The 69,033-nt window shown below is 43.3% G+C and overlaps 1 protein-coding gene and 1 long non-coding RNA gene across 2 annotated transcripts; both read left to right on the top strand.

Moving 5' to 3' along the window:
* Positions 1-23,246: 23,246 nt before the first annotated feature.
* LOC311237560 (acyl-coenzyme A thioesterase 1-like) lies at positions 23,247-54,689 on the top strand. Its single transcript, XM_084325510.1, has 3 exons — positions 23,247-23,799; positions 49,603-49,808; positions 53,112-54,689. Exons 1-3 carry the CDS (start codon positions 23,268-23,270, stop codon positions 53,688-53,690), a joined length of 1,317 nt encoding a protein of 438 aa, XP_084181636.1. The 5' UTR covers positions 23,247-23,267; the 3' UTR covers positions 53,691-54,689.
* Positions 30,527-41,076, top strand: LOC311237561. The gene is made up of 5 exons (XR_014620290.1): positions 30,527-30,623; positions 30,972-31,098; positions 31,484-31,601; positions 39,362-39,438; positions 41,024-41,076. It is a non-coding gene; the product is annotated as an uncharacterized lncRNA (long non-coding RNA).
* Positions 54,690-69,033: the final 14,344 nt, after the last annotated feature.

The raw sequence follows: 69,033 nt of genomic DNA, 5'->3' as shown, positions 1-69,033 counted from the left end.
TTAATTTTTTTTTTTTTTTTTGACTTTTTTCTTTTCATGTCAACGTTCACACGCACAATATATGCTTACCTAGGATTTGACTTGATTCAACAACAAAGCAGTCGGAGCAATGACAAGCCGAAAACTGTCGAAATTGTAGTTAGGATTCGCCTGTTCGAGTCCAGCTCACAGCTCCGGGGGGTTGTCACCAGCTTGGCTGGCCGTTCACACTAATACAATTGGCTGTGTAAACAGCGACTCCTACAGTTCGGTCGGGGCGCCTGCTAAGCGCGGATAGGACCTGAGTGGGATAGTGTGATCCTTCCACACGCTACGCCCTCTCAGGGAGGATCCGCGCTGCCAGGTGAAAAGAAGCGGTTGATTGGCTGGACGTGTGTCGGAGGAAGCACGTGATAGCCTCCACTCTCCCAGATGATCTGACTGTGGGGGGTAAGTGCGCAGCGACCAGGAAGGGGATTGGGAATTGGCATACGACTAACATTGGGATGGGAGAAAATCGGAGGAAAATGGAGGGGGAAAAAGATAAAAAAAAAAAAAAAAGGGATACATTTTGTGGTGAATTAAGCAATATATAACATATCGTACTATTTTTTAAGTCGATAGGTCTACATCAGAATCTTTTGTACATCAGAGCTGTTATTGTGAAAATTATGATTAAAGCCCTTTGATGTGTTTTGCAAAATCAAGCAATTTCAGATATCCAATCTGCTTCCTCTGAAATACTACTTAATATACACAGGTTACTCTGAGCGAGGCTAGACTTATACGCCTTTGATTTTAGAGCAGAGTAAATGATTTCCGGCGTCTTTTGCTACACTGGGCAAGCACGTGTCTCAGTGTAGTACTTGTTGAGTTATAACAGTGCATGCCTGGTGTGCACGTGTCTCAGTGTAGTACTTGTTGAGTTATAACAGTGCATGCCTGGTGTGCACGTGTCTCAGTGTGTAGTACTTGTTGAGTTATAACAGTGCATGCCTGGTGTGCACGTGTCTCAGTGTGTAGTACTTGTTGAGTTATAACAGTGCATGCCTGGTGTGCACGTGTCTCAGTGTAGTACTTGTTGAGTTATAACAGTGCATGCCTGGTGTGCACGTGTCTCAGTGTGTAGTACTTGTTGAGTGCATGCCTGGTGTGCACGTGTCTCAGTGTGTAGTACTTGTTGAGTTATAACAGTGCATGCCTGGTGTGCACGTGTCTCAGTGTGTAGTACTTGTAGAGTGCATGCCTGGTGTGCACGTGTCTCAGTGTAGTACTTGTTGAGTGCATGCCTGGTGTGCACGTGTCTCAGTGTGTAGTACTTGTTGAGTGCATGCCTGGTGTGCACGTGTCTCAGTGTGTAGTACTTGTTGAGTGCATGCCTGGTGTGCACGTGTCTCAGTGTGTAGTACTTGTTGAGTTATAACAGTGCATGCCTGGTGTGCACGTGTCTCAGTGTGTAGTACTTGTTGAGTGCATGCCTGGTGTGCACGTGTCTCAGTGTGTAGTACTTGTTGAGTGCATGCCTGGTGTGCACGTGTCTCAGTGTGTAGTACTTGTTGAGTGCATGCCTGGTGTGCACGTGTCTCAGTGTGTAGTACTTGTTGAGTTATAACAGAACAGTGCATGCCTGGTGTGCACGTGTCTCAGTGTGTAGTACTTGTAGAGTGCATGCCTGGTGTGCACGTGTCTCAGTGTGTAGTACTTGTTGAGTGCATGCCTGGTGTGCACGTGTCTCAGTGTGTAGTACTTGTTGAGTGCATGCCTGGTGTGCACGTGTCTCAGTGTGTAGTACTTGTTGAGTGCATGCCTGGTGTGCACGTGTCTCAGTGTGTAGTACTTGTTGAGTGCATGCCTGGTGTGCACGTGTCTCAGTGTGTAGTACTTGTTGAGTTATAACAGTGCATGCCTGGTGTGCACGTGTCTGTGTGTAGTACTTGTTGAGTTATAACAGTGCATGCCTGGTGTGCACGTGTCTCAGTGTGTAGTACTTGTTGAGTGCATGCCTGGTGTGCACGTGTCTCAGTGTGTAGTACTTGTTGAGTTATAACAGTGCATGCCTGGTGGCACTCGCCACGAAATGCTGGAGACGCTGGGCTCGCCTGTTCGAGCCCAGCGCTCCACATTTGCTTTCAGTTTAGCTGGTCGTCCGTACTAATACACATTGGCCGTATTAGGGGGTGGGAAACTGATGGGTGGGGATCGGGCGTTGTGGACAGCGACTCCTACAGGTCGGTTGGTGCGCCTGCGCAGTAGAATCAGGAAGTGTCGGGGGCAGCGTGAGCCTCCCACGCGTTACTCCTCGCCACTGAGAGATCGAGCTGCGCAGGTGAAAAGATGCGACTGCTGTTACCTCAAGTACCGGAGGAGACTTGTGCTATGCATGACTTAAGTCCACATTGCAGCCGGCTTGTGGGAGGCAAGAAACAGCGTCCGTGACAGGGGAGGGTTGAATTGGATGATACGAAATTGGGATGGGAGAAAATATAGAAAAAATGGGAGAAAAAGTGGATAAAAAAAAAAACAGTGCATGCCTGGTGTGCCTGTGTAAACTGTCAATGGGGAAGATTCATTGAGTACTGTCTTCGGAGTGTTGATGATCGATAAGAAAATAATGAGTTTGGTCAATTATAAGTCCCAACGTTGAGGGCATATAGTGTTTACTTGCATCCATTGTCATGTCAGAAGATGCAACAATATCTATCAGTGCACATGTTGTTTGTTTTGGAAGCGAGAGTGTGCGTCTGTGTCATTGTTTTCACAATCTCCGTCTCCACCTGTCCACACTACTTTGCAAAGTCTCCGTCTTTGGAGCTCAAAGACGCCGGAGCAGTGTGGACGCTAGGTGCAAATGTAGCCCGAATTCTGCGGTTTCTAATGAAAAGGTATTAGTGTAAACAGGTTCTGAGTGGTGCACTGCTCACTGCTCCAGTCCTGGTCCCATCAAGCATCTATAGTGTCTAGTGAACAGAAGGCCACGCCCCCTCAGTCTGGCTCTTGGCTGTGACCCAAAACACTTAACAAATCAATAAATAATACATCTGAAGCTGAGAACATGACACTCCTGACATTAACAGTTTATAACAATAACAGTAAACTGTTTAAGCAATTATCCGATTGGTTTCAAACTAATGCGGTATAAAATACAAGTGTGAACGTTTGAATGCAAAGATGATCATCAGACAACAGCGATAACAGTTGTGAAAAGCCATTGAGCAAGCACCGAGCAGTCATAATGGATCCATCTCAAACCCTGCCCGCTTTTCTTGATCCTCCAATCATATCTGTTGCTTTACGAAGCAACAGTTGTGATTGGAGGATGATGTCCATTACACATGACCAAGAGCTAGATGGATGTTGCGCAACACTCTCTATTAAGTATAAAGTTAATTTAATTAGGTCATTTCAACCAAAGGGGGTCTTCGTCAAACAATTCATCACAAACAGGCAGCCCTTATTTCATTGCCCTGCCAAACAGACACCCTTGCTGAGAGAGGTTTTTACAGAGGACATAATGTACCTTTTGAGGTATGTACAACACCAGCGCGTTTGCAATTATGAAAGGCGACTGCTCTAAGATGTAAACGAATTTCTAAATAGAATTCTATGGGGACCTTTGATAAAACTCACAACAACAAGCGTTAAACCAATGCGTTCCAGCTCCAGCAGCATTATGTCATCTGGACTAGAGAGACAAAACACAGCGGAGTAGAGTGAGGCTATATCCACCTCTTTCTCTGGGTATTTAACATTCAGGGCCAACCACGAGTAGTCGGGTTAACTCGCCATCGCTTCCGTGCCAATCACGAGTATAGTCGGGTTTTAATCGTTATTTCTTTTATTAGCGATATCCATTCATTTTCATCCATCCAACCTGATGTTATCGTTGGGAATGGGTCTGAGCTTGCAAAAGGGCAAATACAGCCGCCTATCGTCTCCCGGATGGTATTGCACATCATTGGATTGGATTGGCTGGGACTGTGCATCAAAAAAATAAGTCCGGTCCAGGTTTTACTTCTCGGGCATGCAGCTGGATACTATTGCATTGAGTTCCCCCACTGGGAGCATCGTGGATCATTGTGTTTTGGACTATAATGTTGGATCAATGGACGCGATCGATATTTGGAATGGCGATCAGGAATTGGATTAATCTTTTTGCATGACATCAGATGTAAGGTAAGGCCTTTATGTTACGAATCTTGGGGTAATCAGATGTTCCTATTACCCCCATCAGAGCGTGTGTGTGTGTGAGGTTCGTGCCGACCAAAGTACGGAGAAGCAATTTTTCAGACCCCGGTTCTCTTCGTACATGAGGACACATACTATCGATAATCTAGCGTTTATTTGAAAACTATTCATAATTCAGCTGAAAAATTACAACGTGTTTTTGTGTATTCCACTAAAGGGCTATTATCGTGTCTTTCTCTGGAATTACTAGAAATCTCCAAAACTATACTCGTATTCAAAGCGGTATAAAACGGAAATGTACCGATGAAAAAACAATCCGTTTCGTACATGTTGACTGGAAGCAACTCATTGACGATCACTGTGTTATTTAGATCTATTGCTATTATATTTGATATGTTTTATGCACTCGCAAATAAGTCCTATTCTCCATTGGATATAGCGTTGGTACGGAAGGGCCATCAGCAGAGGGCACTGTTGGCCCGGAATGAGTTAAAGGGGAACTATCTTACTATTTCTTTCACTATTTGGTAGGGATGTCCGATATTATCGGCCGATATTGGCATTAAAATGTGATATCGGAAAATATCGGTATATATATATATTATTATTATAATTTAAAAAAAAATTACATTTATTTAACCTTTATTTACCCAGGCAAGCAAGTAAGAACAGATTCTGATTTTATTTATTGTCAAAAGTATGCATAATGTTGTGTTAATTCCACAACAAGATATATGTAATGTTAATTACCTGAAATTATTCATTTTTGGGGGGGGACCTTGCATATATCGGTATCGGAAATTAAGAGTTGGACAATATGGGTATATCGGTATCGGTAAAAAAGCCAATATCGAGCATCCCTACTATTTGGGCAATTTTACACAATTCCTGTGAGTTTTGAGTTTTTTTAATGTATTGTTTTGTATTTCTAATCAAGTACTGTAGAGCAGCATTTTCTGCCCTTCAAGATTCCAAGCTGTTTTTGGCTGGGCTCTGCCCATACTCGCAATGCGCTTTGAGTGACAGTCACCCACAGTCTGCACTGCAATGCACTGGCAGATACCTTTTGGGGGAGAGAGAGATAGAGAGGGACTAATTAATTTAGCTGCAGGGGGCATAACCCACGGGACAATGCATTGGTAACTTGTTTCAAATGACAATATATACCCCCGTGAATATTATTGCACGGATCGGAATACGCGTGGGAGCGTGCGCTATGATATTTTGCAACAGGTTGACGATGATACAAGCGAGTGCTGCGATACGAGAGAGAACGAGCGAGCGAGAGAGAGAGCCTCCTCCCAGTCCCATTACCTTCCCACCCGTTTTATATAGTTCTCTGGTTGATTCATGATGTGTGTGTGCGTGTGCGTGAACAGCTGAAGGTCTCTGCTAAATAACCGCTTCCGCATTATTTCCACTATTAGCTTGCGGTCTGCACTAAATAATGGTTGAGCGTGAGTGGTGGAACTAAACCACAGAAGGGGTGGAGGTACGCATATCATTATGCAAATATTTTGCTTCCGTCACAGGGGACCAACATTCAGAATGGCTTGGTTCAGTGGGGTAGGATCTTCTCTCCTCTGCACTGGAGGACTGCGCCAAAATGAGAATTTGAGACATAGACAGTGTTGGTCAGGGTTAGAAATTAACATTTTTTTTCAAGGGCTTTTTTTGCCCCCCTTAATTGATTTTCGGGGGCTTTTTTTTGTATTTCGGGGGCACTGAATTTTTATGATAAACGGTAGGGGTGGGACGGTTCACAAAATGGACGGTTTGGTTCGTATCACGATTTTGGGGTCACGGTTTTCAGTTCGATATACGTTAATCTTTATTAAAAAAAAATTAACACTCAAATCTAAACATGCTTCTCATTTATTAAAAATAAAAGGTTTACAGTGTTTACAGCCTTAAATAATGTTTGGCACACAAAGACCGAACCGACTGAAAAATATAGGCTACATTTGTCAAAGTATTAACTTAGTGCAAACAAACAATATGCTCAGCCAGCACTAGACTTTCCTTTCTTTAATTAATATAAACACACAAAAACAATGTCAACCATGTTTAAATTCCCTGATTGTCAGTTCTTAATGGAAAGATTCGTTTTCTGCTTGAAATTATTATGTTTCTGTCTACATTTATTTAGACTAACATTATTTAAATATTGAGTGCATCTGTGGTGGATTACGCAATTCGGTGAGTTGGAACTATCTATGGGTTGGCGCCGGGTCCCCACGGACATTTTAGTGTCACGCACCTTCAGCAATGTTATTATCAGCTCCGGTAACGTTAGGAGGTGATGGCATGCAGTGGGAAAGCGGCAATAGTCCCGGTTGGAGTTAATAAAACACAGTTGTATGTTAGCCTTCTTGGATGTTGAATAAACGCCTATCATTGTCTTTAAACACCCCGCCTCTCAGACTCCCATTTCCTCCTCTGCTACAGTAGCTACGGTGACATTTCATTGACTGTACAGTATTAGCTTGCGGGCTGCGTCGGGCTACCATAGTTAAAACGTGCGTTGTGTTTACGAACTGCTATGGCAAGATGTGTGTAGGCCTATGTAATGTTAATGGCTATGTTTTTAAAGTCGTAATGAAGATTGATTTATATTGTGCGTGCCATTTTTACACAAACTGACTAGCACCTGGCTGGCTACAGTGCTGCTGCTGCTGCCTGCAGCCAGTGCAGAACACCGGCTCCGCCAAATGATTTTTTTTATTTGCGCGTCATCTGAACCGTACGATACAGACGCTCCATTACCGGATAAATATATATATATAATTAGTAAACTGTCGGGGGCATTAAGTGCCCCCTTTAACTGATTTTCGAGGGCATTTTGTCCATTTTCAAGGGCATTATGCCCCAAGCCCCCGTTAATTTCGAACCCTGGTGTTGGTACAACCCCACATTGCTAGAAAACAATGCAAAACACTGGAAAGGCTATTTATAAGATAGTTCCCCTTTAAGACTAAACTGTAAGCCTATATTAGCATAGTATAAGGTTAAGTAAAGTGGTCCTTTATTAATCCCCTTGGGGAAATGTGGGTGCCACCGCTCCCGCCTACCTCCGGTCAATGGTCTCTAACTAGTACACACCCTCAAGACCCCTACGCTCTGCATCTTCTGGCCGCCTCAGACCTACTCCTATCCAAGCTCCGGGAGGGTCATCAAAGAGAAGTCGCCTATTCTCAGTCCTTGCCCCACAATGGTGGAATGAACTACCCACCCCAGTTAGGACAGCCGAAACCCGTCCAATCTTTTGCCGTTGACTAAAGACGCACTTCTTGAACCATTTTCTGAATTAAAAAGAAAAAAAATATCTAACCCTAACTAACCTTACTGTCATGCACTTGTCCTAATAAACTAACCTACACTGTAGCACTCAACACTTTGATGAACATTGTTACTCAGCTGATAGAGTTGTGCCCTTCCTGATGACTTGTCGTACAGAACTTGTAAGTCGCTTGACTCGCTTTGGATAAAAGCGTCAGCTAAATGACTAAATGTAAATGTAAATGGGGGAGGTACAGGCAGAAAATATAATAGAAAATAATGATAATAGAAGCAATAGTACTATAATAATTAGGTACATATAATTAGGTATGCCTATTACCATTTGTATTGTGATGGGGAAATTGTAACAGTGGGGTCACAGTTTGAATGTCAACTACCTCTCTGCTTAAAAATAAATGGTGAATGATGGTGATAATTATTATTTTTAGCATTATTTATAAATTAATGAATAGACTAACTAATAATTGTTTTGCCTGTTGCAGTTTATCACATGGCTTGGGGGGGGGGGACAAAACAGAATAGGACAGAACGCAGATAAAGAGGCTTTGTCACACTTGGTCCATTCAGATGTGTCATACGCGACTCATTGGTAAAAACAAACCTGGCAGTACAATAGCTGACAAACAATAAGTAGGGAACCAAAACTGAGTACATGTAGTATTACAGTGGGGTTCTTGTAATCTGGGGACCAAACATTAAAAGTGACATTTTGCAAAGAAGAAACTAGTCTAAATCTACTAAATTTGTAATTATAATTTCCTTCCCTGTCCTTTTACACTGGATATATACTGTATATTACACGACAACTATCCTGTATATTGTTATGCACTTTACTGTTACGTTGCACTCTGGTTAAATGCCAACTTATTTTTGTTGTACTGTACCTGTGCTGTATAATGACAATACATGTTTAATCTAAATATAAGTGATTGTTTGTGTCCCCCGAGACATCACAAAGGACAATAACTGAACAGTTTGTTTAGGCTTGGCCCCTACAAATGTCCTAACCCAGTTGTACAATAAATGACCAAGTATGGCTTTGTCAGTATTCCAAAGTACAGTGTACAGTGCCCCCCCCCCCCTACCCCCAATGTACAGCCCCCCACCCACCCACCCAAACCCCTCCAATGTACAGTTTCTACGTCAAATGTATATACACTCTTTTTCTGGACACTTTTTGTATCACAAACAGTACTGTATTTGCAAATCTGGTATGTCATAAATGTATAGATGTAGCAGTACTGTCTATCTGTATGTTGTGTATGTCATGTTATGATGAATTGAAAATGGGGGACCCTGATGTAAACAAGACGAAAGTCTTTCTCTGGTCTGCATCCCCTTAACAATTGTATGTATATTGAGCTGTACTGTACTGTACCCATTCTGCAATCTGTTAATAAACGTTTAAATCAATTCAATCAATCAATCGTTTATCTTGAGACTTTGAAACATTATAGCGTCATATTTTTTTATATTATTTTACCTAGCGAGTGACCACCATCAGCTGCAACACACATTTGTAATAATTCAGGGGAAATATTACCCTGGGACAAAATCTAAGTGCATAATAATAGAACTAAAGTGTAAAGATGTTGTTGATCCTAACTGCTGGTAACTATAAGATGTATTCTTCTTCCTGCTCCTTTTGTCCATGGTATGATATTTATGAGTGTGTATGAAGAAACTCTGATTGTATTGATTCCATGTGGCAAATAAAACTCTGAATCTGGTCAAATCTCCCATCTATACTGCATCAATTAAGTTGTCTGCGCATCGTGGCCTTTTGTTGCCCCCTCCTGTAATAGTATTGTTTATAATCAAATCAGATTGTTTTGCTGGAATATCACTGGCCTGGCCTGTGTCCAACACGAGGGTCATGCAACAATAAAGCCATGTAAACTAGCTTTGATTCCATAATACTAATACTGCCATCTGCTATGCGAGTGTAGCGTTGATATGTCTGATGACTCTGATCCTAAATGACACATCGCGACGACAACACATTAAAGGAACATGTCAACATTATGAGAAATGTGCTGATCGTCTTCTCCAGAGTCAGACAAGAAGATAGATGCCCATTTCTCTGTGAGTTCAGCAGAAACACATCCGACTGCAAGCTAGCATAGCGTAGCACAAATCGATGGTAGCAGGTACGGTCCAGCTAGCCTAGCTGTTGGCCAAAAACACATTATCCTGGAGTTTTAAACTAGGCTAGTGGTCCTTATCCGCTTCCATTCATTTGTGCTAAGCTAGGCTAGCTTGCAGCCGGATAGCTTTCTACTGAACACACGGAGAGGAAAGTGGTATCGATCTTCTTGTCTGACTCTGGAGAAGACGATACGCGCGCTTATCGTCATGTTGACATGTTCCTTTATGAGAAAGTGAGCGTTTCGACGGGAGTAATAACTCAACATGGAACTATAGGGATCACGAGAAACCAAGGGCCGCGAGGAGCGTGTACTCTTTAGCTGCTGGCTGAAGACAGGACAGATACAACGAAACCTACCGCGGGCCTATGGGTTTGATAGCCAGCTTCACGCGGATAGTTGTCAGTAAATGTTAAAAGTCTTCACTTTCTGGGCAAATGTCCAGTTTGGGGCTCCATCATCCTCGCGGTGTTCTGGTGTCCCGCTGTGGAAGAGCAGCTACTGCCTACTGGAGACACTACAGCCGCCGCTTCCGGTGCGCAGCCAGAGCCCTGGTTACTCAGTTAGGTCACAAATGAAGGGGTTAGGTCACTCACAAATGAAGGGGTTAGGTCACTCACAAATGAAGGGGTTAGGTCACTCACAAATGAAGGGGTTAGGTCATAAATTAAGGGTTTTGGTCAGAAATGAAGGGGTTAGGTCAGAAATGAAGGGGTTAGGTCATAAATTAAGGGGTTTGATCAGAAATTAAGGGGTTTGGTCATTGAAATGTTGTGCAATTTTCTAAATAGATTAGATTAAATTGTATTGTCATTGTACAGCACAAGTACAGTACAACGGAATCTAACCAGAATGCAAAGTAACAGTTTAAATTTATTTGGATCCCCATTATAGCCACAGCAGTGCTGGGGCTATTCTTCCTGGGGTCCAATAACACGTAAAATACAGTTACAGACTTATACACTCACAACATTCACATACAGACAATTAAAACAACAATAAAAACTAATCCTAATCAAATTCATAATACAATACAACAATATATACGCCTAATAAATTCATAATACAATACAATAATACCTACTCATAATTCATTCATAATACAATACAGCATAATATACTATTTAGCTTTTACATAGAGTAAAGTGCATAGAGTGGTAACTTGTGTAAACGCTCGCTTTCTCTTAAAGTTGAACTTGAACTTTATATGTATTTCAATTATTTTAACGATGCAATATAAAGAAAGAACGAATGTAAATAAAAAAGTATATGTATAAACAGAGCATATGTAAATAAAAAGACAAACCAATACATAAACGATATATAGTGTTAAAATGTGAATATGTGGAGTATGATGTATGACGAGTACATACAGCCACGTTTGTAATAATAATAATAATAATAATAATAATAATAATAATAATAATAATAATAATAATAATAATAATAATAATAATAATAATAATAATAATAATAATAATAATAATAATAATAAAACATTTGATTTGTATTGCACTTTTAGTTCACTAGGATCCCAAAGTGCTACAGGGTTAATAGTTTAAAAAAAATTATAATAATAATAATTTGTTCCATATTGCCAGTGAGTCTATGCCAGTTAATTTTTAAACCATCTACAATACATTATTTGCAGCCAATCCACCCGTATATTTGCCAAACTCTCTCTATCTATGGCTCTGAATGCAGTCGCTTTGATTGACAGTTGGAAATGGCAGTAGAAAAGCACAGTGCTTTGGATCATTTAAGAATTGTTTTTTACTTTTACTTTAGTTGAATGCGTGTATCTTTGGTTTTGCTTATTAGAAGATGATTGTTTACAAACCAAACGACTGCCCTAATCCCACTTCCGTTACAGCGATGTCAGTCGTTGGTGGAAGCATAGATATCTATGGGTGGAAGCAGCTTTTTTCTGAGATTGTTTTATGGTACATGGAAAACAATGATAATATTTTACATGAAAGGACGAATCGGACATCATAGCTCGTTTAGATTGCCGTCACAACACGTGGCCAAAAAAAAAACGTTTTCAAGCAAATTACGAAGTCCTCCAGAGCGCTAGAGGGCAGATAACACGATAACAGTCACAACGGGAGACTCCACTCCTTCGATTTGTGATTGATTGATTGATTGAAAATTTTATTCAGATTGCAGAATGGGTACAGTACAGTAAGGGGATGCAGACCAGAGAAAGACTTTCGTCTTGTTTACATCAGGGTCCCCCATTTTCAATTTATCATAACATATATGACATACAGTCTGATACAGATAGACAGTACTGCTACATCTATACATTTATGACATACCAGATTTGCAAATACAGTACTGTTTGTGATACAAAAAGAGTCTAAAAAAGAGCGTAATATACATTTGACGAAGAAACTGTACATTGGAGGAGGTTGGTATAGGTAGGAGGTTGGTAGATGGGGTGGAGGGGGGGTTGGGTAGGTGGGGTGGGGGGGGGGGGGGGGACTACATTGTGGGGGGAGGGGTAACTGTACATTGGATTATCGACGAAACCTTACTTGGTCCCAAGAAGAGGGTCTCGTGTATTATTGGGTTAACTTAGGACATTTATTGTACATTGGAGGGGGTTGCGTTAGGACATTTACAGGGGCCAGTTTCGAATTGCAGTCTCTCTGTGCTCTTTGAGAGTGGTTTTGAAAGTGGGTAGTGATTCACAATTCCTTTACAGCTGTGGGTAGGGCGTTCCACATTGTTGTGGCATAATTGCTAAACGTGTTTAGTCTCTTGTTTGAGCCGAATCTGGGTTTAACATGATTTGTGGAGCTCCCTCTGGTGTTGTGGTTGTGGTATTCACTGACCTTTGGGAAGTATTTTGACATGTACATGGGTACCTTAGTCGTGTACTGTAGTGTATCTTGTAGACCAGGCCCATTGCAAGTTGCTGTACTCTGTCGTCTACTCTAAGTCTAAGCCATCCTAGGTTGTCAAAGTGGGCAGGGGTGAGGTGTATTCTAGGAGTAAGGTCAAGCAGTAGTCTGACCAGTTTGTTTTGTGATGTTTGTAATTTTGTTTTTAGCGCCTTTGAGGTGCTTTGGTACCATGAGGTGCAAGCATAGCATAGTCGTGGTACCCTTGAATGAGTGCTCCTGCCAGAGTCTTCAGGGTATTCTTGTTTGCTCCAGATGCCAGGGTTTGAAGTGTTGCTCCTATTGCACGGAGAAATCATTATAACATACAAAATGGCAGTATACTCTCTTTTAGAAACGATGTCTCTTAAACAGTACTGTATATTTGTATATCTTATATGTCATAAATGTCTGGATGTAGCAGTACTGTTTATCTGTAGGGGAGAGTGGGGTGAGTAGTGCCACTTTTTTACTTAAAGTGCCTTTAAAGCAAGGGGATTACAGTAATGCCCCCAACTAAAATATGTACATATAGTTTAGGATGTTGTGCATCCCTGGGGACAATCACTTTGGATCTTAAATAAACTGTTTCAGAAATATAGCTTTAGAAAAAAAAGTGGTTTTGTGGCACAACTTGCCCCCGGTGCGGGGTAAATTGTGACATTAGAGAGAATACACTGGGGTAAATTGTGCCATTGATAATTTTACGTAAAACAGATTTAATCTCAAAAGCGGTAAAAGCATCCTGCAGATCTTCATCTCCTTTCCAACCTGACGTATAGTCTTCCCCTGTTGCACCTCTTTCACTGCTCTTTCCAACTTCTCAAGAGGAGTTGAAACCCTGTCTGTCTTCCGTTTGTATATCTGCGTGGCATAATGGATTTTGGTCTAAAATTAAGAATATCACATAGTTTTAGTGATCAAATGCAAGAATGCAATGTACAATAACAATAAAATACAATAAAGTAATATATATAGTTAATAAAATAAGTTGGGGCAACTTAACAAAGAGAATATCTGGCACAACTTAACCCAGGCCCTTTGGCACAAATCACCCCAAGCCTACCATTTTGAAAAAAAATCATCCCCCAGCTGTTTTGAGCTAGCATCATACTAACTGTATAGACTCATGGTGTAGCTTACTAAAGCACTAAAACATATGTGAACTGTTTTCAAAGTTGTCTATAATTGTTCAAACACAGCAATCAAAAAACCTTGATCATACAAATTTTACTTTGGAGGGCAAAAAACTGTTTTTTTTAACTTAAATGTGCTTACCTCTCAAGCCAGGTGTCTCCCTTCTCTGCAGGTTGAGTGAAATGGATGCCTCTTCAAAAATATGTTGTCACATGACCAACTTCTTCTATGGTTTTCTAGATAACAGGGGTGGAACTACATGCCCCTTGGCACTACTCACCCCACTCTCCCCTATGTCGTGTATGTCATAAATGTTACGATGAATTGAAAATGGGGGACCCTGATGTAAACAAGACAAGGTCTGCATCCCATTGTGTGTATTGACCCGTACTGTATTGTACCCATTCTGCAATCTGTTAATAAAGTTTATCAATCAATCAATCAATCAATCAATGTAGATTATTATAATATATATATATATATATATATATATATATATATATATATATATATATATATATATATATATATATATATATATATATATATATTATATTGTAATATAATATATATATTATATTATTATTATCTATGGGGGAAACAACCAAGCAGCATGGTCGATTTATCATGATTGTGACCAACCATAATGTTGTTGTTGTTGTTGTTGTTGTTGTTGTTGTTGTTGTTGTTGTTGTTGTTGTTGTTGTTGTTGTTGTTGTTGTTGTTGTTGTTTCAAAAGTCGAAATCATAACACCAACCTCAGTCAATGATGCTCCAAGGATCAGCCCTGCGAGGTCACAATGATTTTGTATAATAGCACAGTCCAATGGCTTTAGAGTTATTTTAATATTTTAAGGTATTCACTGAGTTCATTCTTAAAAACAAGAAAGAATGGTTTAAAACCATTGAATTTGCATTTATGAATGTGGTCATTTAGCAAGTTAAAATAAAATATGTATAATAAAATGATCTTCCTTCATTGTCCATCTTAATAATAAATTGACAGTGTGAGTAAGTAATCCTCGCAAATGTCCAGTCCCTCAGAAACAAGACTGAGGAATTGCAGGCAACACAAACCATCTACATTAATACAGAGATGCTGCATCATGGCCTTCAGTGAGACATGGCTCTCGTCTACAGACACAGACTCAGATTTGATAGCGGTCACCACATTAGTTATTTGTGACTGGTGTATGTATATACACCCAAAAGCAAACACCCAAATTGCTGCTGACACCATCTACAGAGTGACACAAAGACTCCATGTTGCTGAGTCTACAGAGTGACACAAAGATTTCAGGCCCTTTCCACGGATGCCCCAGACTTGTTACATAGATTTGAATCATTGTAAACTGAACAAATCCACGACCCTCTACCAGTATATCACCTGCCCTACTAGGAACAATAAGACACTGGATTATGATTATGGTTATTCCACTGATATGGTTATGGTGCACAGCACTGCATTCATTTATATATTTACACCTTTCAGGTGTAGGATTTTCCTTCTCTCTTAGAATCCTACCAGTGTACAGCTTTCAGTGACCAGTAGCCATTGTGACATCATCATTACAATGTTTACTTCCCAATATTTCTAATCACATACGGAAGCGTATTGCTGCCACACCAGAAACAGAAAAATAATATATCAACGTTTTATGTTTTAACGTGATAACTTATTGTTTTAACATAAAAAGTTTTTTCACGTTATTATAACGTGATAACTTAGTGATCTTTTTGTCTGTTTCTGGTGTGGCAGCAATACGCTTCTGTACATATATGAGATTGTTCACCTGAAATAATGGTTCTGGGACAAATAATTGTCTTCATGGCTTTATTGGAACTTTCTTTTATTAAGTTCAAATACCGATAGGTTATGTAGATAACCTAGTTATATTAGTATTGGCTAAGCGTCCCGCTCTGAGCCTTACGAGATACTCCTATCTCCTGTGATACCTAATGTATCTCCCACGAACAAAAACACATGCACCCCACCTGTATGGGGCCCCGCCCCTTATGGTGGTACCGCCCATATAACCATGACCCTGGTCATGAAACACCCTTCCTCGCCAAAACCCGTCCCAGGAAAAGATCCCTCAAGAGGGAACTCAGGGCGCGCAGAGCGGGACGCTTAGCCAATACTAATATAACTAGGTTATCTACATAACCTATCGTTATATTTCGTATTGCATCGCGTCCCGCTCTGAGCCTTACGAGATAATGGGGAAGAGCGGGCGCGAGACCCGACAGATGTACCCCCTGAGGACCCGTAAGCCCACATCAAGGGGTGCGGGGAGCCCTGTCACCCCATCCTTCCTAACGAAGGGGGGGCGCAGTCAACTCCACCTGAATGCGAACAAGAGGGAGCCAGAACCCCTTGAACACACCGTACAGGCGGAACCACGTGTGACTCAACACACTGCGGCCCATACCCATACACTCCTGCTACCCGACCAAAGGACGGGAAGCAGGAAAGGCCACAGACCCCAGAACCGCCTGGGAGACAGAACCCCCGGTCATGTCCATGAGGAAAAACCTTACAAAGGAGCCCGGGGAGGACCATGAAGCTGCAGCACAGATGGCCTCCACCGAGGCCCCACCCAGGAGAGCGGCAGAGGCAGCCACCCCACGAGTGGAGTGCGCCCTGACGCCCCCAGGGGGATCCTGCCCAGCCAGCGTGTAGCAGAGGGTAACACCCTCGCACAACCAATGGGACAGGCGCTGCTCCGACAGTGCCTTACCAGCACGAGCCCCACCGTAACAGACAAAAAGCTGGTCGGTAACCCTGAAATCCTGAGTACGGCTGAGGTAAATCCCCAAGCACGGACTGGACATGACAGGTGAAGGCCCGCATCTAACTCACCAGTGTGAGGAGGAGGACGAAACGCCTGAACCACAATATCCCGGGAGCGGAAGGAACTCCGGATATTCTCAGGCACGAAAGCAGGATTAGGTCGCAGAGTGACACCGCAATCGGTCCGAAAAGACAGGCACTCTGGATGTACCGAGAGAGCACAGAGCTCACCTACGCGTTTAGCGGAAGTGACAGCCAGAAGGAACGCGGTCCTGAAGGACAGCTGTCCCAACGGCGCCCGCTCGAGCGGCTCAAACGGGGCCAAGGACAACCGACCGAGGACCAATTGAAGATCCCAAGTCGGAGCCAAGGAGCGTTGCACCGGCTTAACGCGTCGAGCGCCAAGCAGGAAACGCTTCACAAGAGGGTGGCTGAACAAGACATCCCCTCAAACCCCTCATGATAGGAGGATATAGCTGCTGCATATACCCTCACCGTCGAAGCCGACAGTCTATCAAGGAGAGACTGGAGGTAACTAAGGACAGCAACCAGGGGGCAGGAGACTGAGTCCTGGCCCCCCGCCTTACACCACACTTGGAACATACGTCATCTGCCCGCGACAGTGGAGGGAGCATGCGCATTCCAGTAACACCATCAGGATCAAGAACCTGCGCCCCTCAACGTACCCGTCCCAACAACTGACCTAACAGATGTATGGGGAAGAATCCCTGGCGGCACGGCATCGGTCCCAGACCTGCCTGGCCATGTCCAGACGCAATCCTCACCCGTCAGGATGAGGGCCGCCCCGCGACAGTACACCTGCACCCACATTCTCCCTGCCGGGGATGTGGGGAGCCCTTAGGCCGCGCAGATGGAGGACGCCCATAGCCAGCCGCCCGCCGCCTGGTGCAGACAGGGGGAGCGTACTCCTCCCTGTCTGTCGATACACGACACTGACGTCGTATCGTCCGTCCTGATCAACACCATTTGTGGACCAGAAGGACCGCTTTCAACACCAACACATTGAACGTAGCGCAGACCGGGCAGCATGGTTTGCCAGCTGCCCCCTACTGCGTTGGCCCGACGCATCACCAGCGAGGGAGGCGTCGGTGAAAACGCGACGTGAGACAGCACGCTCTGAGATGGATGCCCATAGCCCTCCAACCGTTGACTGGGAAGAGGAATACTCTACATCCAGTCTACAGCAACCCCAGGCTGGTAGAGACCTGCCTGGTACGAGACCTGACGATCCACCTTGACCGCGAAGGACCAGAACGTCATCAGGGCAGAACACTCCGTAACCCCGGATGACGCAGAGGCCCCAGTGCGGCCTCCACGCACTTGGTGAAGATGCGGGGAGCCAGAGAAAACCGAACGGCAGCCTCTGGTACTCATACGCTAACCCTGCAAAGGAAGCGTAGGTAAGCCCTAGGATGGAAGATCGGGGATGCGCATACGCATCCTACAGGTCTATGGAGGAGAACCAGACCCCCACCTGACAGTGTTCAACAGGTAGGAGACGATCCAAAAAATGCTGAACCTTCCCATGGGACAGGTCCAGCCTGGGTCTTACACCCCTCCCTCCCGACTTCTCGGGCAGAGAACACCGGGAGGAGAACGCCACGACGATGGCTTGCTTCGTCCACAGAGATTGGATCTCGTCGACCAGAGCTGTCCCTGCTGGAGACCCCGACAACAGGGTCTGTACCAAACCTGAAAACGGGTGGGGTTGTGTAAACACAAGTCCCCGCCTCACCATTCTCTCCATCTACCTCGACATATGGTACTGCCGTAGTCATATGTGACGACACTCCCAACGCACCCGCCGTCACGTGGCGCAGGTCCGCCAGGAACTGTAGATAGTTGGCCCGGTCCCCCCCGCTGTGCGAAGACAACCCTGGAATCGTGCGAGGAGCGCGTTCCGTGTCGGAACACCTGACCCTGACACCACCCACGAGGCAATCGCACCCAAGGGGGAACCCCGACAGAAAAGGGCCTGTCTGATACGGGGGGCTTCCGATCAAAAAAGCCCCCCCACTGAACACCCCTCCAGAACATGCTGAAGGAGTTGTTCTGCAGCCGGACATGCAAGGTGTAAGGCCCCCATGGGTTCCTACACACCGTAGCCCTGCAGTGATATCACTACCACCCCAAACCATGTGAGCTGCGACCACTTGCCAATATTCCAGGAGTGGGAGCACCAACATGATACCTGGCCTGGCGAAGGCGAGGCCGGGGAAGCCCGCACTGTGTGCCTCAAAAGGTTTCGAGCCCCCCTGCTGACAACACTTAAGTTGACAGACGTAACACCAGGCTCAACCAACACAGTTCAAGGTGTGGGAGCCGCTTGACAGCACAACATTCTCACGGACAGACCCAGGCTCAGCCATCAACTGGGTGTCAGCCCCTGTCTCCATGAGAAGCGAAGAATGGGGCCGCATACGCTTCAAGAAGGTTCGCGGCCCGCAGCCAAAGGAACACACCCAGAGCCCCGCTTCTGAGGGTAACAGAAAGCGGACTGAGCGGGGAGCGGGCTGCTCGCGGCAAAATGACGACGGAGTGGTTTACCAACACCGAAATCACCCAAAATGGCCGATCCCTCGGCCGCCAAGACTGTCGGCCTCGCGATACCCTGTCGATTCTCCAACCAGGGCACCACTGGCGGGGGAAACATGGCCGCCTGTCGAGGGCCCCGTCATCGCCGCTGACGAGGCCGTGCTCTCTCTTCTTCTGGCTGCGCGGTGTGAGGCGGTGTAGGGCCTAGGACAATACCGCCCGCGCTCCAGCAGAAGACCAAAATCCCCTGCGGAGAGGGGAACCCTGAGCGGTTATAGCTTGCGGCTGGGTCAAAGCTAATAACGTCAACAACCTCGCGCGATGTGTCGACGTCGGCCGGCCCTCAAGGCCCCTCCACCAGACACCATTTCTTTAATAGAAAAAACACCAATTCGAACACAGTTCTAATCGTTGCCAATTCCATACCGTGGCGGTACAAGCCTTAACAGCCCACCAGCCACTCGCCAGGCCGACCCATGGTGTCGGCCGGGCGGGGCATTGTTTCAATATATCAAAAACAAAGGACTGACGTTAACATGGAGCACCAGTGGTGATTGCAAACAGCACCCTCCACTGTGGTGTGGACCATGAAAAGGTTAAATGAATAAAAGAGCTAAACCACAAAAACTGTAGAATGAGCAAACCCATACACACAAAGTTTAAGGGGAGACGGACCAGACCCGTCTTCATTCAAAATATTCACAACAGAACACCAGCCCTAGTTTAGCCCATTTACCAAAAAAGGTAAACAAAGCCCCCCCCCCGCACTACTCCCCCAGTATACCGATTGACCGTCAGTATGAATGGTTTGAGAGGAGAGAAAGCTGTAGCAAGACAGACCTTCTCATAGCAGAGTGACAAAATGAAACAATAGCCCCCTACACAGGGCCGCCCCAGGAGATGGGGGGCCTCGCGTCTAAAAACGCACAGGGCCTCACATTTCTCCCAAGCGGCCCTGCCCTTATACTACTGCAGCCTAACGCCAGGCAATGTGGAACCCAAGACAACAATTGCCTGTGCACAGACACGCAACATGTTTACCATGTCGGCTGGACCCATAGCCCCACTACCCGACGCCAACCCAGATGGGAACACCGTTCAACAAACCCCGCCGGAACACAAGGTAATACCTGGCTAGAACCTAGCCACGACCTACCCCGTTGTCAACCCATTTACCCGAAAAAGGTAAATAGAACTCAAAACCCCACAACAGCTACCGACTGACCTTCATTGATGAACCGGGCAAGAGGCGGGAGAGTGACAACATCTCACGGCGGAGACATTAAAACAGCATAGCAATTAGCAGTAGTGATAGCATGCGGCAGTAGCGATAGCATGTTAGCATAGCTTTAGATGTTTTAGCAGCACGCCCAAGACAGCTTGGAAACCGTTCCCTGCAGAGAACGTTCACCAAACCATCTTGCCCCTGGCGCCAACACACAACAAGGTTGTGTTAACAACACAAACCAGCATTACTAACACTAATACCCATGCCTGAAGACACAGGGCCTACCTGAGTACAAGCTGGCCCGACAGCCAGCCTTGTACAGCTGAACCTCGATGTGCAGTCATCAAACGAGGAACATCACAGGCCCGTCGTGTCGCCGAAAACATGCGTCGAAGATGCCAGGGGCCAGCAACCTCCGGTAAGCTTCCAACATTATTAATCTTCCTTAATCTTTTCATTCCGCTAGCTCGTATGGTGCACGCATCCAATACGCTGGGACGAAAATAGAGGAAGGGTGTTTCATGACCAGGGTCATGGTTATATGGGCGGTACCACCATAAGGGGCGGGGCCCCATACAGGTGGGGTGCATGTGTTTTTGTTCGTGGGAGATACATTAGGTATCACAGGAGATAGGAGTATCTCGTAAGGCTCAGAGCGGGACGCGATGCAATACGAAATATAACAGTTGTTAAGCTTGGTGAGAGAGACACTTCTGTCTGTTTTGTTTATTTGTACTATGAAAAGCACTTTGTAATTTGACTTTTGATACTTTCAAGTTTCTTTAATAGTTGTCATACAGAAGTACAGAATACTTTTATACAAAATGCTTCTTACTGTTACGCTCCAGAGACTGTGCTAGACAAGATAAGTATCAAATAACATAGTATAGCATGTAAATTAGAAGTAGAAAATGAGGTCACAGTGTTCAGTATAGACATATGTACAATGTTCGATGTAGAATAGACGTAACTGAGTTACCATATAATATACAATACTATGCAGTGTACTAATATACAATACTATATAGTGCAAAGCAGAAATGGGATGAGGTACAATTTAGGTACAATTTACAGTAAGGTGTACGAGTTGTAGTGCAATCCTTTATCAATAAATATAAAGTGTGGGGAGTGGGTGCTACAGTGTGTTTGTTTAAAGTGAGTGTGTGCTATAAAGTGTGGGGAGTGGGTGCTACAGTGTGTTTGTTTAAAGTGAGTGTGTGCGTGTGGATGTGTGTGCTATGTGCGTTTGATGGTTGTTGTGTAGTGTTCATTGTTCGTTGAGCAGCCTGATGGCCTGGGGATAGAAGCTTCTTCTGAGTCTTTCTGTGCTCGCCTTGAGACTCCGGTATCGCTTGCCTGACCGCAGCAGTTCAAAGAGGCAGTTGTTCGGGTGACTGGAGTCCTTAATGATTCTCTTAGCCTTGCCCCTGCACCTTGTTGTAAATACTTGTACTTTTACTTTTGATACTTAAGTACATTTAATGATGTGAGCTACTTTAAGACTTTGACTCAAGTGATTTTCATATGGGTGACTTTTACCCTTTAACTTTAACTTTTACCTGAGCCACTTTCAAGTAAGATATGTTTGTTCTTTTAACTCAAGTATGGCTTTCAATTATTTTATACACAACACACATCAACCATGATCCTAAGAGTTTACACAAACACAATCACTCATAGACAGCTACTGGAAATTATATCTTATGGCCAACAACCTAATATGTAATAGTATTAGCATTGAGAGTCTTGACACTTTGTATGCCACTCACTGCTTTTCTCGGGTTTACCCCCCAACCGTTGAATGCCACGTCACGAGTATTCTCGGGGTTTAAAAAAAAAATTATTAGCGTTCTGAAATCATATTGCATCAAGCGATATGAAAGTGAATGGGAGAACGGATTTCTGACTCCACATTTTACTTCTCACTGATGTAACCGGGGTCTACCAGAGTTCATTCTGGAGCCTTGGTGCCACGGCGAATATGTGTTCTACTGTACACACGGTGGATCAATACAATTATCGATTTTTTCGAATGGCGATCGGAAATTGGAATAAACCATTTGGATACCATCTGACCTCAGGTAAGGAATCTATGTTATCAGTCTTAGGATAATCAGACTCGTATTCACGGATATATAAGTGTTTCCCCTATATGTGATATAGCTGTTTTGACTGTAAAAGCCATCAGGAAATAAGAGCAGCGATTATCAGCGCGCGGCACGAGCGTGCGTGCGCACACATATACTATCGATCATCTAGCGTTTATTTGAAAACGATTCATAAATAGGCCGACAAATGACAACGTTCTGGAATATTCCAGTAAAAGACGATTATCATAGAATGTGTTGTTTTTTCCGCGAAAACAAGTGATTTTCAAAATGCTATCAAACTGAAATGAAGCGATAAAAATACAATCTGCTTTGACAATGTTGACTGGAAAATGAGTCTTTGATAAGCGACGGGCAGATTAGACACAGCCATAATTTAAAACATAGATTAGGCGATATTAACGTTAACATTGGAGCGGATTGTGGCATTCAAGGGGTTAAAAAGGAAAACACGGCTGGCAATCAAAGTGACATACCGGTAGGCAGGAATACATGTCTATAACGGTTTGTCTGTGGGGGAAACCTCAGTCTGATGGTAAAATCTGGAACTCGGAGTGGAGAACGTCAATTGTGTCATAGCCTGTAGAGGGCAGCAATTGTATAGCCACATTATAGCTAGAAGAAGAAACGGAGGAGGCAGAAAAGAGAGAGGCTTTTGGTTCCTGACTTAGAGCCATGGTTAGTATGTTTAGAGAAAGGGTTGAGGGGTGGGGAAGAACATTAGTATTTGTATTATTATTATTTATTCAATTGTATTGATTGGTTGGTTGTTTGATTGATTAATTGAGTGTAGTGAATCTATTGTGTTTCCAGTAGAGGGCGCCGGCGATAATGCAACATATAACGCAGTTAAACTCAACAGAAGAAGAAGAAGAAGAAGAAGAAGAAGAAGAAGAAGAAGAAGAAGAAGAAGAAGAAGAAGAAGAGACGTAAACAAGAAAGAAGATGTTCCTACGAAAGACGACTTGTCAAAGTTTTGATTTGTGCAGAAGATGGCTTCACGCATCATCAATCGTAAGATCAAATTCACAGCAACAGGTGCGAATAAACCTCTTCCCCAGTCCGCGCTGTTTGTTTGACGAGGCGGTGCAGGTGAAAGTTGAAGGTCTCTCTCCCCATCAACAAGTCCAGGTGAAGTCCAAACTGACCGACGATAGAGGGGTGGTGTTCGCTTCTTCGGCCCACTACGCCGCAGACGCCTCGGGACAGGTGGATCTCAGCAGCGCCGCCTCTCTGGGGGGCAGCTATACGGGAATCGAACCCATGGGTTTGTTTTGGTCAATGACACCAGAAACGCCTCACAGCCGACTGTTGAAAACCACCGTTTTAACCCCGACCACGGTGGACCTGGAGGTGTGTGGTGGCGGCGGGGAGGTCCTGGCGTCGCAAACAAACGTCAGGGAGTTTATGAAGCGAGGGATGAAGAGGATAGTCTTGGAAGAAGAGAAAATACGAGGAGTGCTGTTTATACCCCCTGGTTAGTGAGTATCGCTCTCTCTTAATAATATACATTTATTTATTTTTCTATGGTTCAAATAACAAACTCAGCAAGACCGACGGCTTCTCAGTTACAGTGGGTGACAATATTGTCACAAGGAAAGATGAAATTACCTACCTGGGTTCCATCCTAGAGGCTAATCTCTCCTGTGACAAAATGGCATCCAATGTAATAAAAAAAGTCAACCAACGAACTCGATTCTTGTACCGGATCTCCTCTCTGGTAAACAAGAATACCCTGAAGACTCTGGCAGGAGCACTCATTCAGGGGTACTACGACTATGCTTGCACCTCATGGTACCAAAGCACCTCAAAGGCGCTAAAAACAAAATTACAAACATCTCAAAACAAACTGGTCAGACTACTGCTTGACCTTACTCCTAGAACCCACCTCACCCCTGCCCACTTTGACAACCTAGGATGGCTTAGAGTAGATGACAGAGTACAGCAACTTGCAATGGGCCTGGTCTACAAGATACACTACACGACCAAGGTACCCATGTACATGGCAAAATACTTCCCAAAGGTCAGTGAATACCACGATCACAACACCAGAGGGAGCTCCACAAATCATGTTAAACCCAGATTCGGCTCAAATAAGGGACTAAACACGTTTCGCAATTATGCCACATCAATGTGGAACGCCCTACCCAAAGCTGTAAAGGAATGTGGATCACTACCCACTTTCAAAACCTCTCTCAAGAGACACCTACGGGAGACTGCAATGCAACACTGGCCCCTGTAAATATCCTAACCCAACCCCCTCCAATGTACAGTCATTTACCTAGTATGGTCTTGTCAATAGTCCAATGTACAATTTTGTTTGTTTGTACAGAGTCCCCCCCCCCCCCCTCAATGTACAGTTTTGCTTGTTTATACAATGTGCCCCCCCCCCCCCCCCCCTCCAATGTAAATTACCCAGTATGGTTGTCAATATCCCAGTGTACCCAACCCCCCCCACCCAACCTCCTCCAATGTACAGTTTCTACGTCAAATGTATATACTCCCTTTTCTTGACTCCTTCTGTATCACAAACAGTACTGTATTTGCAAATCTGGTATGTCATAAATGTATAGATGTAGCAGTACTGACTATCTGTATGTCATGTATGTCATATATGTCCTGATGAATTGAAAATGGGGGACCCTGGTGTAAACAAGACGAAAGTCTTTCGCTGGTCTGCATCCCCTTAACAATTGTGTGTATTGAGCTGTACTGTATTGTACCCATTCTGCAATCTGTTAATAAAGTTTTCAATCAATCAATCAATCAGTCAGTTCTAGACTGCGGTCAAGTGAGCCGTCTTTTGCTTTTGCGTGGTCAAATCAGCCGCTCTTGTTTTTCGAGTGCACGATTAGTTCCAGGTTTACGGTAATGCATTCAAACAACCCTGGGACGCTGTTGTAATGAACCGACGTGACTTTTGAACACAGTCTCACAAGTAGATCTTACAGAAATACTTAATATGACATTGAATGCGCATCGAATCAATATGACGTTTAGTCTAATCAATAGGACGTTTCGTATGTGCAGTATTATTGAACATCGAATCAATAGGACGCGCAGTATATTCGACCACTAAACTAAAGCTACAGACAATTCCACAGAGGAACACTTCCGGTGAGGATTTCAAAGTAAAGGATGGCATGTGGTTCATTTCTATTATTTCATAAGTAGTTTATTACACTGCCATGTTTGTACTTAATACTTCTCAAGACTACTTGCACAAATAATATTAACTACTTTTACTGTGTACTTTGAGTAATTTGAGTTTCAAAGTCCTTTTTATAGAACAATGAGTATTTTCGACTAACTTTGATGTGGGATAAAAACCATTTCTCCCATAAGCACTTTATGAAACTGCCATGGTTGTACTTAGTACCTCTTAGACTACTTGTACAAATTATATGAAATATTTTTACTGTGTACTTTTTGAGTAATTTGAGTTTCAAAGTCCCCAGAATCAGCATTTTCGACTAACTTTGATGTGGGATAAAAAAAAGATTTTCCCATAAGCACTTTATGAAACTGCCATGGTTGTACTTAGTACCTCTTAGACTACTTGTACAAATTATATGAAATATTTTTACTGTGTACTTTTTGAGTAATTTGAGTTTCAAAGTCCCCAGAATCAGCATTTTCGACTAACTTTGATGTGGGATAAAAAAAGATTTTCCCATAAGCACTTTATGAAACTGCCATGGTTGTACTTAGTACCTCTTAGACTACTTGTACAAATTATATGAAATATTTTTTACTGTGTACTTTTTGAGTAATTTCAGTTTCAAAGTCCTCAGAATCAGCATTTTCGACTAACTTTGATGTGGGATAAAAAAAGATTTTCCCATAAGCACTTTATGAAACTGCCATGGTTGTACTTAGTACCTCTTAGACTACTTGTACAAATTATATGAAATATTTTTACTGTGTACTTTTTGAGTAATTTGAGTTTCAAAGTCCCCAGAATCAGCATTTTCGACTAACTTTGATGTGGGATAAAAAAAAGATTTTCCCATAAGCACTTTATGAAACTGCCATGGTTGTACTTAGTACCTCTTAGACTACTTGTACAAATTATATGAAATATTTTTACTGTGTACTTTTTGAGTAATTTGAGTTTCAAAGTCCCCAGAATCAGCATTTTCGACTAACTTTGATGTGGGATAAAAAAAGATTTTCCCATAAGCACTTTATGAAACTGCCATGGTTGTACTTAGTACCTCTTAGACTACTTGTACAAATTATATGAAATATTTTTTACTGTGTACTTTTTGAGTAATTTCAGTTTCAAAGTCCTCAGAATCAGCATTTTCGACTAACTTTGATGTGGGATAAAAAAAGATTTTCCCATAAGCACTTTATGAAACTGCCATGGTTGTACTTAGTACCTCTTGGACTACTTGTACAAATTATATGAAATATTTTTACTGTGTACTTTTTGAGTAATTTCAGTTTCAAAGTCCTCAGAATCAGCATTTTCGACTAACTTTGATGTGGGATAAAAAAAGATTTTCCCATAGGCACTTTATGAAACTGCCATGGTTGTACTTAGTACCTCTTAGACTACTTGTACAAATTATATGAAATATTTTTACTGTGTTCTTTTTGAGTAATTTCAGTTTCAAAGTCCTCAGAATCAGCATTTTCGACTAACTTTGATGTGGGATAAAAAAAGATTTTCCCATAAGCACTTTATGAAACTGCCATGGTTGTACTTAGTACCTCTTAGACTACTTGTACAAATTATATGAAATATTTTTACTGTGTACTTTTTGAGTAATTTGAGTTTCAAAGTCCCCAGAATCAGCATTTTCGACTAACTTTGATGTGGGATAAAAAAAGATTTTCCCATAAGCACTTTATGAAACTGCCATGGTTGTACTTAGTACCTCTTAGACTACTTGTACAAATTATATGAAATATTTTTACTGTGTACTTTTTGAGTAATTTGAGTTTCAAAGTCCCCAGAATCAGCATTTTTGACTAACTTTGATGTGGGATAAAAAAAGATTTTCCCATAAGCACTTTATGAAACTGCCATGGTTGTACTTAGTACCTCTTAGACTACTTGTACAAATTATATGAAATATTTTTACTGTGTACTTTTTGAGTAATTTCAGTTTCAAAGTCCTCAGAATCAGCATTTTCGACTAACTTTGATGTGGGATAAAAAAAGATTTTCCCATAAGCACTTTATGAAACTGCCATGGTTGTACTTAGTACCTCTTAGACTACTTGTACAAATTATATGAAATATTTTTACTGTGTACTTTTTGAGTAATTTGAGTTTCAAAGTCCCCAGAATCAGCATTTTCGACTAACTTTGATGTGGGATAAAAAAAGATTTTCCCATAAGCACTTTATGAAACTGCCATGGTTGTACTTAGTACCTCTTAGACTACTTGTACAAATTATATGAAATATTTTTACTGTGTACTTTTTGAGTAATTTCAGTTTCAAAGTCCTCAGAATCAGCATTTTCGACTAACTTTGATGTGGGATAAAAAAAGATTTTCCCATAAGCACTTTATGAAACTGCCATGGTTGTACTTAGTACCTTTTAGACTACTTGTACAAATTATATGAAATATTTTTACTGTGTACTTTTTGAGTAATTTGAGTTTCAAAGTCCTCAGAATCAGCATTTTCGACTAACTTTGATGTGGGATAAAAAAAGATTTTCCCATAAGCACTTTATGAAACTGCCATGGTTGTACTTAGTACCTCTTAGACTACTTGTACAAATTATATGAAATATTTTTACTGTGTACTTTTTGAGTAATTTGAGTTTCAAAGTCCTCAGAATCAGCATTTTCGACTAACTTTGATGTGGGATAAAAAAAGATTTTCCCATAAGCACTTTATGAAACTGCCATGGTTGTACTTAGTACCTCTTAGACTACTTGTACAAATTATATGAAATATTTTTACTGTGTACTTTTTGAGTAATTTGAGTTTCAAAGTCCTCAGAATCAGCATTTTCGACTAACTTTGATGTGGGATAAAAAAAGATTTTCCCATAAGCACTTTATGAAACTGCCATGGTTGTACTTAGTACCTCTTAGACTACTTGTACAAATTATATGAAATATTCTTACTGTGTACTTTTTGAGTAATTTGAGTTTCAAAGTCCCCAGAATCAGCATTTTCGACTAACTTTGATGTGGGATAAAAAAAGATTTTCCCATAAGCACTTTATGAAACTGCCATGGTTGTACTTAGTACCTCTTAGACTACTTGTACAAATTATATGAAATATTTTTACTGTGTACTTTTTGAGTAATTTCAGTTTCAAAGTCCTCAGAATCAGCATTTTCGACTAACTTTGATGTGGGATAAAAAAAGATTTTCCCATAAGCACTTTATGAAACTGCCATGGTTGTACTTAGTACCTCTTAGACTACTTGTACAAATTATATGAAATATTTTTACTGTGTACTTTTTGAGTAATTTGAGTTTTAAAGTCCCCAGAATCAGCATTTTCGACTAACTTTGATGTTGGATAAAAAGAGAATTTCCCATAAGCACTTTATGAAACTGCCATGGTTGTACTTAGTACCTCTTAGACTACTTGTACAAATTATATGAAATATTTTTACTGTGTACTTTTTGAGTAATTTGAGTTTCAAAGTCCTCAGAATCAGCATTTTTGACTAACTTTGATGTGGGATAAAAAAAGATTTTCCCATAAGCACTTTATGAAACTGCCATGGTTGTACTTAGTACCTCTTAGACTACTTGTACAAATTATATGAAATATTTTTACTGTGTACTTTTTGAGTAATTTGAGTTTTAAAGTCCCCAGAATCAGCATTTTCGACTAACTTTGATGTTGGATAAAAAGAGAATTTCCCATAAGCAGTTTATGAAACTGCCATGGTTGTACTTAGTACTTGGGTTTAGATTTTTAAACCAAGAAGAGCAGGTAAGAATCATTCTCATAATTGATAACATAATTTACAAAAATTTTAGATATTGACTTGCAACAAAGATGTCATTGGCTAATTGGTCATTTTATTTTATTTTTCTTACATGGACTTTAAGTATATGTTCAGTGATAAAATACATGAGGATAGACAGTATTACATATACATTTTTCTATGTATTCTGAATCACTTTGTTTACTGGTCATAACTTAATATGTCTGTTTTAGAATATACAATTTTACAGTTAATATGTTTAAACTTAAATTTTCCCTTTTATCTGAATATTAATTATGTAGAGTTTTGGATAATTTATCATAAATATAGTAAGACTGATTTTTTTTTAACTTAACAAGTTGTTAATTTGTTTCTGCAGCTGACATCAATGTGGAAAAGGAAGACCACTGAAGTTGTAGTTGCTGTGCTCCCCTCCCATTCTAGAGGGGACAATTTCTTGATGCACCACAGTGAGCTACGCACTCTGAGACCTCACAAGTGGCTAACGGGCGAGGTATTTTGTGGTTAAAACAATATTACCCACAGTAAAAAAAAAAATGTTTAGTATGTAATTGTATTATATATTTTATTAGCGTTTAATCCGCTGTATTTTTTTTCTGTCTTCATCTCAATTGTTGGATTTAGGTTATTGAGGGCCTATTCCACCTGTATGCCAACCAGTTCAACACTGGAAACACAATTTACATACTGAATCATTACACAGCAGGTATTATTATATTACTACCTGTATACTGTGTTGTTTTACTACCTGTACCCCTCCCCCCCTCCCCCCCATGCTGCTATGATGCCTGAATTTCCCCAAGGGGATCAATAAAGGAATATCTTATCTTATCTTATCTTATCTTATACTTTTTGGACAACAAACCCAGCTCAATCGGCACGGCTTGCGAAAGGTAATGTGTGTTTTCATGCCTTTTACTTATCCACACCTTGTAGAGCCAAATTTGGCTGTGAAATGGCTTACTTGCATGTGTACATTTTGTGTTATAGTACTTTGGGTTTTCTATTTTGTAATTTAATATACAAATTGAAACACCATGATTTATTTTTTATAAAATAAGGCATCATATTCCTAAGAGAACTTAAAAGTATTTGTATTGCTGTTATAGATCAACTTTAATGATTATCAAGCTGTGATCGCCTTTGTAAATGTTGACGAAACACACTGGAAGTTGCTGGTTAGTGATTGTTTTCATTCAGAAATCCCTTTCATTTAAATATGTATATAATGTTCGATGCTGTTTTGAAATAACATCACTTTTTTTTAGTACGTATTTCCTGCCATAGGATCAGTATTTTTGGTGGATCCAGCGGCAAATTCCAAAGAGCAAGCAGACTCGGAAAATGCTGCGAAAAGAGTACGGTAAGTCAGCAAATTAGATATTAAGTGATCTTAGAATTATATTTTGTGTTTAAGTAAACATGTATAAGTATGTTAACAGAAGTTCCCAAACCCACACCACTGAAGCATTTATTTTGTGCTCGGTGGTCTCAGCTGTTTTTTAAATTATATTTCCTTATCCCGCCCTTAGTATCTGTGTACACAATTCTAAATGAAGTAGCTCAGTAAGCAAGGTAACCTACAATATTTTCCAGTGTCCATATTGTTCGAATGGAGTGTTTTTATTTTACACAATATTTAAAGATTTGTATTCTACATGTGTCTGTTGGGAGTTACATTAGAGACTATTCCACAATGTGTTTTACAAAGGGATTACTTCAAGATGAGGAGGACCTGCTATGGCAAGGAGGACTGGGGGACTGTCAAATGGAGAGGAGCAACCATGAACCATCCAGTTCAACGTGATGGCAGTAGCTGTGGGGTCATAGTTACCATGGTAACATCGTTTTTTACTTTAACTATATGTAATATTTATGCTTCTGCTACATATATATATATTCTTATATTTATTTCAGTCGCTTGATTATTATACAAGTTTAAAGAATAAAATAGTCAATGATGTTAAAAGATAAGTCATTCATTTCTAAATGATCAATTTTCAGTTTATTTTTTAGGGGAAAAGTGATGAGGGCTGGTTGTTGACACAGCATGTAGTTTGTCATGTACATTCTTCAAGGTGTGTTAATTACCTCATTACAAGTATTAGTTATTAATAGTTTGATCCTTTTTATTGAAATATCAATTAAATTTATTAATTTTATTGGCAAAAACGATGTAGCGCAGAATAGATGACAAGTGTGATTGTGTGTGTTGGTGTGTAGATGGCAAGAGCAGTGATGGAGGCCTTTCCTGCATTACCAGTTATGTCCTTTGGGACATCCAAAAAGGAGATGGCTTGTGAGAGGAGAAAGTGTGCACTTTCAATACTCAATGGTTCAGGTTTGTAAGTCATTTGTCCTGCTTTATGTTATGGTTCTTAGTTAGTTGTTATGGAAATAATGATCTTCTATTAATCCAATGCAATCAAACAAATCTACAATAACTACAGCCTGTAAAATTGCCTTTGAGTCCACACACAGCATTTATAGCCTACAGCATCATAGATTTTAAGCACAGGGCCCAAACCAAATATCCCATACATATCTCACTTGAACCCATAACTTATATTAATTTTACTTATATTGAGACATTAACAGTTGAAGAATAACTTTTTTTCCTGCTGCAATAAGGAATGTTGACACTTAACCTGTCACGGTTTGTATCAGGAGAGCAGGGAAGAGGAAACGAATACAGATTGTTCCAGGCATCCAGGAACAGTTTATAGGTGGTTTATTGAAAAAAATAACAGAAGATTGATTGATTGATTGAAAAGTTTATTAACAGATTGCAGAATGGGTACTGTAACTGAGGGGTACAATTCCCTGACTGTATTGATAAGTATGGTATCATTAAACCACTACCGATTATGTACTTTAACTACTGGCCACACAGTACATGATATAGATATGATGAACACTTTCCCACCTGATGAAACCAAGTCCACACAAATGTATAAATCGAATATTTTATATAGCAAAGGGTATATACAACGTTCACTTAATGACATTTATGATTTGAATGCACTTGTAAGGCAAATGAGTATTCGTAGGCAAATCAACATTGAATGTCCAATCTCTGGTTACGCAGGGAGCAAGTATACAACCTGGTTCTTTAGGGAACTATAGCGATGGTACTTAAATGATTATAGCTGGATACACTAAAGGGGGGTCCCGCTGGTTGTAAGTCAGTAGGGGGGGGGTTAGGAGAGCCGCTGGCGATATCCCATCTGGCCAACGATTTCTTGGGAGAATTCAGAGTGCTGAACACGGTGCCCACAGAACCTCGGTCCACAGATGAATACAGCTGGGCCCTCTTGTAGACGGTAGCTGCCGGTCCACAACGAAGAGACGTGAGGCGACCTCACTCGGGGTAGAACGCCGTCTCACCTGGACTCCTCTCGGGGGTAGTTCCAACACTCAGCAGTGTTGGCTGTTATCCATGGCATAATCAAAGCACCCAAAGCAAGTAGATAATCCAAGCCGTGTAGGGCTCGCCGTCGTCCGGGTGAAGTAATCCAATGTGCAGGTCCACTCGTCCTGGCCCAGAACTCCTCGGATGAAAGCACCACACGTGGTCTGCCCAGCCTGGTTAAGACTCTAGATAACGCCAGGAACGATGGGGGGTACTGCTCACTTTATAACTCTAAACCGAACGATGCACCATACATAATAGACTATTATTAACTTAATAGAAATACGTCCCACTCGACGGTATAGTGCCAAACTATGACAATTCAACTATTAATCCACACGATGTCTCAATGCCTATTCTGAGGCCAAGTAGGCCATACTGCACCACACGTGGGTCGTGGGTGAGGCTTCACGTCTGTTACTAGGTTGGAGGGTAAAGGACTAATGGACTAAAAGAAAGTTCTACTTTACTTGCGCCATATATATATGCGCTGTGAACAAATAGTACCATTCGTATTTCGCCAGACGTATTCCTACGCGGAACCGGGCTTGTAACGACATGTTCGTCGGCACGATTGAACTTGAACCAAGGGGCTTGGCTGCTGGCGCCAGGTTCTTGGCCAATGGTAGAATGAAACTATTATGGGCTGTTAGTAGACTAAAGGGATATTCAAGGGATATTCAGTGTATATGTACAAGGAATATACAAGGGATATCAAACGATATACAAATACTATTAAATATATATCCATAAATAAATATATATATTCGGTTTAATCTGATCCTTCACAACAGCCGCCCCCCTAATTAGTCCCACCTAATTAGCTAAGCAGAGACAGATTAACCGCACTGTCTACCACTCAAGGTCCGCTGTAAGGGTCAGTCAACTCACAAAGTCGTGGGGTCATGGTCGTCATCGATAGTGTCTGGGAGTCTGGGCAGTTCTATTAGCCTCGCCACGGGTCGTGTGTAAGTTCGCCCTTGGACGAGCACCTCGGCTGCTCGGACCTTGCCATCGGCACCGGTGATCACTTTGCTTACGCGGCCAGCCGGCCACATAGCTCTGGGTAGTGACTGGTCGATAATCATGACGACTGTTCCTTCTGTCAAATTGTCTCTCTCTTTTACCCACTTCTGGCGGGTCTGTAGAGACGGTAGGTAGTGGAGTAGAAAGCTGTTCCAAAACTTGTCAGCTAGTACTTGACTGTACCTCCACATTCTTCGGCCGTTCGCTTCTTCAGGCCTGTACATTGTCTGGGGTAGCGCGGGGTCCAGCCGCCCCATCAAGAGTGTGTTGGGGGTGACTGGGTCGACATCTGCTACATCACTGGAGACGTAGCCGAGGGGCTTGGAGTTCAATACTCCCTCGATCTCCGTGAGGACTGTCATTAGGACTTCTTCCGCCACAGTCTGGGCCCCAAGCACGGCGTACAGGGCTGTCTTTATTGAACGTACTTCTCGTTCCCAGGTTCCACCGAAGTGGGGTGCGTTCGGGGGATTAAACTGGAAGTCAATCTGGGATGGAGCGAGGTGGGTCTTAAGTTCTGGGCCCATAGCTTGGAAGCTCTCTCTCAGCTCTCTTTCTCCGCCTTTGAAGTTTGTCCCGTGATCAGACAACAATGTAGACGGTTTTCCTTTCCGTGATGTGAATCTTCGGAAGGCCATAAGGAATGAGTCTGTGCTCATGGTCGGAAGGAGTTCGATATGTATCGCTCTGGTGGTCATGCATTTGAATACAATACCCCACCGCTTCTCGGTTCCTCTTCCTTTCTTTATATACAACGGGCCAAAACAGTCCATGCCTGTGGAGTGGAATGGCTTGTCGCCGAGTCGGAGGCGACGGGGAGGTAGGTCAGCCATCCGGGGTATGCTAGGCTGCGCGCGCCACTTTCGGCAGTCTAGACAGGTTCCCTGGAAGCGTCGCACCGCTTCTCTTCCTTGAAGTATCCAATAGCGATGTCTGATCTCCGCGAAGACTCTCTCTGCTCCTGCGTGGTGTACATCCTCGTCGTATTTCTTTATGATCAGCTCTGTGACCTTGTGTCGGCTGTTCAAGACTATCGGGTACTTAACGTCATCCGGTAGATCGGGGGCTCTCCGCAGACGACCACCCACTCTGATGAGATTATGGGCGTCGCTCTCGGGTGCCAGGTGGAGCAGTCTGCTGTCTGATGGGACAGGCTTTCCTCCCTGTAGACAGTCTAGCTCATCGGGGAACGAGTCTCTCTGGGCTCGTTGTAGTAGAAGAAGTTCTGCTTCTTCGTAGTCAGCTGCTGAAATGTCGGCAGTGGGCTGAATCTCTCGGTGGTGCCACAGGAATGTCTTTAGCTGCGCACTCTGTAGGGTAATGCAATCATCTATGTTGGGGTCTGTGGAGGCGACTGTGCTCAGTCCACAGAACATATGTTTCTTGTTCTCAGCCTCCTCTTTACTCGCTTCCCGTGGGGTGGGCGTAGGCCACTCTTCTTCCGGGAGCTGGAGGAACTCTGGTCCGTCACTGTAGATGTTGCGACGGGTGAGGTCATCCAGGGACATTCCCCGGGTGATGACGTCAGCTGGGTTGTGTTTGGTGTCCACATACCGCCAGCTCGCTGCTTCTGTTAACTCTTGAATCTCGGTGACTCTGACTCCCACGAAGACCTTGTATCTGCATGAATCAGACTTGATCCATGTGAGTACTGTCGTGGAATCTGACCACAAGATTGTTCTGTGCACCGGAATGGTGAGTTCACGTTGGATTAACGTGGCTAGATGCGCTCCTGCTAGGGCTGCGCAGAGCTCTAGACGCGGGATAGATTGTTGCTTTCGTGGGGCTATTCTTGAGCGAGCCAGGATGAAAGCAGTGTGTATCTCTCCTCCCTTCTCTTGGGCACGCAAGTAGGCCACCGATCCATAGGCTACTTCGGAGGCGTCACTGAAGACGTGTAGATCCATCTTGCATGTCTCTGGCCTCACTGTGGGTGGGAAGTAGCTGCGGCGTATATTGACGCCTGGGAGTGAGCGGAGCTCCGTCTCCCACTCTCTCCATGTGGAGGCAAGGTGTGCGGGTATTGGGTCGTCCCAGCCCTGGTCCTTGTCCCATAGTGCTCGTACAATCATCTTTGCCCGGGTGGTGTAAGGTAGAATACATCCCAACGGGTCATATTGTCTGGCGAGTGTTCTGTACACACTCCGTCTGGTGGTCGGTGTGGCAATGTATGATGCCGTGGATGGCTGATACATCGGCGAGCGTTGGGGGAGAGGCCTCCTAGGCGAGTCTCCCCTTGCGCCTCTCGGTGGGCTGGTACCGGCAGGGTACCATGGCCCGCTGGTCCAGGTGCTATTCCTCGGGGCTGGTCGTGCGTCGTGCTCACCCGTGAATAGAGTCGGGGGTCTGTAGCGCAGCGCCGCGGGGGTATAGCCTGGGCTGTACTGGACCTCCTGGTCCGGTGGAGTACTGTGCTGTCGTCAGGCTTGGTTCTCCTCCTCTCCCTCTTCTTCTTCTATCAGGTCCTCTAGATCCTGTAGTCGTTTATTTAGCTTCTCCGCAGTGTATGCCGCTCCTTCCTTGTAGCTGGGTCTCGCTTGGACCGGTCTGGGAAGGGGGTCTGCGGGGGGTATAGGCTTGGTCTGTTGGTCAAGTTCAGGGTCGCTTGCTCGGTTAGGAGACGCTGCCCTTGACTGTTGTCTCGACGAGTTCCTTGAACCCCTGGCGGAGGGAGAGGGTGTTGCCCTGAGGGTCAGCCGCTCCATTAGCCGCGCCCGTAACTTGTCGCGCTCGGCTTGTAGTCTGTCGCGCTCGCCCTGTAGTCTGTTGCGCTCGGTTTCGCGCTGGATGAGATCTGCTTCTCTTTGGGCACCGGCAGCGGCGCGCTGGGCGTCGGCCCGGTCTCTTGCCATATTCTCTTCCGTCTGAAGGCGTCTCATCTCCAGGCGTATGCGCTCTTCTTCGCTCCGTTGTTGCGCTTGGAGTTGTTCGCGCTCGCTAAGCGTCTGTGCTTGGAGTCGATCGCGTTCACCCTGAAGTCGATCGCGTTCACCCTGAAGTCGATCGCGTTCGGTAGAGGCTGTCAGGCTGACGAGGAACGCCTGTGATAGCATCCTCTCCGCTTCGCTGGGGGAAGACGGTTGTAGAGGTGAGCCGCTCCTGGCTGTACTCGTTGGGGAGTCCTGGAGCTCTATTTCCTCGGCGCTCTCCTCCTCTTCTTCCGTGCAGAGTTCTCTCTCTGTAGGGTTGTCTTCCTCCCGGGGCTGGTCGGGGACTACTTCTTCGGTATTGGCGGGGGGTAAAGGCATGTCAGCTCCCTCCTGGTCCCCACCGTGAGCTTGGTCAGTTACATTAGAACCCACTAGGGCCTCTGTGGTCGGGGTAACCTGGTCGTTAAGGTCAGACATAATTTTACTTTCTACTTTTACCGCGTTTACCGTTTGTCGAAGGCTAGGTAGTTGACTGACAGCGTAATCCTCTAAGTACTGAGGTGTCTGTCGTCTGCGCCGCGGGCGTTCTACGTTAGGAGGACCGTTTCGTGGAGTGTTCATCATAGGCCATTTCAATATTAATAACACTATATTAATATTACACTAGTTACCCTCCGGCTCGAAGGACCAATTGTAACTGAGGGGTACAATTCCCTGACTGTATTGATAAGTATGGTATCATTAAACCACTACCGATTATGTACTTTAACTACTGGCCACACAGTACATGATATAGATATGATGAACACTTTCCCACCTGATGAAACCAAGTCCACACAAATGTATAAATCGAATATTTTATATAGCAAAGGGTATATACAACGTTCACTTAATGACATTTATGATTTGAATGCACTTGTAAGGCAAATGAGTATTCGTAGGCAAATCAACATTGAATGTCCAATCTCTGGTTACGCAGGGAGCAAGTATACAACCTGGTTCTTTAGGGAACTATAGCGATGGTACTTAAATGATTATAGCTGGATACACTAAAGGGGGGTCCCGCTGGTTGTAAGTCAGTAGGGGGGGGGTTAGGAGAGCCGCTGGCGATATCCCATCTGGCCAACGATTTCTTGGGAGAATTCAGAGTGCTGAACACGGTGCCCACAGAACACGGTGCCCACAGAACCTCGGTCCACAGATGAATACAGCTGGGCCCTCTTGTAGACGGTAGCTGCCGGTCCACAACGAAGAGACGTGAGGCGACCTCACTCGGGGTAGAACGCCGTCTCACCTGGACTCCTCTCGGGGGTAGTTCCAACACTCAGCAGTGTTGGCTGTTATCCATGGCATAATCAAAGCACCCAAAGCAAGTAGATAATCCAAGCCGTGTAGGGCTCGCCGTCGTCCGGGTGAAGTAATCCAATGTGCAGGTCCACTCGTCCTGGCCCAGAACTCCTCGGATGAAAGCACCACACGTGGTCTGCCCAGCCTGGTTAAGACTCTAGATAACGCCAGGAACGATGGGGGGTACTGCTCACTTTATAACTCTAAACCGAACGATGCACCATACATAATAGACTATTATTAACTTAATAGAAATACGTCCCACTCGACGGTATAGTGCCAAACTATGACAATTCAACTATTAATCCACACGATGTCTCAATGCCTATTCTGAGGCCAAGTAGGCCATACTGCACCACACGTGGGTCGTGGGTGAGGCTTCACGTCTGTTACTAGGTTGGAGGGTAAAGGACTAATGGACTAAAAGAAAGTTCTACTTTACTTGCGCCATATATATATGCGCTGTGAACAAATAGTACCATTCGTATTTCGCCAGACGTATTCCTACGCGGAACCGGGCTTGTAACGACATGTTCGTCGGCACGATTGAACTTGAACCAAGGGGCTTGGCTGCTGGCGCCAGGTTCTTGTCCAATGGTAGAATGAAACTATTATGGGCTGTTAGTAGACTAAAGGGATATTCAGTGTATATGTACAAGGAATATACAAGGGATATCAAACGATATACAAATACTATTAAATATATATCCATAAATAAATATATATATTCGGTTTAATCTGATCCTTCACAACAGGTACAGTACAGCTCAATACATACAGGGGTGTTAAGGGGATGCAGACCAGAGAAATACTTTCGTCTTGTTTACATCAGGGTCCCCCATTTTCAATTCATCATAACATATATGACATACATGACATACAGATAGACAGTACTGCTACATCTATACATTTATGACATATCAGATTTGCAAATACAGTACTGTTGTGATACAAAAAGTGTCCAGAAAAAGAGTATATACATTTGACGTAGAAACTGTACATTGGAGGAGGTTGGGTGGGGTCGGGTGGGTGGGTGGGGGCTGTACATTGGAGGGGGGGGGGGGGGGGTTGGGGTAGGGGGGGACACACACTGTACAATGTACATTGGAATACTGACAAAGCCATACTTGGTAATTTGCTGTACAACTGGGTTAAGACATTTGTAGGGGCCAGTTTCGAATTGCAGTCTCCCGTAGGTGTTCTTTGAGAGTGTTGCTTACAGGCAGAGTGGCAGGAGGCATGGGTGAAATATGGAACACAAAACAGGGCTTAGAGTGAAACAGTGACAAATATTAATTCCTGCATTTTTTTTATTTGTTGCATACAGGTCATTGCCTAGTAATGTTTCGAATATTACGGATTGTTTATGTATGTCTGCTTATATGTTGTTCTGTTAACTGTATACATATACAGTATGTCTAAATAACATATTTTCTTTTCCTGCAGTGTTTCAAATGGAGGACAACTGTGCAATGTGCTCTGCCTCAAAGCCCCCAGGATCTGGGCCTCCCACTACAGATTGGGTGAGTGTTTGTCGTAGTGTATAGTGTGTCTAATCAATTCTAATCAAATTCTATTTATGATATTAGATGTATTTACAAAACTGTTGAGTCACTGGGTCTATCCAGATCAGGCGGTCCAGTGAAAATGCTGCAGGGCCATGCTTCGATTTCTACTTTTCGGCGCATGGCGAATAATGTTTTTACGCCAACCTCGTGCGTCAGCCCTGCTGTAGCCCACACACATTAACTCTATTCAAAATGAGGGGCGGCTAGGTGGTGTAGTGGTCTAAGGCACTCGCCACCAGTGTGGAGACGCTAGGATTCGCGTGTTCGAATCCAGCTCTCCACATTGTTTTTCAGTTTGGCTGGTCGTCCGCAGTAATACACATTGGCCGTATTACGGGGAGGGAAAACTGAAGGGTGGGGATCGAACGTTGTGAACAAGCGACTCCTACAAGTCGGTTGGTGCGCCTGCGCAGTAGAATCAGGAAGTGTCGGGGGCAGCGTGAGCCTCCCACGCGTTACTCCTCGACACTGAGAGGTCGAGCTGCGCAGGTGAAAAGATGCGACTGCTGTTACCTCAAGTACCGGAGGGGACTTGTGCTATGTATGACTTAGTCCACATTGCAGCCGGCTTGTGGGAGGCAAGAAACAGCGTTCGTGACAGGGGAGGGTTGAATTGGATGATACGAAATTGGGATGGGAGAAAATATAGAAAAATGGGAGAAAAAGTGGATCAAAAAAAAAAAAACTCTATTCAAAATGACTGTGTAACCGATATAAATTGATTTACTAACAAAACAGTCAAGACAACTTCTCTCAGATAAATGGTAATGTATATACATTGTTTACACATATAATGAACAGAGAGAATATAAAATGTGATGAGTAGTGGAATAGGGATACTGACAATTCTAATCATGTCTAATAGCAACATATTAAATTAAAGTGTAACTTCACCCCAGGTTTGAGCCTAAGTCCACCCACATGATGACAATAGCCTCAATGCAGCGTTGACAAAGCTACATTAGCTTGGAAAATAGCAATATGGGGCACTGAATTAGCACACCCCGCGGTTCCTCCACCTCACTCTACGCCGCTGGGAGACTGATGGTACATGTCCACCAGATCAGGCCTGGAAACCAAATTATACCTTGAGGCAACACAAATTGACCACTTGGAGAGAGGTTTGTGTGTGTTATCTGCTGGTGTCCTCTTTCACACACCAACATCCTGTAAGTCACTATTAAAATATGGGAAGCAGGGAGAAGCAGGTCGTATGCAATACATAACTGACCAATGAATACCAAAAGGTAACTACATTATAGTGATGCAACATGGGGTTTTCCCAGAACTATAAATCTTCTACCTATAACTACCTAAAAAACATTTCTATTTGAAAAACTGAAAATTTAGACATAATATACTTATTTTCTGATATTATTAAACTGGTGTTTGAGGCGAGTATGCTACAGACTATAGCTACATGTAATAAAGTTGACATGAATCTAATTTTGCCAAAATTATTCTCTATTGCACTTCATTACTTCATCATTTCCGATGACAAGATGTATCAGATTTGATGGTGACTCATTTCATTTTACAGCTACAGTGTGACACCTGTGAAAGATGGTTCCATGAGCAGTGCCTGGGGGTGAATCAGGACCAACTCCAAGAAGCCAGGAAGCCAGGAAGCAATTGGAATTGCTGTCTCTGCAACTAGGGCAGAATAATTAAGAAAAAGGGGGGAAAATCTGTGTTGACAGAGTCACATGGGGAGCAATAACTGGTCATGACGACGAGGTCTTCTTTAGCCTTAACTGGCGTGGTTTATTTAATATGTACATTTGCGCCACTAGACCTGCTCTCCATGAGAGCTAGAGAGAGAGAGAGAGAGAGAGAGACAGAGGGGCAGGGAACAATCCCTTATACCTGATACCTGACGTCAGTTACAATAGCTGCGTCTCCTTACGCCTATAGCGCCCTCTTACTGTGGAACAGTTAAAGTGCAGTTACATGCAAACATTAATACTGTACTTACACTTAACAATCTGTTTGCCTGTTTTTGTCATACATAGACACAATCACTGAATGACTGTTTCAGTTGATAAGCTTTCATTTTTTGTTTTTAATATTTGCTCATCTCCTATGCTTATCTATGTAGTTTAGTTGGATATTCATATTTTTATTATTGGCATGACTACTTACTTTTAGTAGAATGTATATATATAGTTAAAGGTGTTCATATTCATTTTATTTTCAAATATATGTTATAAGTATCTACGTTTATTGATATTATGTGTAAATAGTAATTTTGTATTTCAAATACATCATGCTAATTTCAAAGATGCTTGTATGTGTTTTTATTGCAACATCAAAGCAACCTAGGTAAGTTGAACATCAAAAGCCAAAACAAAAGTTAAAAAACAAACTATAAAAACTCTAATATTGGCACGTGCTACTACAGTTATACTGTTTTAAAGGTAAAAGTTAAAATATCTTCTTGCAATACATCCAAAAAAAATTTTCACTGTGTTTCGTGAAATTTTGACAATGCCGTCTAAAAGTATAATGAACCAACCCTGTTCATTTGTGCTAGATAATCAAAAACAAAACCTGTCATTCCACAACTACATGTTCATGACTTTTAGCTAAAAACTATTGTATTGATTCAATCATTTAGAATTGCAATGTCATTGTGAAATAGAAATGTTCATCATATTTTTTTATTCAGCACAAAATCAAGACAGTACAGATATGCAGATATACTTTACAACACGTTTAACATCATGTCTGTACCGAGACTGCTATGCTTGGGGAAGGGGCGTGGGGGAAACATAAAAAGAAAAAGAAAAACAGGTACACCAGAATTTGCAGATAAAAAAATACAGTACTGTTGAGTCCAGAAAAGAGAGTATATACATTTGACGTAAAAAAGACGTACATTGGAGGAGGTTGGGTAGGTGGGGTGGAGTCGTGGGGGGGGGGGTTTGGTTAGGCGGGGTGGGTGGGGAACACTACAAGCAAAACTGTACATTGGTAAGTATTACTGGTGAGATAAATCAAACACATTTTTAAAAGAAAATGACAATCAAATGGGAAATAAGATGAAAATAAATATAATGCAGTGCCTTTATAGCCCTATACGCTCTATACAAGCCCACTTTATATCGAACTGTTCACCTTGCAACCTGATCAGATGAGTCATCCTCTCCATGTCCTGAATTTCTTTAACTTTGTTTAGCCATTGGTTATGTGTTGGGGGACTGGGCTTCAACCAATTAATTGTGATAATTTTCTTGGCAGCAGTTAACAGTATTTGAAGAAGATACACACTTTTCCTTCCCTCAATGCCCTCCGTTATGACTCCGAGGATGGCAGTTTTGAAATCTTGTGGGATGTCCATGTTGAATACTTTTTTTTACATCCCTGAATGCAAAAAGTCCAAAAGCAGGACAACAGTAAGATTTTGGTGGGACAAAGTGGGACAGATAGATAATGTAAATTTTTGTATTAGAATAACTCGTCTTCACCGAATAGATTAAGGTTAAATCAAAATAAATACAAATTAAATACAGAATTATATCTCTCCACATTCATCTTGGCACTGGCAGCCGGCTTGTTACCACCTAACATCTGTTTTAAATATTCAAACTTTATCACTTGACAGGAATGTCTTGTGTTCGATTTTTGCTTCGAAAAGAGGGACATCCTCTCAATACGTGGGACGCGGTCTCAAATGGTGGAAACAGTACAACCAAAAGGGGGACACCTGGTCACCGTACCCAGAAGTGACATAATTTTGGGCATGTCCAGAAAATGTATGGTTAATTTGTTCACCACGTCCACATCCCCTCCAGCATTGGCTTGTGGGAGTTGTACCTGCTTTAGCAGTCAATAAGGGGGTCTTGAAAAACATACTAATGACCTTCCATATATATTCTCTCCAGGAGTTAGAATTAGTCACCTTATGTAGTTCAGTACAAACATCGAACCACTCCTCTTCTTGTGAGATCTCCTGTTGGAGCTCAGCCTCCCACTTCAACTTAATGTATAGTGAGTCGTTGGGGTTCATTGATATTAGGTTTTGATATAATTTAGAACGAATTTTTTGTTTTGAAGCATCAATTTGTATATTAGCTATAAAGCGTTCTATTGGAGAAGGGTGTCGAATTTTTTGTCCCAATCTTCCTGGTTTTCAAAAAAATGCCTTAATTGGAGACATCTGAAAAAGTCAGTACTAGGAAGGCTAAACTCCACTCTGAGTTGTTGGAAGGATTTAAGCTGGCCGGAGTGAATAAATTGGTAAACAAATTTCAGACCCTTTGTCCTCTATCCACTGAATCCTGCATCCAGAGTTGATGGTGTAAAGTCCCCAATGAAACCAATTGAGGTCAGGCCCGATGTTAAAGGCAAACTGAACTCTTTCTGGACCGCTCTCCATATTTGTATCGTAAATCTCGACCATGCTTGGCCAGCTGTAATGTTTTGAAACGCACTAGGTAATTTCCCCTGCCATATTAAACGTGAGAGTAATTGATTTAGTAAATTTAGTAAAAGTGTGGTTATCAATTGGGATGGCCAGCATTAGAAACGGATACAGTAGCCTAGGGAGTATGTTCATTCTGATTATTTCCACCCTCCCTATCAAGGAAAGAGGCAGAACAGTCCATCTATCCACGTCCTCTCTGATCTTATTGATAAGCCTCGTGTACTTGGCTTTATACAAATTGGTCAAATGTGGGTGTTATGGTATGCCTAAATATTTAATACCAGTACTTGGCCATTTAAAAGGGAAGAGGGATATGGCCTGTTGAGAAATGTTCCCCCCAATAGCCAGTGCCTCTGTTTTGTCTATGTTAATTTTATATCCAGAGTAATAACCAAATGTTAAAATGTTACTCATACGGCATGGAATCGACCTCGAAATAGAAATGTTAATTAAAAGGAAAAAGGACAAATCTAAACCCAAGTACTAAGTACAACCATGGCAGTTTCATAAACTGCTTATGGGAAAATCTTTTTTTATCCCACATCAAAGTTAGTCGAAAATGCTGATTCTGGGGACTTTGAAACTCAAATTACTCAAAAAGTACACAGTAAAAATATTTCATATAATTTGTACAAGTAGTCTAAGAGGTACTAAGTACAACCATGGCAGTTTCATAAAGTGCTTATGGGAAAATCTTTTTTTATCCCACATCAAAGTTAGTCGAAAATGCTGATTCTGGGGACTTTGAAACTCAAATTACTCAAAAAGTACACAGTAAAAATATTTCATATAATTTGTACAAGTAGTCTAAGAGGTACTAAGTACAACCATGGCAGTTTCATAAAGTGCTTATGGGAAAATCTTTTTTTATCCCACATCAAAGTTAGTCGAAAATGCTGATTCTGAGGACTTTGAAACTCAAATTACTCAAAGTACACAGTAAAAATATTTCATATAATTTGTACAAGTAGTCTAAGAGGTACTAAGTACAACCATGGCAGTTTCATAAAGTGCTTATGGGAAAATCTTTTTTTATCCCACATCAAAGTTAGTCGAAAATGCTGATTCTGAGGACTTTGAAACTGAAATTACTCAAAAAGTACACAGTAAAAATATTTCATATAATTTGTACAAGTAGTCTAAGAGGTACTAAGTACAACCATGGCAGTTTCATAAAGTGCTTATGGGAAAATCTTTTTTTATCCCACATCAAAGTTAGTCGAAAATGCTGATTCTGAGGACTTTGAAACTCAAATTACTCAAAAAGTACACAGTAAAAATATTTCATATAATTTGTACAAGTAGTCTAAGAGGTACTAAGTACAACCATGGCAGTTTCATAAAGTGCTTATGGGAAAATCTTTTTTTATCCCACATCAAAGTTAGTCGAAAATGCTGATTCTGAGGACTTTGAAACTGAAATTACTCAAAAAGTACACAGTAAAAATATTTCATATAATTTGTACAAGTAGTCTAAGAGGTACTAAGTACAACCATGGCAGTTTCATAAAGTGCTTATGGGAAAATCTTTTTTTATCCCACATCAAAGTTAGTCGAAAATGCTGATTCTGGGGACTTTGAAACTCAAATTACTCAAAAAGTACACAGTAAAAATATTTCATATAATTTGTACAAGTAGTCTAAGAGGTACTAAGTACAACCATGGCAGTTTCATAAAGTGCTTATGGGAAAATCTTTTTTTATCCCACATCAAAGTTAGTCGAAAATGCTGATTCTGAGGACTTTGAAACTCAAATTACTCAAAAAGTACACAGTAAAAATATTTCATATAATTTGTACAAGTAGTCTAAGAGGTACTAAGTACAACCATGGCAGTTTCATAAAGTGCTTATGGGAGAAATGGTTTTTATCCCACATCAAAGTTAGTCGAAAATACTCATTGTTCTATAAAAAGGACTTTGAAACTCAAATTACTCAAAGTACACAGTAAAAGTAGTTAATATTATTTGTGCAAGTAGTCTTGAGAAGTATTAAGTACAAACATGGCAGTGTAATAAACTACTTATGAAATAATAGAAATGAACCACATGCCATCCTTTACTTTGAAATCCTCACCGGAAGTGTTCCTCTGTGGAATTGTCTGTAGCTTTAGTTTAGTGGTCGAATATACTGCGCGTCCTATTGATTCGATGTTCAATAATACTGCACATACGAAACGTCCTATTGATTAGACTAAACGTCCTATTGATTCGATGCGCATTCAATGTCATATTAAGTATTTCTGTAAGATCTACTTGTGAGACTGTGTTCAAAAGTCACGTCGGTTCATTACAACAGCGTCCCAGGGTTGTTTGAATGCATTACCGTAAACCTGGAACTAATCGCGCACTCGAAAAACAAGAGCGGCTGATTTGACCACGCAAAAGCAAAAGACTGCTCACTTGACCGCAGTTACTCACGGACACCACTAGATCACAAACACACCACTGTATCACAAACAGTACTGTACAAACGGTACTGTATTTGCAAATCTGCTATGTCATAAATGTATAGATGTAGCAGTACTGTCTATCTGTATGTCATGTATGTCATATATGTCCTGATGAATTGAAAATGGGGGACCCTGATGTAAACAAGACGAAAGTCTTTCTCTGGTCTGCATCCCCTTAACAATTGTCTGTATTGAGCTGTACTGTACTGTACCCATTCTGCAATCTGTTAAACACTTTGATTGCCAAAAACGCCTTACCACGTCATTTCCCGCCATGCTCATTATGCCAAAGACGCCGTACCACGTCATTGATATCAATATTTCAAAAATCTGTGATCGCAATCATATTTCTCCCCCGGAGACTTGAGATCTACTGTTGATCCCCTCTCAACTCTCCAACGGTTCAAGAGCGCCATCTGGTGGCCTATCGGCGGATCGCCCAAACCGGAAACAGGAAACGGAAGCTGGTGCTCATTCCAATTCGGTCCGATCACTCGCTAATAGTCCCAGGACTCGAGCTAGACACAATGGATAGCAACCCGTTACCAATAACTCGATAAACAACATGATTTGGACGTATATACTATTATACAACCTGGAGATGGATCGCATATTTCAACATCCCATAATAGGAATATTTCTGCTCCACGCTCATCGCTCAACGCTACGAGGAAGCTATGGTGAGTTTTAGCGGGTTTTTTTAACGTGTTCGATACTAACTGCTATAATGATCATCATATCACCCACACTAGATGAATCATCTAACGTTGGCCACGGAATTATAAACGACCCCCCCCCCCCATCCGGTCAACATCAGATGATAAGTAGTAACTTCTAGAAGCACATCCAGTTGAAATTTTTTATCTCGCGCAGATCGCTATCAAACTGTATTTGATCATCAATATAATGCATTTAGGGCTATAAATCACGTTCTGGAGAAAGCTGCAGAAAACGATAAAAACGTACTTATACTTTAGACCGTATTTTAGTATGAATATGTGAATGAAAAAGTTTAACGTTCCTACGTCCTGAACGATAGATAATTGACGTTGAATGGGCCATAGTAATGTCAATTTAGCAATACAATTTAAAAAGTTATAGCCCTGCAAAGAAGGGGAACTTCTCTATAGACAAATAGAGCTGGCAGAGGATGGTATAATGATGTACATAAGCCTGGCAAAGAAAGTGTTAATAAAGTTTTCAATCAATCAAACCACAACAAGGCTATTTCTCATCGGGAATAACTTGGCTATGACATACTAGATTATACTTGTCATCAATTTGTTATAGTTGAATAATAATATAATAGTTTTGTTTTTTAATTAGTGACTCGTGATTTCATCCAAATTCTTTTATTCTACTTTTTTATCTGGTTTCACTGTTTTTTAACTGCTGTCTGTTGTTGTTTTCATTTATTTCTGTTGCTTTTTTTGCTTATTTTGTTTTGTTGTGTTTTTTTATACAAGCTGTAGTGTAAAGCACCCTGTGCATTCGTGCTGTGAATGGTGCTATATAAATAAAAGTTATTCATTCATTCAATATGTTAAATCTGGTGCAGCTCCTGAATTATGTTGGAAATGTTAACACATGGCGATTTTCTGTGGATCCAGGTACACTTTCTGGTTCAGAAATGATAACATCACCAATGAATGAAGCTCACTTGGGTATACAACAGGGAACAAAATTTACTTTTTGACTTACCAGCCATTTGGCTGGTAGATTTTAAAAACTACCAGCCAGGCAGATTTTTTACCAGCCAAAAATAAAAAATTGCTTTTTAGTATATCGCCATGTGTTATTATTACTATATAATACTCTCATATGCTATTTTCAATTAATATCATAAACAACATAAGGAATATTAGCATAATTTTGAGTGGACTGAAGGAATGAGTCAGCGTTAATAGTTTTAATTGCAAATAATTTATTGAAACATAGAAGTGGGGTCGGGGACACACGCACTGTTTCAACTCACCACCCCCCGCATCATATTGTAGTCTAGTCTGTCTTCAAACTTCCACTCCTCTCGAAACCTTTTTATATTTGAATATCAACATTATCTGTACATCCTCAGTAATCCTCAGTTTACTACAATATACTCCTCTCCTGAGTCCTGACTAGTGACTTCATCGTCTTTCCAAACGCACGCACACACACAGAGAAAGGGAGAGTGCCCCCCCCCCCCCCCCATTTCCCTTTCTCCAGTCCACACTGTGCTGTTCTCTATGGCTCTGCCGCTGATCAGGATTAGCTTGTTAGCTTACGCTAACATAACGTTCATTTCGGGCGATGTGGGCATAAAGGAATGGCGACGATGCAATGCATGTTAGATGCATTTGACCCGTTGTGAGAAGAAGAAAAAACCACAGACTTATTTCGGCTCGCAAAATAGGCGCACTGCTGTGTAGCTCTGCTCTCAGGGAACAAACTTAACTTTTTGACTTACCAGCCATTTGGCTGGTAGATTTTAAAAACTACCAGCCAGCCAGGCAGGTTTTTTACCAGCCATTGGCGGTTGGCTGGTACTTATTTTGTTCCCTGGTATACAAACTCAAACATTCAGCAGGTCCACAAAAGCAGTATGGAGCAGCTTCAGATGCTACATTATTAATGGCATCATCACGTATATTAGTCCTTGGGTCTGATTCTAGTTAAATGTTAATGTTAATTAAAGGTTGGGTTCCTTTTCACCCTGTTCCTGTTTTATACAGACCAAATACAATGGCAGTCAATAGGGAGGTGTAGTCTGATGTCACTGGTTGTTCCACCCGTAGCCTATAGGGATTTATCATTGGGAAAATGGATTATCGGCTATTGTAACCATTCTGCCGCATGGTAATTGAAAAGCGCCTGTTTCTACACTGGTTAAGCTTAAGCACTCTTTCGAAGGTGGTTAAGGTTAGAGTTTGTCTTAGAGCATGGCGATAGAACGCCAGGTAGTTTGCAGGCTGTTTGACGTGGAAATGGGCAAAGACACAGGTCGTCACGCGATTGGGCAAACGCGTCAGTGGCCAATCGGAGAGCGTCAGTCAGTGCCAATCAGAGAGCGTCTCAGAGAAATGCGCACACCTCCCTATAGGAACAGTGTACCCGGATATGTATATGAGGCAAATCAACAAAACACCTGTCTCTCTCTCTCTCTCTCTCTCTCTCTCTCTCTCTCTCTCTCTCTCTCTCTCTCTCTTTCTCTCTCTCTCTCTCTCTCTCTCTCTCTCTCTCTCTCTCTCTCTCTCACATCCAGGCGAGGGGCCCTTCCCAGGTGTTATTGATCTGCATACATTCGGGGGAGGTATCAGCGAGTCACGGGCTAGCCTCCTGGCCAATAAGGGCTTTGCTGTGCTGGCGTTGGCCTATTATCGCTACCAGGACCTGCCCCAGAGAGCACCGGAACAATTTGAGCTTGAGTATTTTGAGGAAGCCATGGAATTTATGAACAGACAACCACAGGTGAGAGAATAGCAAGGTTGTAGCGATATTTCACTTTTGTTGAACATTTCGACTTTTCATCACCGTCACAGCCCTGCTGGTTGGCGACTTCTAGTCGGTCAGCGGAACAGGCTAGTATTTATTTATTTATTTTCTTATTCAAATATGTATTTTAGGGCATTTCTGCTTTATTTGATAGTACAGTGAGTGACAGGAAATATGGGGGGGGGGGGGATATGTGACTAGGCAGGCACAGAGTTTAGGGTCTTGTTGAGCAATCTTAAAAAAATATATAAAAGTACAGATTCATACCTTCAAAATAAGCCATCACTTGTACAACTCGGGCAGATACTTTTCAATCTGTGTTATGAACCATGATGATAACACAATAGCTTGTTTTGAGCCACAGGCCTCGAAAGAACTGGAGCTGTTTCTGTTAACTATGCATGCAGACTACTTTACCCAGCATTGCCATACATACTGTAACCCCCCCCCCCCCCCCCCACTTAACAACTTTGTTATTATGATGTGACCCGTGATTAAGACGGGGAGGACGCGACCCTCTTTGCGCCGCCCCCCTGTGCCTCAAATAGATTTGCTATCAGCTCTATCTTTAATCTTTCAAAATGTTCAGTTGCTATCGCTATCAGCTCTATCTTTAATCTTTCAAAATGTTCAGCTGCTATTGCATGCACTCATCTGTGTTTCACTACACACTTGAGTGCATGCTTACCAACTGTTAGTCTGCAACACTACTATCACCGACATCTAAGAAGGGAGATCCCCCCTTGAATGGCCCTTCTAAGGTTTCTCTCCTCCACACTGCCTGTGGAGCATTTTTCCCTATTGTTAGGTGAGTTTTTCCTTACCTTCACGTGGGGTATGTCTGGGAGTGCTTGCATTCTTTCATTTATTTGCATTTATTTTAAATTTGTTGGACCTTTTGGTGTTCTTGTTCTGTTCTTGACTTATTATGTTTCTTCTTGACTTGTTTAAAGAAGACGTGTATGGCCCATGGGGACATTAACGTGTGTTGTCGGGCCTTACAAATAAATTTGATTTGATTTGATTTGACGATGAGAGAGAGATCTCTCGTATTGTGAGAGATCTTTTTTTTTTTGATCCACTTTTTCTCCCATTTTTCCATATTTTTCTCCCATCCCAATTTCGTATCATCCAATTCAACCCTCCCCTGTCACGAACGCTGTTTCTTGCCTCCCACAAGCCGGCTGCAATGTGGACTAAGTCATACATAGCACAAGTCCCCTCCGGTACTTGAGGTAACAGCAGTCGCATCTTTTCACCTGCGCAGCTCGATCTCTCAGTGTCGAGGAGTAACGCGTGGGAGGCTCACGCTGCCCCCGACACTTCCTGATTCTACTGCGCAGGCGCACCAACCGACTTGTAGGAGTCGCTTGTTCACAACGTTCGATCCCCACCCTTCAGTTTTCCCTCCCCGTAATACGGCCAATGTGTATTACTGCGGACGACCAGCCAAACTGAAAAACAATGTGGAGAGCTGGATTCGAACACGCGAATCCTAGCGTCTCCACACTGGTGGCGAGTGCCTTGCCCACTACACCACCTAGCCGCCCTGTATTGTGAGAGATCTTATAACCCAACTACAGGATGAAGGAAAATAGAAAACTAGTCAAGATTCAAGATTTTATTATTTAAAATAAAGTACAAAATAGAGCTGGCTCATATAACATATAAAACAAATCTGATCTGTAATAGCTCAGATTAATCATACCTTAAAGAGTAAAAGACCAAACACTATGAGTTGTGGGGGTACTAGAGACATGGCCCTGAGTCGATTGGACCTTCCTACCCTGAGCTATGGTAACCTTTCCACACCTACCCCCTACCAGTTAATGCCTCATTGTTGTGGTTTTCCGGAGGTATTATGTGGTAGGTACGCAAAAGTTACCATAGCTCCGTGTAGGGAGATCTATGTATTCGGGAGACTCACGCCGGGACCCCACCAGGAGCGGGCGTGGCCGTCCACACCGAGTCCGACCTCAGAGCGGGCGAACGTGCACGGCGGAAGGCACATTACATTGGAACAGCTGTAAATGCCTAGTCTATATGCGAAGTCAGTCCCCGTTTGAAGATTTTTTTAAGATTTCCAGTTCCAGTGTTCTATTGTGCATTTTGCATGTATAACCAGTTATTATCTAATTAATTAGAATGTTAGAATACATTTTAGAATGATGAAATCAGTGTGACTGTACTCCTGAAAAAGTATAGTATGGTTTATTTGTATTGGGAAAGATACAGACACATTAGCTGGTTGAACAACATCTATATGTGTGGTAATAATGCAGATATTGAGTGTATTTCTGTGAAAGTGCACGTGGCGCACGCCTCTGAATCCAACCAAAGCGAACAGCAACGCCCGCGTTAACCTGGCACTGGAGTAGATGGAGAAACGAAATATAGAAATAGATAGTTTGTTAGAGAAATTCAATAATCTAAATCTAACCTTTATTATTTATATGCCTTATGAGCACTGCCAGCCAGCCTTTATGCGACTGAGAGATACACTTTACATTTTGACGGAGAGAAGATAATCTCCTGATTCAGATACAATTGAACACGGTTCCAAAGATATTATTGTTTCTCGACATATTTTCACATCGCCAACAAAGTAATGCGTCGGTTGTCTCAGAATGGTAGCTCTCATTTCTGCACGTCGCTGTCTCCTACACCTGAGACCGGAAGTACTTAGCCACTCCCCTCCGATAGAACTGTAGTTCTTTATACTGTGTGGGAAATAATACAGCCTCAATTTACATATTTACAAGTCGTATTAAGTTTTGCAAATATGGAGACAGATAGAGAACATTTCAAAGCACTCAAAATGGCCAATATCTCTATTTTGACCTATTTCTCAATTGTGCTATTTAGTAATTTTCTGACAAATCATGAGCTCCTTAACGAGGTGGACGAGATCGTGCCGGGTCACATATGTAGGTTTTTGTCTTTGTTCAAATAAAATGCCTGGTGTCGAGATCTTTTAAAAAAGTGCATTGACATATTTTTATCCCCATCTTCATTCCTATATTCCTCCTCTCCTTTGTCTTTCTCTGGTCTTGTCTTCTCTTCTCCGCTCTCTTTCTTCCTCTCATTTCTTCTCCCACTACCTTTTCTTTCTTTCTTTCTTTCTTTCTTTCTTTCTTTCTTTCTTTCTTTCTTTCTTTCTTTCTTTCTTTCTTTCTTTCTTTCTTTCTTTCTTTCTTTCTTTCTTTCTTTCTTTCTTTCTTTCTTTCTTTCTTTCTTTCTTTCTTTCTTTCTTTCTTTCTCTCTCTCTCTATCTCCCAGGTGAAGTCCTCAGGTTTGGGCGTTATGTCCATCTCTAAAAGCAGTGATTTCGCTCTCTCCATGGCATCTCTCCTCCACGGCGTCTCGGCCACCGTCTCCGTCAACGGCTGCAACTGCGTCAATGTCGTTCCGCTCAGCTTCCGCGGCACCGTCGCTCATCCCGTGGAGCCGGTGCTGGAGAACTTCAAAGTCACTGCAGAGGGTCTGCTCGACATCCGGGACGTGCTCCCGGACCCCAGGCTGGACACGGCGAACCACGGCTCCTTGATTCCTTTAGAACGTTCCGAGGGCAGGTTCCTCTTCGCCGCGTCGGAGGCCGACCGCAACTGGAACAGCGTGATGTTCATGGAGCTCGCCGCGGAGAGCCTGAGGAAGCACGGGAAGGGGGATCGGTGTGAGGTGGTGAAGTACGGAGAGGTGGGGCATCTCCTGGAGGTCCCCTACACCCCCTTCTGCGGCTCTGCCGTGCACGCTGCTGTGGGGGCGGTGGTGGTGTTCGGTGGGAAGCAGAGGGATCACGCTCTGGCTCAGGTGGACCTCTGGAGCAGGGTTCAGGACTTCTTCAAGAGGTACTTATAGGCACCAGGAACGCAAGTAAACAGGAATAATTGCCTCAAATCAATGCAGGCAAACCATAATGACTATGTCGATTCGTTACTTTGGGAGGCGAGTTAAGTGAAACTAAGCCTTCCTCCATTTGCACTGAACTAGAGCGCCAAAGTTGAAGAATCACAGTACTGTATATAGCTTAGAGGTGAACGATGAGAGAGTGGAATGGACATTATATTTGACTTGTACTGTCGCTCTCAAAGGCAAATCATAAAGGTCTCTCAACACTGAAACAGTACTTAAGCTTGATATTTGATTGAATCCAGCTTTGAGATGGAGTGTATATTCATGATTTACACCAGAAGTTCTTCTTGAAATGTGACCTAATGTGGAATTCTGCTAATTCTGTTGATGTATCAACATGTTGGTAGATTTAAAACTTTTTTGTAACCACTCTATTCACCCATGACGGACAGTGTACGGGAAGTTTCTTTGAGACTTTTAGACTGCTAACAACAACTGTATTGCCAACCATTATTTCTCCGCATTTTCTTTTGTTCAGAGTGCCCTCATTTATCAACGTTGCGTACGCACAGATATGTGCGTAACCCCTGCGTACGATCATTTCTAAGCAAAGTGTGGGACTTTGTGCGTATATCTAAGCACAGCTCGGAGCATGCGTAGCTGACGCCCGGTGGTAGAATATGAAGCCTACATGTCTGCAACGCGGAAATAAGCTTCCGTGCATTACTTCCAACACTGGCGTGTTCAACTATGACCCGTAATTCATTATAGTTCATTGTAAAATAGCGACAGTAGTGTAATTATAACGGGCTCACGCGCGAACAAGAGGTTGGCCTGCTTGTTTGGCACAGGGGGGCAGACGCAGAACACCCACCTCCAAACGCGATTAAATATTGTTTCAAATAAAAAGCGACATACTATTATTTTGTGTCATGCTTCCAAATAAGATTGGCCACAACGAAATGCTTTCTACTTCAATTTGTTGGTTAGAATAGATACCTCCGTTGAAACTTCACTGAGACTAAAAGTAAAAGACAGTATTTTTTTTTGTGAGCTCCGCGCACAGACGTGATAATAATAATAACAATAATAATAATAATAGCTTCATTTTATATAGTGCCTTTCAAGAGACCCAAGGTCGCTTTACATAGATAGGGGGGGGGGGGATAACAAAGTAATAAACATAGTGGACAGACACAACATATGAATATGATGATGGGATTCAAGTTCGCGTTTTTATTGATCACATAGGCAGGCTATACATGGCACGGTCCATCGTGATATTGTAGATGGATCGAGCAATAGCTGTTACTGTACCACCCATGTAGCTGTCAAAGCTCCATCACAAATGCAGTTATGTGAATAGAAAGGGATTCCACTCAGTGATGGGCATTTGCCTGATAAATGTCGTTGCTGCCGGGAGGAAAGGCATGCTGCATGTTTTCAATTCATTAAATAAAACTGATACTTTTTGCAAGGGTTTACTGACTGTCATACAAATAATCAACCAACTACATACTGTAACTTTTCAGTGCACGTTCTTATTTACATTGTGACAACAGCCTTGTGAGCTCCCGCACACAGACATGATGGAATTCAAGTGCAAGTTTGTATTGATCACATATAGGCAGGCTACACATGGCATATAGGCTACATCAGGGGTGGGCAATTATCTTTCCCGGGGGGCCGAATGAGCAACTGAAAATATGTTGGAGGACCGGGCCAAAATTCCAAACTCAATTATGCATAATATACATTTTATTTCTATATAAAAAGCAGTAAATGGCATTGTTTTGACCCCTGGTAAGAGTGTATGTTATTATTTGGCAATTAAAAGGTGAGGTTAGCTTTCAAAAATATCATTTATTCAAATAGAATTTATTTCCAAAATGATAAACAAAATGTGAAACATTAATAACAAAGGGCATTTTGAGTTTCATATACTATTGAAACAAGGATTTTCTTAGCTTTCTAAAGACATCACATCATCTTATAGCAAAAATAAACAAGACATGTCACTGAACTGTGTAAAGAAAAGTGTCCCAGTTTTGTAGCTTTTTTTACTTTACATGCCTATATTAAACATTTAATGTTTTCAGAACTGCAAAAAAAAGAAAAAATATATCAAGTGTCCCATTTCACTTGTTATATTTCCACATTTTAGTGTTCTTCAGTTCTTTTTTTCATTCAGTGTGAGAAATCCAGTCTCTGTTGAGCTTTAACAAGTCCATCAAAGTCAGGTTGCATGTCTGAGGTGGAGATGCGAAGCACAGCTGCCAGATGTTCATCAGTGAGAGAGGATCTGTACCTGGTCTGTTCACATATGTAGGTGGATCCAAAGAGAACCAACATCTTCTGAGCATGTCTCCTCATGTTTGGAAAGTTCTCCTCCTTGAGAGCAGAGTAGAACTCTAGCAGTGATGCTGACTTAAAGTGCTCTTTCAGTAGTGAATCAGACTGCAGGCCAATGAGTTCAAGCTGAACAACTATCAACACTGCAGGTAAAGGGAGAGGAAACCAGCTGCATTTCATCCTCAACCTTTTTTAAATCTTGAAAACGCCTTGAAAATTCATCATGCAGTGCTCCCAACATGGATGAGTACCTGTGCCGGTGATCAGCTGATGGTTTGACTTCTTTCAGGGTTTTCATGTGTTTGAGATTGTTGCTGCCTATTGCCTTGAAATTAATTGCAACGTGTACATGTCTGTCAGCCTGCGTATTTCTCCATAACACGCTTCCCTCGGCTTAGTCCACTTTTCCACATTTCATGGGGATGTTCCATTACCGTATATGGTTAATTACGGGCGGTGCTATATGCAAATACGTAAAACCATGCACGAGCTCCAGCGTAGGATCAAAGTGATATTTATCAAGACAGGTGTGCGTACAACCTGTGTACGCACGTGTGATAAATCCAGTTTTTTTTGTGCGTACACACATTCTAAATTATGTGCTTAAGAACAAAGATAGAACACTTTCTAAGAATTGTTGATAAATGAGGGCCCCAGGATAGCACTCCAATGTGTATGTTTAGGCAAAAGATGTCCCTCTTCAGCATGTCCTCAGGACATCTCCTCAGGACATCTCCTGAACACTTCTTTATAATTGAATATATTGATTTATCACGTTGTGTTTTATTTGTTTTAAGAGTGCCATTGTGTGTCCCAAATGTAATTTAAAGGGAATGTTCAGAGAGGTTAAAAAAAAGAAGAAAAATGTGGCTACAGTATTTCTTTCTGTACCGTAGAAATTGGGATAAATCTTGGACTTTCTCTTACAACCTAAAGATATTCTGAACACTACATCGTTCACTTCAGACGTGTTGATCCAGCACAAAACAAGCTTTTCCAGCAGTCTCGCCTGTGTGGAAGTCCCTTACTTGGGAGACAGGAACTGTTCCATGTTCATCTCACTGTCACAGCTTTTGAAGATGCACCGTCTTTCTAATATTCAGTATCTTTGAAATGCTTAAGTGACACAAGATGGCTGCTGATAATGGCTACAGAGGGGAATTAGGACATCATGGGAAAACAACAGTATAATTTTGCCACAGTTGCAAATCCTCAAACCAGATGAAGGCAATGTTGCCCATCTGAATATCACCTCTACATTATTTTATTCTATTTAATTTAACCAGGCAGGTCAGTTAAGAACAAATTCTTATTTTCAATGATGGCCTGGCGAGAGGACAAAAGGTCCCCTCGAAGGGTAACAGGGAAATGGGACAAAAAAAGAAAATAGAAAATAGAAAAGAGACGGATGGTACATGCATACATCACAGAGGTAAGGGAAATAATTAAAACACACATCAAACAACCAAGTAAAATTACAAAGGGGCATGCATGAAGCAGAACAGTCAAATTACAGTTAAAAGGCTGGGTGACAGTTGCAGGTGTGTGTAAACTCTGAGGATTGACAGAAGGAAGTGTTAATACAGGGAACATCTAGCGAGATATGGTGAGCAGCTCTGGTGTTATAGATATAGCAGATGACAAGTGTATCTAATAAGGTGGGGTCAGACGAGCTTGACAACGGATTCTCCAGTTTTCTCGGTCGTCCATACATACAGCAAGCTCCACAGAATTCTCCACTCCTGCATCTCTCCTAAGCACGTCCACGCATGTCGGTGTGGGACGTCCTCGTGATCGACCCCTGTGTGATGGCTCCCACAGCACCATCCTGCTGGCTGGAAGCTCTCTTATGTCTGTGGCAATGGCTGGCAAGTTTCATCCTCCTGGCTGCCACTTTCTCACTCAGCCCTGGTAGCCCCCCATACAGCTGCTCGTTGGTAACATGTTCGTTCTGGTCGATGTTTAGCACTGCACGCAGCATTCTGGTGTAGCACCCATCCAGGCGGATGGTCCATCACAGACAAGCTGGATGTAGCCAATTACTTAAACATCTTTTTCACAAACATAGCCACAACACTGGTAAACAAACTACCCTCCCACTCAGGGCATTATGGGGTAGAACACATAGTAGCATACTACAAAAACCTAGGGGTCCACAAAGACGACTTCAAACTTGAAATGGTAACAACCGATGAGGTACTCAAAAAATTGAGCGCCCTCCAACCTAACAAGGCCACAGGCCATGACAACATCCCCTCCAAATTCCTCAGAGACGCAGCAGCCGCCATCACCCCAGTCATCACACACATAATAAACCTCTCTATAAAACAGGGGCACGTCCCCAAGGACTTCAAAATTGCGAGAGTGACCCCTCTGCACAAAAAGGGCAGCAAATTAGACCCAGGCAACTACCGCCCTGTTTCTATTCTTACCTCCATCTCGAAAGTCATGGAGAAAATAGTCTACGAACAGGTCGAAAAGTACCTGGCGGAAAAAAATCTAATCTACAAATTCCAATCTGGCTTCAGAACGTCCCACTCCACTGACACATGCCTCCTCTATTTGAACGACCACATCAAACAAGAGGTGGACGCGGGCAAATACTGCGGCATGGTCATGCTGGACCTACAAAAGGCCTTAGACACTGTCAATCACTCCATTCTAATGGACAAGCTAAAAGCAATTGGTTTTGATAGCTTATCAGTGAGCTGGATGCAATCCTACCTGGAGGGGAGAGAACAGATGGTAGAGGTAAACGGTACTCTACCCCCCCCCCTCACAGTGAGCTGTGGTGTTCCACAAGGAAGCATACTAGGACCGCTACTCTTCCTAATTTATGCAAATGACATGTCGTCAGCCTGTGACTGCAACTTGTTCCTGTTTGCGGACGACTCAGCCCTGCTGGTCTCTGACAAGAACAAGTTGCAGGTTGAAAAAACCCTCAGCACGGAACTAGGCAAAATCTGCATATGGCTCGCTGATAACAAACTATCATTACACATGGGCAAAACAGAGTCCATTCTCTTCGGTTCAAATAACAAACTCAGCAAGACCGACGGCTTCTCAGTTACAGTGGGTGACAATATTGTCACAAGGAAAGACGAAATTACCTACCTGGGTTCCATCCTAGAGGCAAATCTTTCCTGTGACAAAATGGCATCCAATGTAATAAAAAAAGTCAACCAACGAACTAGATTCTTGTACCGGATCTCCTCTCTGGTAAACAAGAATACCCTGAAGACTCTGGCAGGAGCACTCATTCAAGGGTACTATGACTATGCGTGCACCTCATGGTACCAAAGCACCTCAAAGGCGCTTAAAACAAAATTACAAACATCACAAAACAAACTGGTCAGACTACTACTTGACCTGAACCCCAGAACCCACCTCACCCCTGCCCACTTTGACAACCTAGGATGGCTTAGAGTAGACGACAGAGTACAGCAACTTGCAATGGGCCTGGTCTACAAGATACACTATACGACCGGGGTGCCCATGTACATGTCAAAATACTTCCCAAAGGTCAGTGAATACCACAACCACTACACCAGAGGAAGCTCAACAAATCATGTTAAACCCAGATTCGGCTCAAACAAGGGACTAAACACGTTTCGCAATTATGCCACAACAATGTGGAACGCCCTACCCAAAGCTGTAAAGGAATGTGAATCCCTGCCCACATTCAAAACCGCTCTTAAAGAGCACCTACGGGAGGCTGCAATTCGAAACTGGCCACCGTAAATGCCCAAAACCCCCACCACCTCCTAATAGACAGTCTCCTCCCCACCGCATGTATATATTCCCTCCCCGCCGTATGTATATTTCCCTCCCACCCACCCACCCCCTCCTAATGTACAGTCCCCCCTCCCCATCATATGTATATACTCTGTCAGGATCTAGGGGTAACAGTAGTACTGTATATTTGAATACCGCTTATGTCACAAATGTATCAGTACTAAATACCTATATGTCCCTATGCCATAAATGTCATGTATGTTGTGTATGTCATAAATGTCTATATGAATTGAAAATGGGGGACCCTGATGGAAACAAGACAAACGTCTTTCTCAGGTCTGCATCCCCTTAACAATTGTATGTATTGAGCCGTACTGTATTGTACCCATTCTGCAATCTGTTAAATAAAGTTTTCATTCATTCATTCATTCATTCATTCATTCATTCATTCATTCATTCATTCATTCATTCATTGCCGAGAGCGAAGGAGACCCGGAAGGAGACCCAGAGGAAGGACTCACTCAACATTTTATTACAATAGTATTTACTGTCTCATGTTGCGATGTATAATACAGCTAGCGTTCCAGTCAGATTCTCCGTTCTTGTTGACAATTTTGGGGTCCGTACTTCCCGTTTCTGTATCCTGATTGGTTTATCAGCTAGAGGTGTCCCAAGATATGCATGAGCAAACATTGAATCTAAATGTAAGATTACGAACACCGATGACCAACAGACGGCTGGCCAACAAACGTATTTTGACTCAACATAATAACTAGATATTACACACAAAGAATTGTGTAGTCTGCCAACATGGATCAATCAAGTTCACTTTAGACTGACTCGGCCTCCCCTCTATGGTGGCTAGCCAAGATCATCGATGTGGATACTGATCAACAAGATGTGAAAGTGGAATTTCTGCATCCCCATGGTCCAACAGAAAAGGTTCTGTTTCTGCCCAGTTCAAGACATCATAGTGAAACTAATCGGAAATGCAGAAGGAAACGAAGAGGGGAAGTGCAGGGTGAGAAAGTGGAGATCAGGAAGTTGGGTAGAAGAGGTAGATGAAAACAGGGACGAGAAGAAGGTGTCCTGGTCTCCATTACTGTTTTTGTTGTTGGAAACAGTGCATTTTGTAATAGTTCAGTATAAGAAAAGGAGTTATTAGTTCTTATCATTGTGGACGTTGTGGACCCAACTTTTTAGATGAAGGAACGGGTACATAGGAGACACGCCTCCAGTTTTTCAAAAGTTTTTGACACGCCTCAGCTTCTGAGCTGAACGGTCGTGTTTTTGCGGACCTCCCAAACTTTCAAACTTTTTAGATGAAGGAACGGGTACATAGGAGACACGCCTCCAGTTTTTCAAAAGTTTTTGACACGCCTCAGCTTCTGAGCTGAACGGTCGTGTTTTTGCGGACCTCCCAAACTTTCAAACTTTAGACTGTTTTCTTTATACGTTTTTCTTTTTCTTTCTTTCTACCACAATACATGGCCACTGATGGATCCATGGGACTTGGTAAAGCACTATGGACCCAACTATGACCACTGATAAAAACGTAACTACACTAGCGTTATAAGAGCTAAACATTGCTACCTACCATACAAGTGCATTGGTTTAGTGCACTTCCGGTTGCTACTGAGCGGAAATGTTTGTGCGGACCTGTTCTCCCAAACTGGTAAGCAAATGACTGTTTTTACGTTATTTTCATTTTTACGTTACTATTATTACTATTATTTTTTTTAAACATTGATCTTAACTGATCACTGTGACTTTATTGCTTTTATCGTTATATATGCCTATAATTGTGTACAGCACTTTGAGCTACATGACATGTATGAAAGGTGCTTTATAAATACTTACTTACTTACTTACAAGGCTTGCTAGGCTAATTAGCTTGCACAGCGATGTTTTATATATTTACGTGCCGAGTATGTGTGTGGCGTGAATTCTGAGGCCACGTTTATAGTAGTGTGGGGTATACAGTGGACGTCGTTTCAATATATTGTGGCGGAAGAGAGTATTTTAGTGTCATATTTAGCACATTGTCATGGAATACACCGCTTAGAAGCAACAGGCTGGCTAGGATAACTAGCTTGCATGGCGATGTTTTATATATTTACGTGGCGAGTATGTGCGTGGCGTGAATTCTGAGACCACGTTTATAGTAGTGTGGGGTATACAGTGGACGTCGTTTCAATATATTGTGGCGGAAGAGAGTATTTTAGTGTCATATTTATTACATTGTCATGAGATATTCCGCTTGTCGGCTAACTGCTAACGTGCGCGGACTGATGACGACATCAACTCGACTCGAGACATTCGCTTAGAAACAACAGGCTGGCTAGGATAACTAGCTTGCACGGCGATGTTTTATATATTTACGTGCAGAGTATGTGTGTGGCGTGAATTCTGAGGCCACGTTTATAGTAGTGTGGGGTATACAGTGGACGTCGTTTCAATATATTGTGGCGGAAGAGAGTATTTTAGTGTCATATTTATTACATTGTCATGAGATATTCCGCTTGTCGGCTAACTGCTAACGTGCGCGGTCTGATGACGACATCAACTCGACTCGAGATATTCGCAGCAGCATAAGAAGTTAATTAAACTTGACAGACATTATATCGACGATAATTATCGATATAGAATTATATGAAAATTATTTTATAATTTTATCGCGATAACGTTTTTGGTCATATCGCCCAGCCCTAGGAGGAAGCACCATGAGCAACTCTCCAGCCACCAGATTTCATTATTGATTGATGGATTTGAAACGTTAGGTTATGGCTATAACCAAGTTCTGTGAGTATTGGTGACGCTCGGCGTCACTACTGCACTGTACCTCGCTCATGCACGCGCACTGAATAAAAAATTCCACAATGTACCTTTACATCCCAACATCCGTCTGACCACACCCCCATCAGCTTACCCTCACAAGCAGGTGTGTGGCCACCCACTCGCCTCCTTCCCAAGCTTTCACCACAAGGCGAGATCAAGGGCAGCAGCGGCGTCTGACGCCGAGCGTCACCAATACTCACAGAACTTGGTTATAGCCATAACCTAACGTTCTGTATCGTATGGCTCCGCTCGGCGTCACTACTGCACAAGGAAGGCCGAGCGAGAGCCATCGCCCGACAAATGTACCCCGCTGAGGCCCCGCACAACCATCAGATCGGGGAGGACCGAGCCCCCCCGACCCCCCCTAATGGAGGGCACCCCCCCTATTGGAGGTTCCCGGGAGGGCGACGGACCCGACCGTGCGAAGAGGCACTCAAGCAACTCAACGCACAGGGTGAGCAGACCGTGGCTTAACCCCACGACTACACACACGCACAACCCGCATGCCACCCGGGAACGAACGGAAGGAACAACCTCGTTACTGCCCCCAGAATCACGGGAGCAAACCCAACCCTGTGGCAAGGCCGTAGCAGCGGAGCGCGAAGGAAGACCCAGACCCACCGAAGGGACTGGATCCCCTGGAAAACGGGGGCCCGGAGAGGTCAATGATGCCAGGCATCAAGACCCCACCAGGCGGTCACTTAGTGACACCGCCCCCCACATCGCCAGCGTATTCGGATCAGGCCCCTCCAAGAGCGGGCCCTTTCCCCCCAATAGCACACCGCCTGGCATCCTGACCCTGCAGAACAGGCAGTCAGCACGGCCGTAAACACTCAAAGGTTAACCAACGGAAGCAGGCAGCGTACCGGGGAAACCAGGCAACAGGCTGTAACCCGAGCCTGGAGCACTGCGGACGAGACAGGCGCCAAAGGAGTCAGCTGAAAACAGCCGCCCCGGCGGAAGGGACGTATGCTGGCGTTGTTGATCACCATGACAAAGCCTCCTTTAAAAACCCCCACCCAGAGGGGTTGAGGCAGAGAAGGCTGACATGATTGGCAGATGTCATGAACGTGCAGGGGCACACTCAACCGGACAACCCGGGAGTTGACACTGCTCCAACACACCAGGGAACCAACCACCATGTCGTTACCCTAAGCGGTGGTTGTTCCTATAACCCCTCAGGAAAAACTCCAAAACACACCTGCGGTTATCATACCGCAGTACAAGTGTTGCAGTTTTTCAAAAAAGGGTTATTCCAGGCCTACGGGTCGACGAACATTACTTCAGACCGGGCCCGGCGGCACGGGAAGCACAGAGTTACCAGAGGAGGTCCAAGACCACCCCAACAGCCCCCTCCACGCCATGCGTGAGAGAGGAGCGAAAATAATGGAGAACCAGCCCCAAGCACACCGCCCTTGGTATTCCCAGGCGGTCTCCCAACCAAGTACTAACCAGGACCAAACCAGCGTAGCGGCCGAGATCGAACGAGATCGGGCGTGTACAGGTTGGCATGGCCGTAAGCCATTACGACAGTGCAGAGTACAATATGTACCCAACAAGGGTCTCCATAGCGCCTAACCCTGCGACACCCGGACCGACCTGGCATTTTTCCCCCCGAAAAAAGCACAAGTCCCTCAGGGTACCAGAACAGCAGATCTGCATCCCCGGCGGACAACGGGTTTAACTGACCTGGATCAGCGTGACCAGAACCAGTCCCGTGCCCTAACCACGCTGATATGCCTACTCCAGGAGAAGGGGCAGATATGCGTGTTGATCTTAAAACATGAAAAGAAGGCGCCACCCAGACGGTCGGTGCGAACCACGCCTGGTGGCCCACCCCAAGGGCGTGAGACCCCTCTACATATGTTCAGATCCATTCCGTCATCATCCCCCAGATATGAACGAGAATCCGTTGATAACCAATACAGGTCGTCGGAAGAGGAAAAAACCTCCATCCCAGTTGCTTTATAAAAACGCTGTTTTAACCACAAGCAACCAAGGCGTGCTAGTCACCCGCCTGATCTTCAACAGAACACCCCGAGCTAGCACTTAACGTGCGTCGGGACACAACCACATCAATGAACAGGCTATTTAGACCTTTCAGTGAATCCCCAAGGCGCCCAGGGGAACGACAAGAGGGGTGTGGTGCTTCCTAAACTCCAACTCTTTTTAATAAAAAAGAAGGAAGCACCAACAGTATGAATCCCAGTCTACACAGCCGAGGGTAAAAACTGTTTATATTTTTACATCCAGTCACCCCTTCCACAGAGGATTTAGACCGAAATTCCCCAGAAAGCCTTCCCACGTGAGTCGTAGAATGAAAAAGCCATGGCAACTGCGAGTCACGTGACCAACTGACTCAAGTTACACATAAAATCGAGCGTAGCGGACCCGTAAGTCCTACGCTCTAACCCGACACTTTGACACAACAGACCTTACGTAAAGATCTAACTCACGGAAGCCATCGTCATAGCAACGTATCGTACGCTATGACGGGGGGAAACCCCACACACAACTCCTGTTTGTAATAGGAGCATAGTCAGGACAACCCTCCCCCCCCCCCCCCCCCAGCCAAGGCGTTTAACAGCTTGGCCCTGACTGGCCCAACAGGAGATGAGAAAACCCATTTGACCAATCAAGTGGGAAGGAGGGGTTTATTCGGCACCCCCTCACAAAACCCTTCCCCCTGCACACAATAACAACTTTAGCATATGAAACCTTTGGTAGAATGCCAATGAATAGCGCAAGCTAATACAATGCATGCTACCCACAGAATGTGAACAGGGTTTACAACAAAACCAAGTCGTGTGCGTGTGTGAATCCTACACCCGCATTCCATGTTGTACATAGAAAAACACTGATAGAGTATAACGGCTAGGCCGTGGAACGTGTGTATACGAGCATTACTGCAACTAACACAACAGTGTTGTAGTTCAACATTACTTTGTGTGTAAGCAACAGACCATACAACCAGCTTCTACCTGCATGTGGAGCGTCAGGCCGAGATAGAAACCCTTCTATAACCGAGTGAATGCTGCAGACCTTGCTTTAATCTCATAACACGAACGTAACTCATCCATCAATGTTTACCAATGTAGATTCACACTTTTCAACCTCATCATATTTTGGTGAAGAAACACACAGTTTGTTTAACCAAAAAATACAGTCCCCCTTTAGGGGACTTTTTATTTAATCAACAAATAATATGAGAGGGCCGGGGAGGGGTAAACAGCATGGGGAAAAAAGTCACTGTCTAGCGGCGTCTGCTGCCTCGAGCCGCTCGGGCTTTGCCACCCCGAGAAGCCCCGGAGGGACGGTAGGCAATCGGTTGCTGGTCTCGTCGATCCCTACCGTCACCTCCGGTCGTAGATGGGCCGGCTACAGCAGCAGCACCGTCTCTCCTCCTGGCCTTCGTCGACGGGCCAGCAGTGGCGATGGAGGCATTGGCAGCCACGGCGGAGGAACCTCGACGACGCGGAAGCCTTCTGACTCCACCGGCGATGATGGGAGGTGGAAAATGGGGTTGGAGCACGGATCTCTCCTCTGCCATCTCTCTGCATGTTGAGGTCATCAGCTGCAGGGCCTTCCCGAACAGTCCAGCATCGGAGAGGGTGGCCGTCAGAAGAGGAGACCTCTTCTTCTCCGGCACACGGGCCTGCTCCAGCCAAAGGTGGCGCTGGATCAGAGTAGCCAGGGCGCACACTTTCCCAGAGGCTATGGCCTGCACCTGGGTCAGATGCAGGACAGCTCCTGCCGCCTGGGTGAGCTGATCATGTTGTACCTCCGACCGCTCCGTGCCGCCCGTCATTATCCCGGATACAAATCTAGCCAGCTGTGCGATGTTAGACGCAGCAGCCAGCGATTGTGTACCCGCGATGAATGACTGGTCACTCCAATACGCCAACCGCCTAGCCGATCTTCCTTGGAGAACCGGCTTGCATAACGGCTCCCACACCACATCCGGACAGAGGAGAGTGGCCATCGGCCTATCAAGCCGTGGCACACCCTCTCTCATACCTTAAACCAAACCCACCACCCGCGTAACTGGTACGTAGGCGGGAGTGAGGCCCATGATGTGGGACACCACCTGGCCCCGACGAACATAGGCCCCCATTGAGGGGAAAAATGGGTAGACAACGTCCACCCCTCTCACCGGGCGACGCTGCCAGAGATGACCTATTAGATCATCGGGGACAGGAGCAGGCAGTGGCTGCGGCAGCGGCACGCCATTTGCAGCGGCCGCCACCGCCATAAGCTCGGGGAACAAAGCCCGCAGTTCCCCCTGCAGACTTTCCTCCACCGAACCCGCATCCCTCACATGCAGCAGGCTGCGACTGGTTAAGGAGCCACAGTCTGATGTGGCTGATAGTAGGGCATCCTGCCGAAGAGGCCGAGGGGTTTCCCCGACATCCTCGAACAAGGCGCCCCAAGGAGACATATCACCCCCCTCCAGTGTTACCTGGACGGGTGGGATATTCGTCTCTACTGGGCCTTCAAACAAGAACCCGTCCGCCTCTACCATGCAATCCTCTGTTTCCATTGGACAGCTAGAGACCGACGCATCCTCGCTGGTCTCCAGCAATTCCCCAAACCCAGGCCGTTCACGTCTGCAGGACACCATCTTGCGACGGGACCGAGCAGACGCAAAAAGCTTGCGTCTCAAATCCTCCGGAACCAACGGAACCGGCCGTTCAACAACGGACGATTCCCCGGAACCAGAGGAACCAGAGCCAGGACCAGGCCATCGCAGAGTCGATGGCACCGTTGCACTGGCTCCTCGGAGAGGCAAACTACCCATCGGATGCCTACCGGGCGTGGCTGCCGACCACGAACGCGGCAACAGCCCCGCACCAGAACGCACGACGGAGGCGGGAATGGAGAACCGCTGGTGAAGAGTGGTTCTACGACTCTCCGAAGTAGACATTATGACTTAGATTTTTCTCTTGAATATTTATGAGAGAAGAAAAAAATAAGCACAATGTAAACTCGTCTCAACTTTCTTCAACTAGCAACCTCGTCAAGTGGGGATCTACCGAAGGCACTTCCTTGTGGTGAAAGCGAAGAAGGAGGCGAGTGGGTGGCCACACACCTGCTTGTGAGGGTAAGCTGATGGGGGTGTGGTCAGACGGATGTTGGGATGTAAAGGTACATTGTGGAATTTTTTATTCAGTGCGCGTGCACGAGCGAGGTACAGTGCAGTAGTGACGCAGAGCGGAGCCATACGATACAGAACCTCCAATATCAAGTTTGCTTCTTTGAGCTTAAGGCTATGGCTACTGCTGCTGTCCTCGCTACAAGACATAGGCTATATTGTTCTCAAAGTCTTGCCCTTGTAATGTTAGGTCCTTTGTTTCTGCCTCAAATTATTGTTTTTAACTCGCGAGATGCACTGTTGCATAATTGTCTTTGCATTATGTTTTATATTCTTTCAAAGAAACACTGCTGAGTATCATAGTAATAACATTTCAATATTCTCCACCTCCTTTGGTATTGGAATAAAACTTGACTTATTCTGTCTTGATAGATGATTGATAGATGGATGGATGGATAATAATAATAATAATAAACTTTATTTGTATAGCACCTTTCATAAAATAATTGCAGCTTAAAGTGCTTTACAACAGAAAAAGACAGGCATAAAATGAGCACAAAGTGTAGACATAAAATCAGTTTTTCACATTAACTAACATCCCAATAAGCCACCTTGTTTATGGTTTGATTCAGTTTTAAAAATAGACAATAATAAAAAAAAATAAGATAGAATAGACAGAGTAAAATAGTGCAATAGTGCGGTGCAATCAAATAATAGAATATAATAGACATAGAATGAGCACATAAAGTGCAGCCATATAAAATAACAGTTTTTTTACAGTGCAATAAAATTGTTCTGGATTACTGTTTAACAGTTTAAAGTCGTCTTTACCTTCTCTGTTTGGTATCCACAGTTTAAAACCTGACAGTCTTCCCTCCTGTTTGATACGCACTTTGACTCTTTGACCCTCCCACTCAGGGCAAACATCCCTCTTAGGGCGCAGTTCCCTCTCTTACATTTACATTTACATTTAGTCATTTAGCTGACGCTTTTATCCAAAGTGACTTACAAGTTCTGTACGACAAGTCATCAGGAAGGGCACAACTCTATCAGCTGAGTAACAATGGTCATAAAGTGTTGAGTGCTACAGTGTAGGTTAGTTTATTAGGACAAGTGCATGACAGTAAGGTTAGTTAGGGTTAGATATATATATATATTTTTTTTAATTCAGATAATGGTTGAAGAAGTGCGTCTTTAGTCGACGGCGAAAGATTGGACGGGTTTCGGCTGTCCTAACTGGGGTGGGTAGTTCATTCCACCATTGTGGGGCAAGGACTGAGAATAGGCGACTTCTCTTTGATGACCCTCCCGGAGCTTGGATAGGAGTAGGTC

This window comes from Notolepis coatsorum (genome assembly GCF_963971535.1).
Source record: "Notolepis coatsorum genome assembly, chromosome: 11".
NCBI lineage: Eukaryota > Metazoa > Chordata > Actinopteri > Aulopiformes > Paralepididae > Notolepis > Notolepis coatsorum.
The sequence above is the reverse complement of the archived record's forward strand: the minus strand, read 5'-3'. Positions and strand labels throughout refer to the sequence as shown.

Bases quoted from the DNA above. Each gene is read 5' to 3' on its own strand.
- LOC311237560 (XM_084325510.1), top strand. From the start codon at position 23,268: ATGTTCCTACGAAAGACGACTTGTCAAAGTTTTGATTTGTGCAGAAGA. The intron at 23,800-49,602 runs GTTAGTGAGTAT...TCTCACATCCAG, and splicing joins AGTGCTGTTTATACCCCCTG to GCGAGGGGCCCTTCCCAGGT. The intron at 49,809-53,111 runs GTGAGAGAATAG...TCTATCTCCCAG, and splicing joins TTATGAACAGACAACCACAG to GTGAAGTCCTCAGGTTTGGG.